At 43.2% G+C, this 72,089-nt stretch overlaps 2 protein-coding genes across 3 annotated transcripts in view; one reads left to right on the top strand and one right to left on the bottom strand.

The window, feature by feature from the left end:
• LOC118378417 (asparagine--tRNA ligase, cytoplasmic) overlaps nucleotides 1-12,708 on the bottom strand; it is a 24,183-nt gene extending 11,475 nt beyond the window's left edge. Inside the window, 10 exon segments of the mRNA XM_052458599.1 lie at nucleotides 1,448-1,461; nucleotides 1,464-1,668; nucleotides 2,048-2,134; nucleotides 2,326-2,396; nucleotides 10,296-10,374; nucleotides 10,502-10,591; nucleotides 10,816-10,908; nucleotides 11,037-11,102; nucleotides 11,231-11,313; nucleotides 12,540-12,708. Of these exon segments, the coding sequence (XP_052314559.1) occupies nucleotides 1,448-1,461; nucleotides 1,464-1,668; nucleotides 2,048-2,134; nucleotides 2,326-2,396; nucleotides 10,296-10,374; nucleotides 10,502-10,591; nucleotides 10,816-10,908; nucleotides 11,037-11,102; nucleotides 11,231-11,313; nucleotides 12,540-12,573 (822 nt within the window). The 5' untranslated portion in view covers nucleotides 12,574-12,708.
• Nucleotides 12,709-21,842: 9,134 nt separating this feature from the next.
• txnl1 (thioredoxin-like 1) lies at nucleotides 21,843-36,551 on the top strand. 2 transcript variants are annotated; one of them, XM_052458597.1, is made up of 8 exons: nucleotides 21,843-22,138; nucleotides 22,769-22,865; nucleotides 23,115-23,288; nucleotides 23,924-24,046; nucleotides 29,315-29,384; nucleotides 32,617-32,789; nucleotides 35,588-35,692; nucleotides 36,084-36,551. In XM_052458597.1, the coding sequence occupies exons 1-8, from the start codon at nucleotides 22,041-22,043 to the stop codon at nucleotides 36,111-36,113; spliced, it is 870 nt and encodes a 289-aa protein (XP_052314557.1). In that variant the 5' UTR covers nucleotides 21,843-22,040; the 3' UTR covers nucleotides 36,114-36,551. The 2 variants fall into 2 exon arrangements, with proteins under 2 accessions (XP_052314557.1, XP_052314558.1); XM_052458598.1 differs by lacking the exons at nucleotides 35,588-35,692; nucleotides 36,084-36,551 and adding an exon at nucleotides 32,902-33,962.
• The last annotated feature ends 35,538 nt before the right edge of the window (nucleotides 36,552-72,089 follow it).

The following is a 72,089-nucleotide window of genomic DNA, read 5'->3' on the forward strand; positions in this document are numbered from 1 at the left end:
TGACGAGTTTCAGAAAATGTCTTTGTTTCTGGACATTTTGAGCCTGTAATCAAACCCACAAATGCTGATGCTCCAGATACTCAACTAGTCTAAAGAAGGCCAGTTGTATTGCTTCTCTAATCAGCACAAGAGTTTTCAGTTGTGCTAACATAATTGCAAAAGGCTTTTCTAATGATCAGTTAGCCTTCTAAAATGATAAACTTGGACTAGCTAACACAACGTGTCATTGGAACACAGGAGTGATGGTTGCTGATAATGGGCCTCTGTACGCCTATGTAGATATTACATAAAAACTCTGCCGTTTCCAGCTACAATAGTCATTTACAACGTTAACAATGTCTACAATTTGCTGTTATTTTAAATGGACAAAAAAAACATGCCTTTCTTTCAAAAACAAGGAAATGTATAAGTGACTCCAAACTTTTGAACGGTAGTGTACATTTGTGGATGACCTATCCTCTCCAAAGAGCAAAAGGATTTAAACCTCATATATATATATAGATATAAAAACCTCTTAAGGATCGGAACCTTTTTTCCACCTAAAATGACATTCCCAAATGTAACTTCCTGTAGCTCAGGACCTGAAGCAAGGATATGCGTATTCTTGGTACCATTTGAAAGGAAACATTTTGAAGTTTGTGGGAATGTGAAACTAATGTAGGAGAATATAACACATTAGATCTGGTAGAAGATAATACAAATAAAAAAAACATACATTTTTTTTCTCTTTTTGTAATTTTTTGTACCATCATCTTTCAAATGCAAGAGAAAGGCCATTATCTGACTTAGGACACAAGGCTCAATTTAGGTTTTGGCCACTAGATGGCAGCAGTATGTTCAAAGTTTTAGACTGATCCAATGAACCATTGTATTTCTGTTTAACATGTTGTATCAAGTCTGCCTAATTGGTCAATATATACATTTTCAAGTAGATAATTGTGCCTAATTAGTTTATTAATACATGTTCAAGTAGATAATTGTGATAATCTTCTCAAACAATATCATGGTATGTTTTCACTGTAATAGCTACTGTAAATTGACAGTGCAGTTGGATTAACAAGATTTTAAGCTTTTTGCCCATATCAGATATGTCTACATCCTGGGAAATGTTCTTGTTACTTACAACGTCATGCTAATCACATTAGCGCACGTTAGCTCAACCCGAGGGTGGGACACCGATCTGTAGAGATCCTTAAGACGTTTTAAATAAGTCACAAAGATGTGTAAACATGCACAAGGATGACAACATAGAATTATTCACAATTCAGACCTAAATCTTTAACATCAACAATAGCAATAGGAACCCTACGACAGCAGGTGATGGACATTACAGTATATATTTCTACTATTAAAAAGAGATCAGAAACATGGAAAGATTGTACCCACATGTTAAATAGAATATCCATCCTGTTGTGTCTGTGTGGATGGGTACTAGTTTTGACTGTACCTCATGGTATCCGGGTTGAAGAAGTGATCCCTGAAGCACTGTGTGACAGTGGAACGGACCCGGAGGATCTTGGACACGTTCTCCCCACGGATCATCATGTGTCTGTTGTTGAGCTGAACGTCCACATCAGACTCCTCATTCAGCAGGTTGTCAGCTCCTCCAGGCGGCGCCAGACCCACCAGCTCCCAGAAGTCACAGGTCAGCTCATGACCTCCAGGGGCCTCGTGGAGGAGGAGAAGAGAAGACAGGCCAGTCATAATACCGTTATTATAATTCATTCAAATGTAATACTAATTGGGACACAGTTTAAGCCTAGTCATGGACAACAACAAAAAAAAAAAGATTGGAGACTTTTCATTGAACATGTCAAAGATTAGGCTTAATCTGGGTCTGGGAAACTTGACTATATATATATATATATATATATATATATATATATATATACACACATTATATATATATATATATATATATATATATATATATATATATATATATATATATATATATATATATATATATATATATATATATATATATATATATATGTGTATGCTAAACTTGAAACAATAATGGATATTACATTTGAGGAATGTTTACCTGTTTTCCTTTAGGTACTTCTTGCACTGTCCCATACAGAGCCACTGTGCTTTCAGTGGACAGCACCAAGGCATTGTAGCACTGACACTATAACGGTGACAAGGGGCCAAAAGGATATTACAAATTTAAAAGTGGAACCATAAAAAAAAACAGATCATTAATCTTGTCATAATTTTTTTTTTTTTTTTTCAACAGAAGTTTTAAAAGAGTTTTGGTAACAAGTGTTTTAAAAGAGAACAAAAAGAGAGCAATTTAAAAAATTAAAAATAATTAAATACCAATTTATCGTTGAGAACACACTGCAAGAAACCAGTTCCATCTCTCAGCACGATGAACAGCAGGTTCTTTCCTAGCAAGAGAATAGCAAACACGCTATGAGCCTCTCTCATTCATTCATGCAAAGAACTCAAAAATATATTTACAATATATATATATGGGGAATTGGAAGTGATGCAAACAATTAGATTGATGGAAGCTACAATCTGCACTATTAAAGCTGATCTACCCCCTCATTTAAAAAAAAAAATAAATAAATAAATAAAAAATAAAATATAAAATGGCCACAAAATATAAAATGGCTTAAAATATAAAATGGTCTGTAGTGCATCATACAAAGGAAATAGGAACCCTAGATGGTGTTGGTTAGACGTCAGGGTCACCCACTAAAAAAAAGGCTTTAGAAAAGGCTATCCGTGACCCAGGAAACAAAACTTCAAAGTTGAATCATCACATACAGAATGTTATGAATATGAACACCGTGTGGTTCAAAACCTGTTAAAAGTTGCACGTTAATTATAATATGATAAAACGACAGGTATGAGTTGAACAAAACAACTAACGAGACACACTTACAGTAAGTAGGCTACCCAGATCACAGTCAACACACATTTTATAGTAAGAATATAAGAAAAATACCAATAATATTTTTCCCAACCATTTAAAGGTGATATTTTGAAACAGAGCCCAAGCCCATGCTTTTTTGATCCAGGTTCCTACCCTCACTCTGCTTCGTTTTAGAGTTGCCGCCACAAGATCGAGCAAAATAATAGACAGAGACTTGATTTAGGCTACATTACAGCATGTAGCATTTAGGCTCCATTACAGCACGTAGCATTTAGGCTCCATTACAGCACGTAGCATTTAGGCTACATTACAGCACGTAGCATTTAGGCTACATTACAGCACGTAGCATTTAGGCTACATTACAGCACGTAGCATTTAGGCTACATTACAGCACGTAGCATTTAGGCTACATTACAGCACGTAGCATTTAGGCTACATTACAGCATGTAGCATTTAGGCTCCATTGCAGCATGTAGCATTTAGGCTACATTACAGCATGTAGCATTTCGGCTACATTACAGCATGTAGCATTTCGGCTACATTACAGCATGTAGCATTTCGGCTACATTACAGCATGTAGCATTTAGGCTCCATTGTAGCATGCAATATGTTTCTGATCAGTGATAGATGACCACTTGATTTAGGCTACATTGTATCATGTTAAATGTTTCTGATCAGTGGTAGATGACCAAATTAATAGATGAGAGCTATACCACCTCCACTTAATTTGCCCAGCCAGAGAATTAGCTAAATATAGCCTAAAGACAGAGACTCAGTGAAACAAAATATCACATTGATTGATTATCAGACAAGTCACAGGCTGTTGATAGGTAGTAAACCTAGGCTACTAGCGGACTGTGACTGAAGAGCTAAATAATCCACTTGCTAAGCTACATAACATGCTGGCAAACTGTTCTGATCAGTGATAATCAATGACCCACCTAGACAAGATGATCATGAGCAACTTAGCTAACATTTAGCTAACATTTCCACAGGCTAATTGTAGCCTAACTAATATCCAAACCGAGATTCTGTGAAAAGAAAAATCCCCCACGTTTGTCTCAAAACAGTGCGAAACGGTGCTGAAATAGCGACTCTACACAGCTAGGCTAATGCTTTGAATAGTTTATAACAATTGAAGGACTTTGGTAGTTTCAGTAAGAAACAAATTTGATGCCTTCAATTGCATTAGCCTACTTAATTCCAATATTTTCAGAATTCAGTGATATTTATTCCCACAGTATTATTTATGGATACATCCAGCTGTGGTTAGAAAACAGTGCATGTGAGATGGACGAAGTGACATGCCAAAAAGTGCACAACTGCCAAAAAGTGTACAAACTGCCAAAAAGTGCACAAACTGCCAAAAAAGTGCACAACTGCCAAAAAGTGTACAAACTGCCAAAAAGTGCACAAACTGCCAAAAAGTGCACAACTGCCAAAAAGTGTACAAAGTGCCAAAAAGTGCACAACTGCCAAAAAGTGCACAACTGCCAAAACGTGTACAAACTGCCAAAAAGTGCACAAACTGCCAAAAAGTGTACAAACTGCCGTTACTAGACACTAGTAACGGCCGCCGTCTAGAACCACCAAGAGCTTAAGAGCGTAGTGGGTGTCAATAACGCCTCGGCACTACAGCTAATTTCATAATAAACCGCAGGCAGAACTTTCCTGCAACCAAGACCAGGTTGGTTCGTGGAAATAAAAGTTTAGGCTTCGACACCGGCAACACCTTTCAGATATAACAAAAAAAGGGTGGAAAATTTGTCCGGATGCTAAAGTTGCCGGGAAAACATCTTGGTTTGAAAGGTGGAAAAGTTGCATCACGATGACAATCAGTGGCGACCCGTCCTTCAGGGCAGGTAGTGCAGAGCCCCGTCTGTTTACAAGGATGCAAATTAGTGAGGGACCAAAAGTGACGTTTTTTCTGCACTGAAACAAGCAACAAAAATCCCTGCTAGGAGGATATATATATATATTTTTTTTTTTAAATCAGCTTTAAAATGTTAATTTCTAGTGAATTTTAGGCTGGATCCCTTCTTGAAATGCAAGTTTTAACTGTGTACTAATTAAACAACAAAGAATATGATCTACATAATCAGTCTCTTGTGTGTAAAATAAAAAGTGGTTGATGTGAACCAAACTCGTAGAAAAACATTTAAGAAAGCAAACCAATGTTCTTTGTTGCCCAGATTTTTTTTAAATACACTAATATTGCAGTTAGCCACGACAGCCTTTATAATTAATAGAATGCTTGTTACCACGACAGCCTTTATAATAGAAAGCTTGTTACCACGACAGCCTTTATAATAGAACGCTTGTTACCACGACAGCCTTTATAATAGAACGCTTGTTACCGCGACAGCCTTTATAATAGAACGCTTGTTACCACGACAGCCTTTATAATAGAACGCTTGTTACCATGACAGCCTTTATAATATTGCACTTGGGGGAAATAAAAACATGTCAAAGTAGAAATAGAATGAAACAAACAAGTATTCTATTATAGTGGCCACTATAGTAGACATCGATTAAGTGCACAAGGCTACATGTGTGCAAAAAAAAAAAACATTCACAGAGTAAAAAAATGTAATAATTCCCCCTCATTCACACACAAGTGTTACAGTATGTTAAGTTCAACACAACAAAAGCAATATCTTTGGGCTACACTGTAGGTTATTACACTCTACACTTTCTGCCTGTGGACGTCTGTTCTACAATGTGCCAACAGAGCATGATACCCTTTGTTGGCATAATTCATCTCTTTCAGGCAGAGAGTAACACCTGGCATACCCCTTTTTATCCACTGTATCGAAGAAGTGAGAAAGAGGGAAAGTGTGTGGTGTTCCATTCACCTCTATAGTGGCATCCAGCTTAAACCAGGCCCAGCTGTAAACCCTGAATCTACTTGTTTAACAAGCAACGCCTCATTTTCACTTAATTCTATCATTTAGAAAATTAACCACAAAGGGAAAACATTAGTTCATAGATAACTACTAACATTTCACACAGATTGCCAGGGTCCAGAGAACGACTAACGTTATAGCTTGAGGATCGGCAAGGAGTCGTAATACCAGTTAATTCTATACAGTGGTTGCTCCACTAAAAGTTTTGCGATTATGCTGCGGGACTTAGAGGTCATTTGTGGTTTAGTACGGTACTCTGCGTTACCACTTCATTACTCTAGACCACCACAAGGGAGAGTTAGAGCAAAATCAGTGCTCTTGGGTCCTACTGTGTCTCTAACTGACAATGAACGGACGACATAAACCTAAATAGAAACTGATAATTGTGCACGACTTCAGTATCACTTACTAAACCTGTTGTTACACTAAGGTTTTTATTATTTTATTTTGTTATTTTATTTTGTTAGGATTGTTTTGCTCTTCCTGTAGTAATGTAGACCACTCCCGACCGGTCACGTTGTACAGCGCCTGAGTGGTGCAACGGTCTAAGACACTGCGTAGTAGTGTAGACCACTCCCGACCGGTCACGTTGTACAGCGCCTGAGTGGCGCAACGGTCTAAGACACTGCGTAGTAGTGCAAGCTGTGTTGCTACAGATGCTGGTTCAATATCGGTGCCGGCCTCGACTGGGAGACTCATGAGATGACTATAGGTGCTTGGTTTCTCTCCCTCTAAAAACAGAAATAAATCATTCAAAATAACAAACTGGCTTTAAATACAAATTGGTAACAATGTTCAAGAAGGGCCTTTTCCTTGCTCATTTTACGTTATTGAAAACAAAATCATCTCCAAAATAGGTTTTTTTTTTTTTAAGTGATTATTATTAATTTAGAATTATTTCAAAGCCCCTTGGATATTCTCACAGATATACTATCAACCCTGTTATTAGCAGGACAATATATATTGGTCATATTGGTCATGGCTCCCGAGTGGCGCACAATGGGATTGCCTTGCAGTTCCCCAGCTGTATCCACTGAAAGCGCATGAGATTCAAGGCACGAGGGCAGGATGGGCCGCTGAGCCGCACACAGAAGATGGACCTAGGCTGTGGGGAAGGGAGGAGGAGGATGTGGACCCCCAGCCCGCCACACTGGGTAGCACAGAGCAACACTTTAAGGGGAATTAAACTAATAATGGAGCTGACTAGGGAAAAGTTCCCGCTGTTCTTAGTGCCAGTCTGCACGTTCAAACTAAAATAATGTAACTAATAATGGCATCTTTATGCTTTCGTTAATAACATATTGATAAAAAAATACTCTTTCAAAATGCCAATGTTGATTTACAGAAATATTGGAACAAAGTTGTCTAATGAAGGTAAACAAATTGTTGCTTACAGGAAAATACTCTTTCAAACACACATGGTCACGTTGTACAGCGCCATTATGGCTATTAGCAGGTGGCTGGACAATAGACTTGCCTAGAAGGAGGATAGGAGGAGAATTCTATTTCTTAGTTAGGTTGGCTGTATCACAACCGGACGTGATTGGTTGCAATTTCAGTTTAATCCATAGGCGACATGAGTCTCACTAGTGCTGAGTAACGTGCTGTTAAACGTGGTGTAGGTCTTATTTATTTAAAGAGCATATTGAAGTTAGAAGCAATAGGATGCAGCAATAGCCTCGTTCTGCACTGAGGGACTGGTCTTGATGAATCAATGAGATTTTTTTTATTTTGACTGAATCTCAGTTTGGGTATTGGTTAGACTACAATTATACAATTAGGGTGTAAACATGTTATGCTCTGTGTTAGCTGGTTTAAGCAGGTCAGTTAAGAACAAATTCTTATTTACAAGGATTGTCTACTCCTTCCTCCCCGTCAGGGAATTGAACCCCGGTCTCCCGCGTGCCCCGAACGACACAGGGATTCTTTAGCAAACTAGCATTGATGGTACCAGTGGTTGGCACTTAAATAACGTGCCATAGAATTCTGCGGCACCATTCAAGCTGTGCCGCAATACGCTGCAACTTTTAAAAGGACCAACCACTGTAGCTAATTGGTTCCTCGAGATAACTTTACCTCATCTGATGTTGTAGCGTTAGCTAGCTAGCGGTCTGACTAACTTTGTTAGCCAGCTAATTTCCACACCATTAACTCAATTATTTCATCAGCTAAGTTAGATAATGTCGCTCAAAATTTCTCTGGCTAGCTAACGGATAACTAGATCCAGCTACTGTAGCAAGAAAACAGTACTTAACATTGCTAACCATTCTTGTTCCACCACGCTTACTCCCTCAACTCAAACTTTATAAATGCCCATTTTTCGGTTACAGCTCATGAAGTAGGCTTCATCACCAAATCAAAACTGCCTTTCCACTCTCCGCTGACTTCCAGAACGCGTGCTGATGCTGTAACTAGCAAGTTGGTTGTCTCTTCAGTCGCGTGCTGCATTCTGTTAGGTGAATGACTGGCTGAGCACAGGCTGCAGACACAATTGCTTCAAACATGTATCACTGGTTCGCTTACAGTCATTAGTGACCCAAACGCGATTATTAGAACCCCCCCAAAAAACAAATCAAGTACTTTAACTATTTTGGATTCAAACCGGCGAATTTCGTCAAAAGGTAACTAGTTTGCATCTCTGTGTTTAGCTAAAATAAAAAATAAATTAAAAAATGTAACATTTTGTTGTCTGTTTTGCATGTTATTTCGACATTAATACGTGTCATATATCAGTTTGCAAACAATGTAAAATGTAAAACATTTTTATATTTCAGTTAAAAAAAGCTGCATAAAAACAAGGTTACTTTCTTGAGCTTAAAAATGCAGGTGTTTCATCCTAACTCAGTGCTTTCTGTGGTGGTGGGGAAGCCAGGGAAACATACGTAGGTTGTAATGTTCTCTAGTTGCGCCGTGATTGGCTCAGTGTTCTGTCACTCAAGGGGACACACTCAAGGGGACACTACGTCACCGCAAAAAAAAAAAAAAAATCGCACCCCTTGGGTGCTGCCATAGTTACATTAGAAGTGCCCATCCAAGAAGTCTCAAAGGTCATTGGCCACAGATAGAATTATGTAAATTCACGCTAGATCTACAGTAGCTTTGATTGGACTGATCGTGTCAACGTTAGAGCTGTTGCTGTGACCGTATTACCACCACGAGTCAAATTCCACGTGACCTCCCGAGTGGCCCAGCGGTCTAAGGCCGGCTGTGTTGCAGCCGGCCGCAACCGGGAGACCCATGAGGCAGCGAACAATTGGCCCAGGGTTTGGCTGGCCGGGATATTCTTGTCCCATTGCGCTCTAGCGACTCCTTGTGGTGGGCCGGGCACATGCACGCTGACTTCAGACACCAGTTGTATAGTGTTTCCTCCGACACATTGGTGCGGTTGGCTTCCGGGTTAAGCAAGCAGTGTGTCAAGAAGCAGTGCGGCTTGGCAGGGTCGTGTTTTTGGAGAACCCATGGCTCTCGACCTTCGCCTCTCCCGAGTTGGAACAAGACTAACTTGGATATTACTCAATAAAAAGGGGTAGGGAAAAAAATAACTACTCACCACATTTTTTGCACTGCAGTGCTAGCTGTAGCTTATGCTTTCAGTACTACATTCATTCTCTGATCCTTTGATTGGGTGGACAACATGTCAGTTAATGCTGCAAGAGCTCCGATAGGTTGGAGGTGGTCCTCCGGAAGTTGTCATAGTTACTGTGTAAGTCTATGGAAGGAAGTGAGAACCATGAACCTCCTAGGTTTTGTATTGAAGTCAATGTACACAGAGGAAACTAGCTGTCCTCCGGCTACACCATGGTGCTACCCTACAAAGTGCTGATGAGACTACTGTGAAATTAAATAGAAAAACAGTGTGTTTTAATCCACTATTTGGTGTTGTGAAAATATTTAGTATAAAAAGGATCATTTTTAGTATAGTCATTTTAATATAAAAAGGTGTTTTTTTTTACAAAATGATAAGTACTCCCTTTCCACCTCTGAGCCTCCACTGAAATGCAGCTGCCAGAATGTGTTATATTAACTGAGAAAACCACTGTATAAAACTCTTAAAGAATGTAAAAAAAAATGTTTACTTAATACATTTTTCAAAAATTAAAAACTGTTAAAACTCATCAGTGAAGGTAACATGTGTTGCTTGAGACGAACACCGAACTCACAACTGGTTCTGACCAGTGTGCAACCAAGGTAAGCAAGGTTGCTATGGAGATTACCCAAGATGCGCTGTGATTTCGATGCTAAATATCATAATCTTTAATCTAAGTTTTATTTTTTTAATTAAGTGCAACTTTTACAAGTTTTAAATCACACAGTATTCATGTTCATAACATTATGTACACAGTGTTGCAGAAATGTTTCAGTTCTGTTTTCTGGGTCACGGAACACATTTTTGGTGGGTAGCTAGCTGTACCCACAGACTTCCAGTCTTTGCGCTAAGCTAGTGCTAAAACTACCACCATCTTCCTTCATAGTGGACTTGGTCATTCTACAATCCTCACCTTGTTTTCTCATTCGGTGCACCCAACCAAACACCTTCACCCTCTGCCCCCGGAGAGGCTCCAGCTGATAGATTTTAACCTTTTGGGAAAGTGTTGATTCAATTTCAATATTTAAACATAACGGAAGACAAAAATTATACTCTTTATTTCCAAAGATGAGGAGTTTCTGACAGGATGCTGACGAAAGAGAATATAGTGGATCTGACCGTTTTGGGCTCTGGAAGGCTGGAGTCATTCTCAATGGTGACTTTCTTAGCTCCGTCCAGATTCTTCTCTCGTCTCTCAGAATCCTCTGCCTTCAAATCAAAGTTGAAAATAATTTACATAAATTGCCGCTTACATAGACTACTGCTACCTGTGAGTATACAGTTTATGGCTGAAGACAATAGTGTGTATAATTATAATGGTGCATCCTATTCCCTACATAGTGCACCCTATTCCCTACCTAGTGCACTACTTTTGACCAGAGGTAGCGCATTATAGGGTGCCACACTTCCCTATTTCCGCCTCCCCAACGTACCTCCTTTTTGTCTTTGGAGTCGCTCTTCATCTGCTCCCGAGCAAATAACTTCTTCACATTTTTCCTCTGTGTCTTGGAGATCACTGCCCAACGCTGGATGAATAGGAGAAACCAAATCAGTAAGGGAAACCAAAGGAAAACATCTTCACATTTTGCTGGGTTTGTGTTTTGATGATTATTTTTTATTTTTTTGGGGGGGGTTGCTTGTTGTAACTGTGTACCTCTCCTTCCTTCTGAGAGTCCACATAGATGGTTGGGAATGGTTCTTTTCCAGCAAATGTCAACGCCTGTGAAATCACATAGCTGTTGTTACAGCACTTAACTGTGATTTTATTCAAGGGATCGGTAGACATATCAATTCTGTTGAATGGTGTAAATAATTCAAGGCAAAAGAGACAACGCTGATTCCTCTTACCCTCAATGCGGTCTTGAAGGGCTTCTGTTCTGTTCCATCGCCATCCTGGTCATTTCCCTCTTTGTCAGACACATACAGTTCATCTGGGGAAAAAAAGTGAAAGCACTGTAATACTTGATCATGCATGCCTGTCATTTCCTCTAAACCTAGCACTTGACATGATCAATTATCATGTCACGACGCTAAATCCCATATTTGACATCCCACTACGCAGCCTGTTTCACCCACTCAAAGGTTGGAGCTACAGTGCATAGGCAAAGTATTCAGACCCCTGGACCTTTTCCACATTTTGTTACGTTACAGCCCTATTCTAAAATGGATTAAATTGTTTTCCCTCCTCAATCAACACACAATACTCCATGATGACATCACAGTACCCCATAATGACATCACAGTACCCCATAATGACATCACAGTACCCCATAATGACATCACAGTACCCCATAATGACAAGGAACCCTTTACTCAGTACTTTATTGAAGCACCTTTGGCAGCGATTACAGCCTCGAGTCTCATTGGGTATGAAGCTACAAGCTTGACACACCTGTATTTGGGGAGTTCCTCCCATTCTTCCCTGCATATCCTCTCAAGCTCTGTTAGATGGGGAGCAGCCGTTCACAGCTATATTCTGGTCTCTCCAGAGATGTACTTAAACTTCTAAAACCCTGTTTTCGCTTTGTTATTATGCGGTATTGTGTATATATTGATAAGGGGGGGATATATTTAATCAACTTTAGAATAAGGCTGTAACGTAACAACATGTGGGAAAAGTCAAGGCGTCTGAATAGCTTCCGAATGCACTGTATTTACATATTGTGGAGTTGAGAACCTCAGCTAGGTACAGACAGGTATGACAGAAGTGAAAAGGGCACTCAAACAAACGCGTACGGTGTTTAACTAGCTTGTTTTAGCTAGCTAGACAGTCAAGACACGGTTGTGCTACCGGTGGGTTCCCGGTGGCGCAGCGGTCTAAGGCTCTGCATCTCAGTGCTAGAGGCGTCACTACAGACCCTGATTCGATTCCCGGGCTGTATCACAACCGGCCATGATTGGGAGTCGCATAGGGCGGCGCACACTTGGCCCATCGTCGTCCGGGATTGGTGGAGGGGAGGGTTTGTCCGGGGGTTAGGCCGTCATTGTAAAATAAGAATGGGTTCTTAACCGACTTAACCTAGTTAAATAAAGGTTTAAATAAAATAATTTAAACAAGTATGCAAGCTAACTAACCACACCGGTCTGATGAAACACTTGACACATGATTTCAGCATTGTATAGTAGCTAGCTACATAACGTTACCCAATGAGTTTACCTGCAGTTTTCGTTACCTTCTCCGCCATATCCATGTATAAATTATATAAAATCTGTATATTTTTATGAATTACTAGCTAGGTAATAATAATACTGAAATAAACCGGCCTTTGCTTCTCCCGTTGGTTTGTGAGCGCTCGTATGATTATCTGCGCATGCAACTTCCGAAAAGGTCGGGAACGTTGATTGGTTACAGTGTGCAGTAAATTGAACGCGGATTGGTTCACAGTTCCTGACCGTCATTGTAGTCACGCCCTGACATGATGAAAGGACCATATCTGGTGTGTTGAACCATAGAGATGTTGGACAGATGTATATGGAGCTAAGAGATGATGAGGCTATATATGATTCATGCATATTTAATTCAATCCATTACATCATGCATATATTGTTGCAAAATCAATTTGAACCCATTAATGTCCATACATTAAATTAAAAATCTTCTTTGGTATACTTCCCGTAGGAAAAAAAAAAGATTGCAGTTTCAAAATTGCTGTCGACTGTTGTATTTTAGAAGCAGTAATTGCTGAAATGCAGTTACACAACACTCAGCCTGCAATATTTTTTTGTAAGGGTTGTTCTCGGAGCTACTGATGGGTAAATCTGAATAAATGTTTTGTATGTTTGCAATTCAGAGGGAGAATGGGCAAGACAGAATACTTTTGTGTCTTTGAACTGGGTATGGTAGTAGGTACCAGGCACACCGGTTTGTATCAAGAACTGCAACGCTGCTGGGTTTTTCACGCTCAACAGTTTCCTGTGTATCAAGAACGGTCCACCACCCAAAGGACATCCAGTCAACTTGACACAACTGTGGGAAGCATTGGAGTCAACATGGGCCAGAATCCCTGTGGAACACTTTCGATCCCTCGTAGAGTCCATGCCCCGATGAATTGAGGCTGTTCTGAGGGCAAAAGGGGAGGTGCAACTCAATATTAGGAAGGTGTTCCTTATGTTTTGTACACTCTGTATGTACAGTGCATTCAGAAAGAATTCAGACCCCTTGACTTTTTCCACATTTTGTTACCTTACAGCCTTATTATAAAATTGATTTTAAAAAATCCCACCCACTCATAAGATGTACACACTATACCCCAAAATGACAAAGCAGAAACAGGTTTAGATATTTTAGAAAATGTGTACCAAAAAAAATACCACATTCAGACCCATTACTCAGTGCTTTGTTGAAGCACCTTTGGCAGTGATTACAGCCTCAAGTCTTCTTGGGTATGACGCTGCAAGCTTGGCACACCTGTATTTGGGGAGTTTCATCAATGCTGCAGACATTTTTTGGTACCCTCTCCCAGGTCTGTACCTCGGCACAATTCTGTCTCCGAGCTCTAAGACAATTCTTTCGACCTCATAGCTTGGTTTTTGCTCTGACATGCACTGTCAATTGTGAGACTGTATATACAGTGCCTTTCACAAGTATTCATCCCCCTTGACATTTTTCCTATTTTGTTGCATTTACAACCAATCATTTGTACATATTTTTTATTTGGATTTCATGTAATGGAACAAAATAGTCCAAATTGTTGAAGTGAAATGAAAAAAGGTTGTTTTAAAAAAAGTATGATAATAAATGGTGAGTGCATATAAATTATAAATGAAAAAAAATAACTTGTTTCAAAATTTAAAAATTAATTCATTAGAAACAGAAAAATGGTGTGTACAGATGTATTCACCCCCTTCGCTATGAAGCCCCTAAATAAGATCTGGTGCAACCAATTACCTTCAGAAGTCACATAATGAGTTAAATAAAGTCAACCTGTGTGCAATCTAAGTGTCACCTGTTCTGAAAGGCCCAAGAGTCTGCCAAGCAAGCGGCACCATGAAGACCAAAGAGCTCTCCAAACAGTTCAGAGACAAAATTGTGGAGAAGAACAGATCAGGGTTGGGTTATAAAAAAATATCCGGAACATTGAACATCCCCAGAGAGCACAATTAAATACATTATTATAAATTGGAAAGAATATGGCACCACCACAAACCTGCCAAGAGAGGGCCGCCCACCAAAACTCACAGACCAGGCAAGGAGGGCATTAATCAGGGAGGCAACAAAGAGATCAAAGATAACCCTGAAGGAGCTGCACTGCTCCACAGTGGAGATTGGAGGAGCTGTCCATAGGACCACTTTAAGACGTACAAATACCCCAGAGCTGGGCTTTACGGAAGAGGGGCCAGAAAAAAAGCCATTGGTCAGATGAGACTAAAATCGGACAAAAAATTAGACTAAACATCCCTCCCAACACCACGTAACCATCCCTCCCAACACCACGTAACCATCCCTCCCAACACCACGTAACCATCCCTCCCAACACCACGTAACCATCCCTCCCAACACCACGTAACCATCCCTCCCAACACCACGTAAACATCCCTCCCAACACCACGTAACCATCCCTCCCAACACCACGTAACCATCCCTCCCAACACCACGTAACCATCCCTCCCAACACCACGTAACCATCCCTCCCAACACCACGTAACCATCCCTCCCAACACCACGTAACCATCCCTCTCAACACCACGTAACCATCCCTCCCAACACCACGTAAACATCCCTCCCAACACCACGTAACCATCCCTCCCAACACCACGTAACCATCCCTCCCAACACCACATAACCATCCCTCCCAACACCACGTAACCATCCCTCCCAACACCACATAACCATCCCTCCCAACACCACGTAACCATCCCTCCTCAAGCCAACACCACGTTGCCATTCAACGAAAAGTATGGGGCCATAAACAAACTCGAGGTCTGGTGGGCAAAGACTAACTGAAGGGAGACTTAAAAAACATTTTCACACACACACACACTCACGAACACACACTCACGCACGCAGGCGCACCACACACACACACACACACACACACACACACACACACACACACACACACACACACACACACACACACACACACACACACACACGAACACACACACGCACTCACACACACACACGCACTCACACACACACACACACACACACACACACACACTCACGAACACACACACGCACTCACACACACACACGCACTCCCACACACACACACACACACACACACACACACACACACACACACACACACACACACACCACCACTCCCGAACTCTAAACCACTTTTAGACTACCTACAAAAAACAATGAGGAGCTCCCTCAGCCTCCATTCGGCAATTCTGACCTATGAACTATTTTCCTGCTTACAAACAAAATCTCAAACAGGATGTAGCTCAAAACAGAAGTGGTTCGATAAAGCAAACACGAGGCTACAAGACTGTCTTTCGAGTACCGACTGTGATGCTCACATCGAGGAATACAACCACTGGGTCTTGCGTGAAAGCCCCTGTTCCGGATGACTTTGTGATGTCTCTGTCTGGCCGATATGAGGAGTAGACCCAGGTGGAGGAGAAGAGACCAGACATCAATGGTTAAGGATAACCATAAATACTTTACTGAGAAATGGTACACCTAGGAGAAAAACAATAAAACACTAAGTCTTGAAAACTCACTCGGGAAACAAGCACACACAGTAAACAATTCAAGCATCTGTAAATGACCACAGAAACCACACCTATTTTAACAGGGACACAATCGTGAAATAATAAGACACAATAAAAGTCTCTAGGGCAGTCTCTGCCGCCCTCTGGTGACCAGGAGTAACCCTGACAGATGTGAGTAAAACCATTAAACAGGTTAACAATCACAAGGCTGCCGGGCCAGATGGAATAGCAGGGCGCGTTATCGAAGAATGGCCAGACCAAAACATTTGATCATATTACTCCAGTGCTAGCCTCCCTACACTGGCTTCCTGTCAAAGCAAGGGCTGATTTCAAGGTTTTACTGCTGACCTACAAAGCATTACATGGGCTTGCTCCTACCTATCTCTCTGATTTGGTCCTGCCGTACATACCTACACGTACGCTACGGTCATAAGACGCAGGCCTCTAAATTGTCCCTAGAATTTCTAAGCAAACAGCTGGAGGCAGGGCTTTCTCCTATAGAGCTCCATTTTTATGGAACGGTCTGCCTACCCATGTCAGAGACGCAAACTCGGTCTCAACGTTTAAGTCTTTACTGAAGACTCATCTCTTCAGTGGGTCCGATGATTGAGTGTAGTCTGGCCCAGGAGTGGGAAGGTGAACGGAAAGGCTCTGGAGCAACGAACCGCCCTTGCTGTCTCTGCCTGGCCGGTTCCCCTCTTTCCACTGGGACTCTCTGCCTCTAACCCTATTACAGGGGCTGAGTCACTGGCTTACTGGGGCTCTCTCATACCGTCCCTGGGAGGGGTGCGTCACCTGAGTGGATTGAGTCACTGATGTGGTCATCCTGTCTGGGTTGCCCCCCTTGGGTTGTGCCGTGGCGGAGATCTTTGTGGGCTACACTCAGCCTTGTCTCAGGATGGTAAGTTGGTGGTTGAAGATATCCCTCTAGTGGTGTGGGGGCTGTGCTGGCAAAGTGGTGGGGTTATACACCCTTCCTGTTTGACCCTGTCCGGGGGTGTCCTCGGATGGGGCCACAGTGTCTCCTGACCCCTCCTGTCTCAGCCTCCAGTATTTATGCTGCAGTAGTTTATGTGTCGGGGGCTAGGGTCAGTTTGTTATATCTGGAGTACTTCTCTTGTCCTATTCGGTGTCCTGTGTGAATTTAAGTGTGCTCTCTCTAATTCTCTCATTCTCTCTTTCTTTCTCTCTCTCTCGGAGGACCTGAGCCCTAGGACCATGCCTCAGGACTACCTGACATGATGACTCGTTGCTGTCCCCAGTCCACCTGGCCGTGCTGCTGCTCCAGTTTCAACTGTTCTGCCTTACTATTATACGATCATGCTGGTCATTTATGAACATTTGAACATCTTGGCCATGTTCTGTTATAATCTCCACCGGCACAGCCAGAAGAGGACTCGCCACCCCACATAGCCTGGTTCCTCTCTAGGTTTCTTCCTAGGTTTTGGCCTTTCTAGGGAGTTTTTCCTAGCCACCGTGCTTCTACACCTGCATTGCTTGCTGTTTGCGGTTTTAGGGTGGGTTTCTGTACAGCACTTTGAGATATCAGCTGATGTACGAAGGGCTATATCAATCCATTTGATTTGATTTTGATTTGACCAGCTGGCAAGTGTCTTCACGGACATTTTCATTCTCTCCTTGTCCCAGTCTGTAATCCCAACATGTTTAAAACTGACCACCATTGTCCCTGTTCCCAAGAGCTCCAAGATGACCTGGCTAAATAACTATCACCCCTGTAATGACGAAGTGCTTTTAAAGGCTGGTCATGGCTCACATCAACATCATCATCCCAGACACCCTGGACACACTCCAATTCACATATCCCGCCCCAAGAAATCCACAGATGACGCAATCTCAATTGCATTTCAGCCTGCCCTCTCCCATCTGGATAAGAGGGGAAATAACTATGTGAGAATGCTGTTCGTTGACTACAGATCAGCGTTCAACACCATAGTACCCTGCGAAACTCATCACAAAGCTGGGGACCCTGGGACTGGACATCTCCCTCTGCAACTGGACCCTGGGACTGGACACCTCCCTCTGCAACTGGACCCTGGGACTGGACACCTCCCTCTGCAACTGGACCCTGGGACTGGACACCTCCCTCTGCAACTGGACCCTGGGACTGGACACCTCCCTCTGCAACTGGACCCTGGGACTGGACACCTCCCTCTGCAACTGGACCCTGGGACTGGACAGTCTCCCTCTGAACTGGACCCTGGGACTGGACACCTCCCTCTGCAACTGGACCCTGGGACTGGACACCTCCCTCTGCAACTGGACCCTGGGACTGGACACCTCCCTCTGCAACTGGACCCTGGGACTGGACACTCCCTCTGCAACTGGAACCTGGGACTGGACACCTCCCTCTGCAACTGGACCCTGGGACTGGACACCTCCCTCTGCAACTGGACCCTGGGACTGGACACCTCCCTCTGCAACTGGACCCTGGGACTGGACACCTCCCTCTGCAACTGGACCCTGGGACTGGACACCTCCCTCTGCAACTGGACCCTGGGACTGGACACCTCCCTCTGCAACTGGACCCTGGGACTGGACACCTGACTGGACCCTGGGACTGGACACCTCCCTCTGCAACTGGACCCTGGGACTGGACACATTGCTCCCTCTGCAACTGGACCCTGGGACTGGACACCTCCCTCTGCAACTGGAACCTGGGACTGGACACCTCCCTCTGCAACTGGATCCTGGGACTGGACACCTCCCTCTGCAACTGGACCCTGGGACTGGACACCTCCCTCTGCAACTGGACCCTGGGACTGGACACCTCCCTCTGCAACTGGACCCTGGGACTGGAGACCTCCCTCTGCAACTGGACCCTGGGACTGGACACCTCCCTCTGCAACTGGACCCTGGGACTGGACACCTCCCTCTGCAACTGGACCCTGGGACTGGAGACCTCCCTCTGCAACTGGACCCTGGGACTGGACACCTCCCTCTGCAACTGGACCCTGGGACTGGACACCTCCCTCTGCAACTGGACCCTGGGACTGGACACCTCCCTCTGCAACTGGACCCTGGGACTGGACACCTCCCTCTGCAACTGGACCCTGGGACTGGAGACCTCCCTCTGCAACTGGACCCTGGGACTGGACACCTCCCTCTGCAACTGGACCCTGGGACTGGACACCTCCCTCTGCAACTGGACCCTGGGACTGGACACCTCCCTCTGCAACTGGATCCTGAACTTCCTGACGGGACGGCCCCGGGTAGTGAGGATAGGCAATAACACCAACACCTAAGGCATGCTGACCTTCAACATGGGGTCCCCTCAAGGGTGTATGCTCAGTCCCCTCCTGTAGTCCCTGTTCACCCAGGACTGCGTGGCCACGCACGACTCCAACACCATCATCAAGTTTGTTGACGACATGACGGTGGTATGCCTGGTCTCCGACTGCGATGAGACAGTCTACAGGGAGGAGGAGGTCAGAGATTTGGTAGTGTGGTACCATGACAACAACCTCTCCCTCAAAGTCAGTAAGACCAAGCAGCTGATCGTGGACTCCAGGAGAAAGAGGGGAGAGCATTCTCCCATCCATATTTCCGGGGGCTGTAGTGGGGTGGGTCAAGAGCTTCAAGTTCATTGGCGTCCACATCACTAAGGACTTAACACGGTCCACACACACCCGTCAGGAGGATAAAACGATTTTTGCATGGGCCCCCGAATCCACAAAAAGTCTTACATCATTTTGAATGGCTGCTTTACTGCTTGGTAGGGGCGGACAGCCCAGTACATCACTGGGGCCAAACAATTGCTAAAGACTCAAGCCAACCAAACGGTACCGGAGCATCGGCTCTCGGACCAATAGGCAGCTTCCACCCACAAGCCACAAGACTGATAAATAGTTAATTCATGTTTATCTGGACTATCTGCACTGACCCTATCCTGGATCAGATTCTACGCACCCTCACAAAACTATATATACGGATACCAAAAGATTGGACACATCTTCTCATTCAAGGGTTTTTCTTTATTTTGACTGTTTTCTACATTGTAGAATAATAGTGAAGACATCAAAACTATGAAATAACACACATGGAATCATGTAGTAGCCTAAAAAAATGTTTTCTTCAAAAATGTTGATGACAGATTTTAACGTTAAAGAATCTAAAATCTAAATATATATTTTGATTTGTTTAACACATTTTTTGATTAATACATGATTCCATATCTGTTATTTCATTTCTATAATGTAGAAAACAGTGAAAATAAAGAAAAACCCTCGAATGAGTAGGTATGTCCAAACTTTTGACTGGTTCTGTACACACTATATACAGTATACACACTACACTGACACGCCCACACAAAAACCCCACACATTACATACTCACACACACGCATACTGACAACACAAACACACATTCAAACATTGAGCTGGTACTGGTACTCCCTGTATATAGCTCCACATTGATCTGGTACTTCCTGTATATAGCTCCACATTGATCTGGTACTTCCTGTATATAGCTCCACATTGATCTGGTACTCCCTGTATATAGCTCCACATTGATCTGGTACTCCCTGTATATAGCTCCACATTGATCTGGTACTCCCTGTATATAGCTCCACATTGATCTGGTACTCCCTGTATATAGCTCCACATTGATCTGGTACTTCCTGTATATAGCTCCACATTGATCTGGTACTCCCTGTATATAGCTCCACATTGATCTGGTACTTCCTGTATATAGCTCCACATTGATCTGGTACTCCCTGTATATAGCTCCACATTGATCTGGTACTTCCTGTATATAGCTCCACATTGATCTGGTACTCCTGTATATAGCTCCACATTGATCTGGTACTCCCTGTATATAGCTCCACATTGATCTGGTACTCCTGCATATAGCTCCACATTGATCTGGTACCCCTGTATATAGCTCCACATTGATCTGGTATTTCCTGTATATAGCTCCACATTGATCTGGTACTGGCACTTCCTGTATATAGCTCCATATCTGGTTTTTTATTGATCTTTTTATTTCACCTTTATTTAACCAGGTAGGCTAGTTGAGAACAAGTTCTCAGTTGCAACTGCGATCTGGTACTGGTACTCCCCTGCATATAGCTCCACATTGATCTGGTACTCCCTGTATATAGCTCCACATTGATCTGGTACTCCCTGTATATAGCTCCACATTGATCTGGTATTTCCTGTATATAGCTCCACATTGATCTGGTACTCCCTGTATATAGCTCCACATTGATCTGGTATTTCCTGTATATAGCTCCACATTGATCTGGTGCTGGCACTTCCTGTATATAGCTCCATATTTTTTTATTTTTTTATTTCACCTTTATTTAACCAGGTAGGCTAGTTGAGAACAAGTTCTCATTTGCAACTGCGATCTGGTACTGGTACTCCCTGCATATAGCTCCACATTCATCTGGTACTTCCTGTATATAGCTCCACATTGATCTGGTACTGGTACTCCCTGTATATAGCTCCACATTGATCTGGTACTTCCTGTATATAGCTCCACATTGATCTGGTACTTCCTGTATATAGCTCCACATTGATCTGGTACTTCCTTTATATAGCTCCATTATGTGTATTTTATTCCTCCTGTTAATATTTGTATTTTTATTATAATTGTTTAACTCTGCATCATTGGGAAGGGCTCATAAGCATTTCAGGGTTAAGTCTACACCCGTTGTATTCGGGGGTCATGTGACAAATACAATTTGATTTGATTTCGATTGATTCACGTGAAATAAAAACTTACCTTGGATCATTATTTGTTAAATCTATAGAGAATAAATTCATTATATTTCCTAGATTTTGTTTTAGCTGTGGAGTTGACCACGCCCTGCTCGGTTTTCATTGGTTTAATGGCCAACCTTCGTCAAGGCGCTTCAGTAAAGTGTGTGATTCCACAGAAGAGTTGAGTTTGGACAGTGTGTCCTTACACCCGTGACACTATTTTGTATATAATCTGTCATAAATAAGATACATATTTACAGCTGGAAAAAATGGTCGGGGTAAAAGTAATCGGGAATGATTCAGAATTCCAACCTGAACTAGCAGACGCCGGATCAAGGCTTGCGGTAGTGAAGTTCACAATGGCAGGGTAAGGTTTCAAATCTGTTCCCAGGCCCTTGGTTTTTACCAGCTAGCTATGATCTACACTGAAATTAATGATTCACTTTCATTTGTCAATGTATAACTAGTTAGTTCATTTAAAAAAAAAACGGATTTCACAATTACATCAGTTGTTGGAATACTTTCAAATAGCTATTTTAAAATAACAAATGATAATTTAACTCGGACCACATACCAAGCTGTTAGGTAACTAACGTTAGCTAGATAGATAGCTTAGCCAGCTATGACTTAGCAATAGCAGACAGACTAAACTAGCTAGACAACTTTGTTTAACAGCATGACAGTAGTCTGGTACTAGCTATCTAACAATACAGTCAGATATGTGGGATATAATGTGTGGTACATAGAGGTTATGTTATCTCGCTAGCCACCTGTCTGGCTAGTGGTTTTTAATAATAGGCATCAACTAGCGAGCCATGAAGAATAATGCTTAGCTAGCTATTGTTTTAGCTACTGCACATGTAAGGCTTACTTTTGCATTTCTGTTTTTTTTTTTTAACAGCCTTTGTTAATAGCTAGCTAAGCAACGTTAGCCAATGAACTAAACTTCCGGTTTAGTTGACAATAGCTTCCTATTGAACTCTTCTTCGCTCCCCAGGTGTCGACCCTGTGTCAGAATATCCCCTGCTTTCAACATGTTGAGTAACAAGTACCCTCATGTCATTTTCCTTGAAGTAGATGTACACGTCTGTCAGGTGAGGTTGTTTTTGTGTTAAGACTTTTATCAATACAGCCTACTGTGTCGTTATCAAAACACCAGGTACTCCAATATGTTGTTGTTGTCGTCATAGGAGACTTGGTCGACAAGAAGTGATGCATAGCCTCGGACATGTCAACGTCCTCTCATGTTATTCATTGAGCCAATACGGATGAAGAAGTCTGCTATGTGTGTTGAGACACGGGACTAAGACTTGAATGTCACTCTCTCTCTCTCTCTCTCTCAGGCAACGGCTGCCGCCAACAACATCTCTGCCACGCCAACGTTTTTGTTTTTCCGTAACAAAGTGCGCGTCGACCTGTATCAGGGCGCAGATGCCTCAGGACTAGAGGAGAAGATCAAGCAGCATGTAGAAAACGACCCTGGAAGCAACGAGGACTCAGACATTCCCAAGGGATATGTGAGTATATGATGAATTGGTATCACTCGGGTGAGTTTCCCAAAACGGAAAGATAATCTTTAGAATTAAGATCATAGTTGGTCTATTGCCTAGCAACTAGCTAACTGATCTTTGGTTTTTTTTTTTGGGGGGAACTCGCCCTAGGCTAGATATACTTCTGAGTTCTGTCCTTGTCTTCCCAGACCTGGGATGCAAACTCAGAACACCTCTCTGTCTTCCCGAGACAGGACGTGAACTCAGAACCCTTCCCTGTCTTCCCGAGACAGGACGTGAACTCAGAACCCCCCTGTCTTTTCGAGACAGGACGTGAACTCAGAACCCCTCCCTGTCTTGCACTGTCAATGCTGACTCAGAAAACTTTAGGAATTTCTGTGTCTGTGGTGACGGTATCCCAGGACAGGTCTTAGGAAGGCAGTAGAAGGTTTAGCATAAGTCGAAGCTAACCATACGATACATAAGCTCACATTTCAGTAAAGCAGTGTCAACCTTTAGGGTGGTGCTTTACAAAGCTACACAAGTAGGTGTGAGAACCTCTTGACTAGAATGAAATCTTTGTTTTTGTGCTCGCTTGTACCGTGCACTTAACATGGGTTCAGCCTTTTTAAAAAATGTATCTTTGTACTCTGTGTGTTCAGATGGACCTGATGCCGTTTGTGAACAAAGCTGGCTGTGAGTGTCTAAATGAGAGTGATGAAAGCGGCTTTGAAAACTGCTTAGTCAAGGACACCACCTACCTGGAGTCTGACTGTGATGAACAGGTGAGTCTGAGGATGTAATTGACGAGACCCAAGTGGAACGCAGCTATTTTTTCCTTCTTAGTGTGAGATGTCACCTTCTATTGATGTCACCTTCTATTGATGTCACCTTCTATTGATGTCACCTTCTATTGATGTCACCTTCTATTGATGTCACCTTCTATTGATGTCACCTTCTATTGATGTCACCTTCTATTGATGTCACCTTCTATTGATGTCACCTTCTATTGATGTCACCTTCTATTGATGTCACCTTCTATTGATGTATAGTATCACCCCTCACTGACAGACTAATAGATGTATAGTATCACCCCTCACTGACAGACCAGACTAATAGATGTATAGTATCACCCCTCACTGACAGACCAGACTAATAGATGTATAGTAACACCCCTCACTGACAGACCAGACTAATAGATGTATAGTAACACCCCTCACTGACAGACTAATAGATGTATAGTATCACCCCTCACTGACAGACCAGACTAATAGATGTATAGTATCACCCCTCACTGACAGACCAGACTAATAGATGTATAGTATCACCCCTCACTGACAGACCAGACTAATAGATGTATAGTATCACCCCTCACTGACAGACCAGACTAATAGATGTATAGTAACACCCCTCACTGACAGACCAGACTAATAGATGTATAGTATCACCCCTCACTGACAGACTAATAGATGTATAGTATCACCCCTCACTGACAGACCAGACTAATAGATGTATAGTATCACCCCTCACTGACAGACTAATAGATTTATAGTATCACCCCTCACTGACAGACCAGACTAATAGATGTATAGTAACACCCCTCACTGACAGACCAGACTAATAGATGTATAGTATCACCCCTCACTGACAGACCAGACTAATAGATGTATAGTATCACCCCTCACTGACAGACTAATAGATGTATAGTATCACCCCTCACTGACAGACCAGACTAATAGATGTATAGTATCACCCCTCACTGACAGACTAATAGATGTATAGTAACACCCCTCACTGACAGACCAGACTAATAGATGTATAGTATCACCCCTCACTGACAGACCAGACTAATAGATGTATAGTATCACCCCTCACTGACAGACTAATAGATGTATAGTATCACCCCTCACTGACAGACTAATAGATGTATAGTATCACCCCTCACTGACAGACCAGACTAATAGATGTATAGTATCACCCCTCACTGACAGACCAGACTAATAGATGTATAGTAACACCCCTCACTGACAGACCAGACTAATAGATGTATAGTATCACCCCTCACTGACAGACCAGACTAATAGATGTGTAGTAACACCCCTCACTGACAGACCAGACTAATAGATGTATAGTATCACCCCTCACTGACAGACCAGACTAATAGATGTATAGTATCACCCCTCACTGACAGACTAATAGATGTATAGTAACACCCCTCACTGACAGACTAATAGATGTATAGTAACACCCCTCACTGACAGACCAGACTAATAGATGTATAGTATCACCCCTCACTGACAGACTAATAGATGTATAGTATCACCCCTCACTGACAGACCAGACTAATAGATGTATAGTATCACCCCTCACTGACAGACTAATAGATGTATAGTAACACCCCTCACTGACAGACCAGACTAATAGATGTATAGTATCACCCCTCACTGACAGACTAATAGATGTATAGTATCACCCCTCACTGACAGACTAATAGATGTATAGTATCACCCCTCACTGACAGACCAGACTAATAGATGTATAGTATCACCCCTCACTGACAGACCAGACTAATAGATGTATAGTAACACCCCTCACTGACAGACTAATAGATCTATAGTATCACCCCTCACTGACAGACCAGACTAATAGATGTATAGTATCACCCCTCACTGACAGACCAGACTAATAGATGTATAGTATCACCCCTCACTGACAGACCAGACTAATAGATGTATAGTATCACCCCTCACTGACAGACCAGACTAATAGATGTATAGTATCACCCCTCACTGACAGACCAGACTAATAGATGTATAGTATCACCCCTCACTGACAGACCAGACTAATAGATGTATAGTAACACCCCTCACTGACAGACCAGACTAATAGATGTATAGTATCACCCCTCACTGACAGACTAATAGATGTATAGTATCACCCCTCACTGACAGACCAGACTAATAGATGTATAGTATCACCCCTCACTGACAGACCAGACTAATAGATGTATAGTATCACCCCTCACTGACAGACCAGACTAATAGATGTATAGTAACACCCCTCACTGACAGACTAATAGATGTATAGTATCACCCCTCACTGACAGACTAATAGATGTATAGTATCACCCCTCACTGACAGACCAGACTAATAGATGTATAGTAACACCCCTCACTGACAGACCAGACTAATAGATGTATAGTAACACCCCTCACTGACAGACTAATAGATGTATAGTATCACCCCTCACTGACAGACTAATAGATGTATAGTATCACCCCTCACTGACAGACCAGACTAATAGATGTGTAGTAACACCCCTCACTGACAGACCAGACTAATAGATGTATAGTAACACCCCTCACTGACAGACTAATAGATGTATAGTATCACCCCTCACTGACAGACCAGACTAATAGATGTAGTAACACCCCTCACTGACAGACCAGACTAATAGATGTATAGTAACACCCCTCACTGACAGACCAGACTAATAGATGTATAGTATCACCCCTCACTGACAGACCAGACTAATAGATGTATAGTATCACCCCTCACTGACAGACCAGACTAATAGATGTATAGTATCACCCCTCACTGACAGACCAGACTAATAGATGTATAGTATCACCCCTCACTGACAGACCAGACTAATAGATGTATAGTATCACCCCTCACTGACAGACCAGACTAATAGATGTATAGTATCACCCCTCACTGACAGACTAATAGATGTATAGTAACACCCCTCACTGACAGACTAATAGATGTATAGTATCACCCCTCACTGACAGACCAGACTAATAGATGTATAGTATCACCCCTCACTGACAGACTAATAGATGTATAGTAACACCCCTCACTGACAGACTAATAGATGTATAGTATCACCCCTCACTGACAGACCAGACTAATAGATGTATAGTAACACCCCTCACTGACAGACTAATAGATGTATAGTATCACCCCTCACTGACAGACCAGACTAATAGATGTATAGTATCACCCCTCACTGACAGACCAGACTAATAGATGTATAGTATCACCCCTCACTGACAGACCAGACTAATAGATGTATAGTAACACCCCTCACTGACAGACTAATAGATGTATAGTATCACCCCTCACTGACAGACTAATAGATGTATAGTATCACCCCTCACTGACAGACCAGACTAATAGATGTATAGTATCACCCCTCACTGACAGACCAGACTAATAGATGTATAGTATCACCCCTCACTGACAGACTAATAGATGTATAGTAACACCCCTCACTGACAGACCAGACTAATAGATGTATAGTATCACCCCTCACTGACAGACCAGACTAATAGATGTATAGTATCACCCCTCACTGACAGACCAGACTAATAGATGTATAGTATCACCCCTCACTGACAGACCAGACTAATAGATGTATAGTAACACCCCTCACTGACAGACTAATAGATGTATAGTATCACCCCTCACTGACAGACCAGACTAATAGATGTATAGTATCACCCCTCACTGACAGACCAGACTAATAGATGTATAGTATCACCCCTCACTGACAGACCAGACTAATAGATGTATAGTATCACCCCTCACTGACAGACTAATAGATGTATAGTATCACCCCTCACTGACAGACCAGACTAATAGATGTATAGTAACACCCCTCACTGACAGACCAGACTAATAGATGTATAGTATCACCCCTCACTGACAGACTAATAGATGTATAGTAACACCCCTCACTGACAGACCAGACTAATAGATGTATAGTATCACCCCTCACTGACAGACCAGACTAATAGATGTATAGTATCACCCCTCACTGACAGACCAGACTAATAGATGTATAGTATCACCCCTCACTGACAGACCAGACTAATAGATGTATAGTATCACCCCTCACTGACAGACTAATAGATGTATAGTAACACCCCTCACTGACAGACTAATAGATGTATAGTATCACCCCTCACTGACAGACCAGACTAATAGATGTATAGTAACACCCCTCACTGACAGACCAGACTAATAGATGTATAGTATCACCCCTCACTGACAGACCAGACTAATAGATGTATAGTAACACCCCTCACTGACAGACTAATAGATGTATAGTATCACCCCTCACTGACAGACCAGACTAATAGATGTATAGTATCACCCCTCACTGACAGACTAATAGATGTATAGTATCACCCCTCACTGACAGACTAATAGATGTATAGTATCACCCCTCACTGACAGACTAATAGATGTATAGTATCACCCCTCACTGACAGACTAATAGATGTATAGTATCACCCCTCACTGACAGACCAGACTAATAGATGTATAGTATCACCCCTCACTGACAGACTAATAGATGTATAGTATCACCCCTCACTGACAGACCAGACTAATAGATGTATAGTATCACCCCTCACTGACAGACTAATAGATGTATAGTATCACCCCTCACTGACAGACCAGACTAATAGATGTATAGTATCACCCCTCACTGACAGACTAATAGATGTATAGTATCACCCCTCACTGACAGACTAATAGATGTATAGTATCACCCCTCACTGACAGACCAGACTAATAGATGTATAGTATCACCCCTCACTGACAGACCAGACTAATAGATGTATAGTATCACCCCTCACTGACAGACCAGACTAATAGATGTATAGTATCACCCCTCACTGACAGACCAGACTAATAGATGTATAGTATCACCCCTCACTGACAGACCAGACTAATAGATGTATAGTATCACCCCTCACTGACAGACCAGACTAATAGATGTATAGTATCACCCCTCACTGACAGACCAGACTAATAGATGTATAGTATCACCCCTCACTGACAGACCAGACTAATAGATGTATAGTATCACCCCTCACTGACAGACCAGACTAATAGATGTATAGTATCACCCCTCACTGACAGACTAATAGATGTATAGTATCACCCCTCACTGACAGACCAGACTAATAGATGTATAGTATCACCCCTCACTGACAGACTAATAGATGTATAGTACTAAACTCATATTTTCTCCTCCTCAGCTCCTAATTACTATGTCCTTCAACCAGCCTGTCAAGCTGTTCTCCATGAAGCTCCTGTCCTCTGACTTCGGTGAGTCCTTATTCTTCCTGGTCAGCTCCTAAATGCTGCTCCGTTTCCTAGTAAAAGTGCATGTAGTTGAAATGGAAAACATTTTTAAATTTGACCGTTGGCCGACGGAATAGATGTTGTCCGTTATTGGATTGATCGTGGTTTATCGTTTGTTGTTGTCAGACCACGCTTTCTTTGGTTGCCCTGTTTTCTGCCTCCCCCCATCTCTGCAAAAAATTGCAAAAGACACATTTAAGTTGAGGGAATTCAGTTGTACAACTGACTCAGTATCTTTCCATTACCTGTCTCATACATATCACCCCCCTCTGCCACTCCAGACTCTGCCTACTAGATGTCTCTGCCTACTCCCCCCTCTGCCTGCCTTTCCCCCTCTCTGCCTACTTCCTTTCCCCCCTCTCTGCCTACTTCCCCCCCTCTCTGCCTACTTCCTTTCCCCCCTGCCTACTTCCAGACTCTGCCTACTTCCTTTGTATCTGCCTACTTCTTCCCCCTCTCTGCCTACTTCCTTTTCCCCCTCTCTGCCTACTTCCTTTCCCCCTCTCTGCCTACTTCCTTTTCCCCCTCTCTGCCTACTTCCTTTTCCCCCTCTCTGCCTACTTCCTTTCCCCCTCTCTGCCTACTTCCCCCCTCTGCCTACTTCCTTTCTCTGCCTACTTCCTTTCCCCCTCTCTGCCTACTTCCTCCCCCCTCTCCTTCCTTTCCCCCTCTCTGCCTACTTCCTTTCCCCCTCTCTGCCTACTTCCTTTCCCCCTCTCTGCCTACTTCCCCCCTCTCTGCCTACTTCCTTTCCCTCCCTCTCTGCCTACTTCCTTTCCCCCTCTCTGCCTACTTCCTTTCCCCCCTCTCTGCCTACTTCCTTTCCCCCCTCTCTGCCTACTTCCTTTCCCCCTCTCTGCCTACTTCCTTTCCCCCCTCTCTGCCTACTTCCTTTCCCCCCCTCTCTGCCTACTTCCTTTCCCCCCTCTCTGCCTACTTCCTTTCCCTCCCCTCTGCCTACTTCCTTACCACCCCTCTCTCCCTACTTCCTTACCACCCCCTCTCTGCCTACTTCCTTTCCCCCCTCTCTGCCTACTTCCTTTCCCCCCTCTGCCTACTTCTTTCCCCCCTCTCTGCCTATTTCTTTCCCCCTCTGCCTACTTCCTTTCCCCCTCTCTGCCTTTCCCCCCCCTCTCTGCCTACTTCCTTTCCCCCTCTCTGCCTACTTCCTTTCCCCCCTCTGCCTCCCCCTCTCTGCCTACTTCCTTTCCCCCCCTCTCTGCCTACTTCCCCCCTCTCTGCCTACTTCCTTTCCCCCCTCTCTGCCTCCCCCTCTCTGCCAAAACTTCCCCCCCCTCTCTGACACTTTCCCCCCTCTCTGCCTACTTCCTTTCCCCAGTCTGCCTACTTCCTTTCCCCCCTCTCTGCCTACTTCCTTCCCCCCCTTCTGCCTACTTCTCTGCCTACTCCCCCTCTCTGCCTACTTCCCCCCTCTCTGCCTACTTCCCCCCTCTCTGCCTACTTCCTTTCCCCCCTCTCTGCCTACTTCCCCCTCTCTGCCTACTTCCTTTCCCCCCTCTCTGCCTACTTCCTTTCCCCCCTCTCTGCCTACTTCCTTTCCCCCCCTCTCTGCCTACTTCCTTTCCCCCCTCTCTGCCTACTTCCTTTCCCCCTCTCTGCCTACTTCCTTTCCCCCTCTCTGCCTATTTCCTTTTCTGCCTACTTCCTTTCCCCCTCTCTGCCTACTTCCTTTCCCCCCTCTCTGCCTACTTCCTTTCCCCCTCTCTGCCTACTTCCCCCTCTCTGCCTACTTCCTTTCCTCCCTCTCTGCCTACTTCCTTTCCCCCTCTCTGCCTACTTCCCCCCTTGCCTACTTCCCCCTCTCTGCCTACTTCCTTTCCCCCTCTCTGCCTACTTCCTTTCCCCCCTCTCTGCCTATTTCCTTTCCCCCCTCTCTGCCTACTTCCTTTTCTCCCCCTTTCCCCCTCTGCCTACTTCCTTTCCCCCCTCTCTGCCTACTTCCTTTCCCTCCCTCTCTGCCTACTTCCTTTCCCCCCTCTCTGCCTATTTCCTTTCCCCCTCTGCCTACTTCCTTTCCCCCTCTCTGCCTACTTCCTTTCCCTCCCTCTCTGCCTACTTCCTTTCCCCCTCTCTGCCTACTTCCTTTCCCCCCTCTCTGCCTATTTCCTTTCCCCCTCTGCCTACTTCCTTCCCCCTCTCTGCCTACTTCCTTTCCCCCCTCTCTGCCTACTTCCTTTTCTGCCCCCCCTCTCTGCCTACTCCCCCCTCTCTGCCTACTTCCCCCTCTCTGCCTACTTCCTTTCCCCCTCTCTGCCTACTTCCCCCCTCTGCCTACTTCTTTCCCCCTCTCTGCCTACTTCCTTTCCCCCTCTCTGCCTACTTCCTTTCCCCCCTCTCTGCCTACTTCCTTTCCCCCCTCTCTGCCTACTTCCTTTCCCCCCTCTCTGCCTACTTCCTTTCCCCCCTCTCTGCCTACTTCCTTTCCCCCCTCTCTGCCTATTTCCTTTCCCCCTCCTACTTCCTTTCCCCCTCTCTGCCTACTTCCTTTCCCTCCTCTCTGCCTACTTCCTTTCCCCCTCTCTGCCTACTTCCCCCCTCTCTGCCTACTTCCTTTCCCTCCCTCTCTGCCTACTTCCTTTCCCTCCCTCTCTGCCTACTTCCTTTCCCCCTCTCTGCCTACTTCCTTTCCCCCCTCTCTGCCTACTTCCTTTCCCCCCTCTCTGCCTATTTCCTTTCCCCCTCTGCCTACTTCCCCCCTCTGCCTACTTCCTTTCCCCCCTCTCTGCCTACTTCCTCCCCCCTCTCTGCCTACTTCCTTCCCCCCTCTCTGCCTACTTCCCCCCCTCTCTGCCTACTCCCCCCTTTGCCTACTTCTTTCCCCCCTCTGCCTACTTCTTTCCCCCCTCTCTGCCTACTTCCTTCCCCCCTCTCTGCCTACTTCTCTCTGCCTACTTCCTCCCCCCTCTCTGCCTGCTTCCTTCCCCCCTCTCTGCCTACTTCCTTTCCCCCCCCTCTCTGCCTACTTCCTTTCCCCCCTCTCTGCCTACTTCCTTTTCCCCCCTCTCTGCCTACTTCCTTTCCCCCCCCCTTCCCCCCTCTGCCTACTTCCCCCCTCTTACTTCCCCCCCTCTCTGCCTACTTCCTCCCCCCTCTCTGCCTACTCCCCCCTCTCTGCCTACTTCCTTTCCCCCCCTCCCCCTCTCTCTGCCTACTTCCATTTCTCCCTGTTATACAGCCCAGGCACCAAAGTGTGTGAAGATCTTCATTAACCTTCCTCGCTCCATGGACTTTGACGATGCTGAGCGTAGCGAGGCCACACAGACCCTGGACCTGGCTGAGGAGGATTTCAAGGACGACGGACTGATCCCACTGAGATACGTCAAATTCCAGAATGTCCAGAGCGTCACCGTAAGTCATTTAACACCAACCAATCACCTGCAGGCCTCTCATTTCCTGGTTCTTTCCTTCACCCTTTTTTTCCCTGAGGTCACATGATATTGAAACACTGCATGTACCTCAGTTGGTTCCTGTTCTCAAGCTAGAAGAAGAAGAAGGAGGTGTTGTCCAGTTCTGAACTTCAGACAAAGAGGAGGAGGCGACGCCAGAGGACCGACTCCGCCCCGATATCTGTCCCCATGAGAATAAAATGTGAAGCAGACCAATGGGAGAGTTTCTGTATGGAGGTCAATGAGCTTTGAACTTGGTCAACATAAAATGTAATTGATTTGATGAAATAAAGTTTGGTAATGTTTAGGTTATGAATTACTGATAGATAGATGCACGTGGTATCCTGGCAACTTTTGAGAAACACTTATTTTATATCAGAGTTGTGTCTGTTGGTCAAATGCGTATCTACTCTCTCATTGGCTAGAATGCTCCCACCTGATCCCGCCTCCTTCTGCCTTTGTAGACTTTTATTCCCATTGCCCATTATCTTGTCAATATAATGTTGTGCCGACATGCATTCCAATTTTAATTAAGAATTTGTTCTCAACTCACTTCCCTAGTTAAATAAATGAGTTGTGTTAATGTAGAACCATACAGCCATCTAGTGGCACAAAATAGTGATGATTTTTTGTTGTCTCAACCGCAGCCCACTAGGCTACACACAGATGTGATATAATGTAGAATGCATGTTTACAGAATGCATGTTTACAGAAAAGAAAAATCAGATATTTGTTGCTTGATTGGCAACATAAGTTCGAACTAAGACTGCGTGAATTATATCCTTTATGGGCAGTTTCCCAGACAATGGTCCTAGACGAGAAAGCTCTTTCAAAAGTAGGTTCTCTATTGAGCATGCCAGGGCAACACTTAAACTGACCATTATGATAAAGTTGTGTTCCGTTATGATGAAGTTGTGTTCCTTTATGATGAAGTTGTGTTCCTTTATGATGAAGTTGTGTTCCTTTATGATGAAGTTGTGTTCCTTTATGATGAAGTTGTGTTCCTTTATGATGGAGTTGTGTTCCTTTATGATGGAGTTGTGTTCCTTTATGATGAAGTTGTGTTCCTTTATGATGGTTGTGTTCCTTTATGATGGAGTTGTGTTCCGTTATGATGAAGTTGTGTTCCTTTATGATGAAGTTGTGTTCCTTTATGATGAAGTTGTATTATGATGAAGTTGTTATGATGAAGTTGTGTTGTCCGTTATGATGAAGTTGTGTTCCTTTATGATGAAGTTGTGTTCCGTTATGATGAAGTTGTGTTCCTTTATGATGAAGTTGTGTTCCGTTATGATGAAGTTGTGTTCCTTTATGATGAAGTTGTGTTCCTTTATGATGGAGTTGTGTTCCGTTATGATGAAGTTGTGTTCCTTTATGATGAAGTTGTGTTCCTTTATGATGAAGTTGTGTTCCTTTATGATGAAGTTGTGTTCCGTTATGATGAAGTTGTGTTCCGTTATGATGAAGTTGTGTTCCTTTATGATGAAGTTGTGTTCCGTTATGATGAAGTTGTGTTCCTTTATGATGAAGTTGTGTTCCTTTATGATGAAGTTGTGTTCCTTTATGATGAAGTTGTGTTCCTTTATGATGAAGTTGTGTTCCTTTATGATGAAGTTGTGTTCCTTTATGATGGAGTTGTGTTCCTTTATGATGGAGTTGTGTTCCTTTATGATGGAGTTGTGTTCCGTTATGATGAAGTTGTGTTCCTTTATGATGAAGTTGTGTTCCTTTATGATGAAGTTGTGTTCTTTATGATGGAGTTGTGTTTTATGATGATGAAGTTGTGTTCCTTTATGATGAAGTTGTGTTCCGTTATGATATGTGTTCCTTTATGATGAAGTTGTGTTCCGTTATGATGAAGTTGTGTTCCTTTATGATGAAGTTGTGTTCCGTTATGATGAAGTTGTGTTCCTTTATGATGAAGTTGTGTTCCTTTATGATGAGTTGTGTTCCGTTATGATGAAGTTGTGTTCCGTTATGATGAAGTTGTGTTCCTTTATGATGAAGTTGTGTTCCTTTATGATGGAGTTCCGTTATGATGGAGTTGTGTTCCGTTATGAGTTGTGTTCCGTTATGATGAAGTTGTGTTCCGTTATGATGAAGTTGTGTTCCGTTATGATGAAGTTGTGTTCCGTTATGATGAAGTTGTGTTCGTTATGATGAAGTTATGTTCCTTTATGATGGAGTTGTGTTCCTTTATGATGGAGTTGTGTTCCTTTATGATGGAGTTGTGTTCCTTTATGATGGAGTTGTGTTCCTTTATGATGGAGTTGTGTTCCTTTATGATGAAGTTGTGTTCCTTTATGATGAAGTTGTGTTCCTTTATGATGAAGTTGTGTTCCGTTATGATGAAGTTGTGTTCCTTTATGATGAAGTTGTGTTCCTTTATGATGAAGTTGTGTTCCTTTAGGATGGAGTTGTGTTCCGTTATGATGAAGTTGTGTTCCTTTATGATGAAGTTGTGTTCCTTTAGGATGGAGTTGTGTTCTGTTATGATGAAGTTGTGTTCCTTTATGATGAAGTTGTGTTCCTTTATGATGAAGTTGTGTTCCTTTATGATGAAGTTGTGTTCCGTTATGATGAAGTTGTGTTCCTTTATGATGGAGTTGTGTTCCTTTAGGATGGAGTTGTGTTCCGTTATGATGAAGTTGTGTTCCTTTAGGATGAAGTTGTGTTCCTTTAGGATGGAGTTGTGTTCTGTTATGATGAAGTTGTGTTCCTTTATGATGAAGTTGTTTCTTCCCCCATGTGTTGTAACAGATGTTTGTGAAGAACAATCAAGGGGATGAAGAGACAACGAAAATCAATTACCTTACTTTTATTGGGACCCCTGTACAGGCAACGAACATGAATGACTTCAAACGGGTAAGATCTGCCCCCCCCTCCTCCCCAAACAGCTATGAGACTATGATGTTGACGGTATTGAATTGTGATTTTTGTATCCTGCATTGGGATCAGGCCACTCGTCAGATGAGGCCTAACATTAATGATACAATCATAGCAATATCATTTCAATGGTACATTACATTGATTTCAGCAATTAAATCAGGCTAATGTGGAGATTTAAATTAAATCAACAATGTGCAGTTGTTCCACTATACATGTCAATATGATTTTTTTTTTATTTCACTTGGTGCTAATAATAATGTTATTTGCTACTGCATACAATGTAGGAGGTTTTTAGTTGACGTCTACTCCTTTGGGACGAGGAGGATTCCTGCACTGTTTACACGCCTGTGTTTTCTATTCAACGTAGGTTGTGGGCAAGAAAGGAGAGAGTCACTGATAAGGAAGAGCGGAGGAGAAGACTGCCCGTATTGCTGCGACGATCTCTCCCAGGACTTGTTTGTCTGCCAAAGCTGCCACTGGGAGGGTTAGGGTCTGCTCCACTTTAACACAATACAGACCAACCAATGCTGTGTTCCAAATCGCACCCTAATTCCCTTTTTAAAGTACACTATATATTTTTTGGGGGGGGGCCTGATATCCATCCTGAAGTCTGGCTTTGATCCAGAGGTGTCAGCGGTCAAAAGTAGTGCATTGTATAGGGAGTCATTTGGGACACACGCATCAACCTAACGTTTATACGAGTTTGTGCTCCTCTGTTCTGCGGGTGAAATGACCTCGGCGAGGCAACTCGCGCAATTCATTTAAAAAAAAAATGTAATTCCGACAAAAAAAACACTGTAAATAAACACAATCCTTTTTCAAAGGCACATTGGTATTTCATGTCTCTTGAATTTTTTTTGAAAAGTTTAAACAAAAATCTTCCTAACCACCATTCACAAAGACTGAGGAAAATGGAGTTCCCAGGGTACGTCATGTTTTGTACTGCTGGAGTTCCTGTTATCGTAAAATATTGCATAGTTCCGGCACCGAAATGTACCAGTCGTCTTCAAGCACTGATCGTCCCCGTGGACATGCTTATGACTAAGTCTACTGCAAAAAGGGAAGAATCCCGGGTGAAGGAGTTTGACGGTAGCAGCATCTCGAGCACCAACAGGTGCGTGAGTCCACTTCTGAATGGGGACGAGGATGATGTAATGCCATTTTTTGACCACATCGTGTCACCAAAGGCTTTGCTATAACGTCTTACATCGATGGGCGCCTACCGCACTTCAGAGAGCTCTTGTTTTCCGCTGAACGGTTGATTTCATCAGAAATACGGGCTCTGTTATATTTGTCCTCTTTCTGAATTTTTGGGGAAACAATATTTGAGAGAGGTGATTTCAGTTAATTGTGAGAGATTTTTTAATTTTTTTTTTACAGTAATTCTCTTCAGATTTTGTATAAACATAACATACAGAAATTCCATGATTTTATTTTTGCAATTACACAGGATCTCTTGGTAATTAATTAACATTTCTACCGGGGATACAAAAAAAATTATGTTGCTGGGGATATGTTTTAATTTGCATTAAAAAACAAATATTGATATGTTTATTTATATTGTTAAAATGAAAAGTGGTGTTAATTATTAAGCTGGGACAACACTGTGTTAATATAACAGAGAATTGTTGACTGATGCTACTCCTAATCAAACCAAGATCAAGGCTGCTAGATGACTAAATTAGTTTTTGTTATAAGCTCATTTAGGCCTGTGCATTTATTTTAATTCTTGGCACTTTCTGTCTGTTAATTTATGATAAACATAATTTACCATATTGAGAAAAATCCTTGTTATTTTTGAAAAATCGATCATCTGCATTGGCAGTTAAGGCCTATTTAAAAAATGATAAAATAATTTGACCAAATAAAAAAATTATCTGACAAAACGTGTGTGTGTGTGTGTGTGTGTACTATTCCGATTTGACATTTTGACTGTGATTTATAAATTGAGTGATCTGAAGAGGACAAGTTAGTATCTTATATTATGGAAGGGTTTTCATAAATGGTGTCATGACGAAGCTCAGCCGTGGCTGCTGCCTGAAAGACGGGAAGAGAATAAATCAACCGAAGGTTGTTCCTTCAATAGAATCACAGCAACCAGAATGACGGAAAAGAGAGCTTTTACCACCGGCATAATGAACTACTACAAACGTAAACCTGTGTGAACTTGAAATTAATTGTTTTTTATTTTTTAAATCAAAAACATCAATGATACCGTTCTAAAATTGTACCGTTTTTAATTGACGCGGGTGGTTTGATTTGATTTCCTGTTTGCTGTTGCTAGCTGCGTACGGCGTTAGTCCACGCGTTGGGGGTTATGTTAGAGGCATATCATTCCATTGGCTACGTTTTTAAATACATATTGAAGAAATCCTAATGCACAGCAATATCCTCTTCCTGGTTGTACCTCTAAGGACAGAGACATCTATGTTAAAGTGAAATGGCATCCTGCTATTCTCTAAATAATAAAAACAGCTTTTGACCTATGCTCAAATTGGACAAAACACCGTGAACTCAAAGTATTGGGACAGTCACACATTGTTTTGGTTGTTTTGGCTCTGTACTCCAGCACTTTGGATTTGAAACGATACAACGACTGTGTGGTTAAAGTGCAGACTGTCAGCTTTCATTTAAGAGTATTTTCATCCATATCTGGTGAACCGTTTAGAAATTACACCACTTTTTGTACATAGTCCTTCCATTGTAGGGGACCAAAAATATTGGGACAAATCCATTTGTGTGTTAAAGTAGTCAAAAATGTAGTATTTGGTACCAATATTCCTACCACTCAATGATTACATGAAGCCTGTGACTCTACAAACTTGTTGGATTAATTTGCTGTTTGTTTTGGTTGTGTTTCAGATTATTTTGTGCCCAATAGAAATGAATGGTAAATAATGTATTGTGTTATTTTGGAGTCACTTTTATTGTAAATAAGAATATAATTTGTTTCTAAACCACACACTCATTTGTAAATGTGTTTAACTTTCTCACTCATCATTATTCACAATTCATTCAGGTTTATCCGTAATTATGATAGCATCCACATTTTATGTAGAAGTGTTGTAAGATTCTATTCTTATTTACAATAAAAAATGTCTGTAATTCATACCCACACATGCAGTCAGAGCTGGCCCTAGCTTTTTGGGGGCCCTAAGCAGCCAGAGCTGGCCCTAGCTTTTAGGGGCCCTAAGCAGCCAGAGCTGGCCATAGCTTTTTGGGGGCCCAAAGCAGCCAGAGCTGGCCCTATCGTTTTGGGGGCTCTAAGCAGCCAGAGCTGGCCCTAGAGTTTTGGGGGCCCTAATCAGTCAGAGCTGGCCCTAGCGTTTTGGGGGCCCTAAGCAGTCAGAGCTGGCCCTAGCTTTTTGGGGGCCCTAAGCAATCAGAGCTGGCCCTAGCGTTTTGGGGGCCCTAAGCAGTCAGAGCTGGCCCTAGCGTTTTGGGGGCCCTAAGCAGCCAGAGCTGGCCCTAGCATTTTGGGGGCCCTAAGCAGTCAGAGCTGGTCCTAGCGTTTTGGGGGCTCTAAGCAATCAGAGCTGGCCCTAGTGTTTTGGGGGCCCTAAGCAGTCAGAGCTGGCCCTAGCGTTTTGGGGGCCCTAAGCAGTCAGAGCTGGTCCTAGCGTTTTGGGGGCCCTAAGCAGTCAGAGCTGGCCCTAGTGTTTTGGGGGCCCTAAGCAGTCAGAGCTGGCCCTAGCGTTTTGGGGGCCCTAAGCAGTCAGAGCTGGCCCTAGCGTTTGGGGGCCCTAAGCATTCAGAGCTGGTCCTAGCATTTTGGGGACCCTAAGCAGTCAGAGCTGGTCCTAGCGTTTTGGGGGCCCTAAGCAGTCAGAGCTGGCCCTAGCGTTTTGGGGCCCCTAAGTAGCCAGAGCTGGCCCTAGCGTTTTGGGGGCCCTAATTTTAGCGGACCTCCTCTTGACACTGGAGATAAAAAATAAACATTTTTCGTTGTTGTTGTTTATTTCCGGCAATTCTACACATTTTGCCATGGGGCGGAGAGAAGATTGTACAACTACGTAACACATTTCCTGCAATTCTACACATTTGCTATGGCGTGGAGATTTGTTGTTGTTGTTGCAGTTTTGAATATATCTGGGTGACTAACCAAATCAATGGGGATCCCCCGGTCAGTAATTCGATTAACTACAAGTTTAGGTAGTTGGCCTCTAGACTAACTGACCCCCCCCAAAAAATAAATGTGCTAATTGAGTGACTGATGTAAAGGAAAAACTGCTGGTGCACAACTACATTTCTAACTGTCAACAGTAAACTGTATTCTTAATGCGGATCTAGGATCAACTACATTTCTAACTGTCAACAGTAAACTGTATTCATAATGCGGATCTAGGATCAACTACATTTCTAACTGTCAACAGTAAACTGTATTCATAATGCGGATCTAGGATCAACTACATTTCTAACTGTCAACAGTAAACTGTATTCATAATTCAGATCTAGGATCAACCACATTTCAAACTGTCAACAGTAAACTGTATTCATAATGCGGATCTAGGATCAACCACATTTCAAACTGTCAACAGTAAACTGTATTCATAATTCAGATCTAGGATCAACCACATTTCTAACTGTCAACAGTAAACTGTATTCATAATGCGGATCTAGGATCAACTACATTTCAAAATTGTATTCTACTATTCTAACTGTCAACAGTAAACTGTATTCATAATGCGGATCTAGGATCAACTACATTTCTAACTGTCAACAGTAAACTGTATTCATAATGCGGATCTTGGATCAACCACATTTCAAACTGTCAACAGTAAACTATTCATAATTCAGATCTAGGATCAACCACATTTCAAAATTGTATTCTACTATTCTAACTGTCAACAGTAAACTGTATTCATAATTCAGATCTAGGATCAACCACATTTCTAACTGTCAACAGTAAACTGTATTCTTAATTCAGATCTAGGATCAACCACATTTCAAGCTGTCAACAGTAAACTGTATTCATAATGCGGATCTAGGATCAACCACATTTCAAACTGTCAACAGTAAACTGTATTCATAATTCAGATCTAGGATCAACCACATTTCAAACTGTCAACAGTAAACTGTATTCATAATGCGGATCTAGGATCAACCACATTTCAAACTGTCAACAGTAAACTGTATTCATAATTCGGATCTAGGATCAACCACATTTCAAACTGTCAACAGTAAACTGTATTCATAATTCGGATCTAGGATCAACTACATTTCAAAATTGTATTCTACTATTCTAACTGTCAACAGTAAACTGTATTCATAATGCGGATCTAGGATCAACCACATTTCTAACTGTCAACAGTAAACTGTATTCATAATTCAGATCTAGGATCAACCACATTTCAAACTGTCAACAGTAAACTGTATTCATAATGCGGATCTAGGATCAACCACATTTCAAACTGTCAACAGTAAACTGTATTCATAATTCAGATCTAGGATCAACCACATTTCAAACTGTCAACAGTAAACTGTATTCATAATGCGGATCTAGGATCAACCACATTTCAAAATTGTATTCTACTATTTTAACTGTCAACAGTAAATTGAGACCCTGACTGAATTGACCCACGGGCCCTGACATAAGGCATATAGATGGCAGACAACTGGTGGTCCTGCATCGAAGGCCTGCTTTTAGGATGGTTTCAACCACGGCCTGTATCCATAATGCTGATCTAGGATCAGTTTCGTATTTTAAATCACAATGAATAAGATTATATGGACAGATTGGGAGACCTGATCCTAGATCAGCACTCCTACACTGAGACGCTTTATGGGTACGGGCCCAGGTCCAGCACCACAGAACGGGACAGCCGCCATCAACCATCTACTACTAACCTCTAGTGGCCCCCTGATGAGATCCTCAGATGAGGGTGACTCATCTGAAACAGGTTGGTCAGTTTAACAGGCTGCATGATGGGAGTAAACATGTATTTCATCCTGTAGCCATTTAAGCAGTGGTGTGACAGACCAGATTACTGCATTATGTTTAACTGATGTTATCGACACTGAAATATAACTTTTCCATGTATCCATTTTGTTTTCACCTTTCGACCAGGCCATACCATGCCAAACCAGACCAGACCATACCATACCATGCCAGGCCATACCATGCCAGACCAGACCATACCATGCCAGGCCATACCATGCCAGACCAGACCATACCATGCCAGACCATGCCAGACCAGACCAGGCCATACCATGCCAGACCAGACCATGCCAGACCAGACCATACCAGACCAGACCAGACCAGACCAGACCAGACCATACCATGCCAGACCAGACCAGGCCATACCAGACCAGACCAGACCAGACCAGACCATGCCAGGCCATACCATGCCAGACCAGACCAGACCATGCCAGACCAGACCATGCCAGGCCAGACCATGCCAGACCAGACCAGACCAGAACATGCCAGACCAGACCATGCCAGACCAGACCATGCCAGGCCATGCCAGACCAGACCAGACCCGACCATGCCAGGCCATACCATGCCAGACCATACCATGCCAGACCAGACCATGCCAGACCAGACCAGGCCATAACCTCAGTAGGCTGCTCATACCATGCCATCAGTGTCCTGTCCTGGTCCTGACAGTTGGTGGACTGAGGCCATATGGACATCATGTCCCTTCGATGACTGACTGACTGACTCTCATGCCACTGTTACTGTAACTGCGTCACAAATGGCACCCTATTCGTTATGTAAACCTTGGTCTAAAGTAGTGCACTACGTAGGGAATAGGGTTCCATAGGGCTCTGGTCAAAAGTAGTGCACCTACGTAGGGAATAGGGTGCCATTTTGGGACACGGCCTGTTACAACACCATTGGACCAGTCTGCTCTCTGAGAGGAGAGGGAAACCAGATCAGAGCAGCAGTCTGCTACAATATCTGTCATCTGTTCTAATGTGTTGTTCTTTTTGTTTTACACAGTATCACTGTGCTTTTTGGGGGTTTCCGTTTGGTTTTGTGTTTATTGTCTATCTTTTTTTGTTGTATTTTGGCCTATTTAATTGTTAGCTATGTGTGTAAAGTGTATTGGACTGCAATATGCCAGCCTACCCAGCTAGCGTATAACGTTCTGAGAACCATACGTTTGGTGGAGCTGGCTGGTTGTCCTAATGGTTATTATCAACCTTCCCACCAGTGATGCAGGACAGTGTGATTGGCTCTGGAACTTTCCCAGCAACGTTAAAGGAAATGGACAAAATAAAGTTATTTCATTAGTTTAACAGAAGGTTTCCTAAACATTCAAACATGGTTACATTTATTATATAATATATATAATTTATAATGTTTTAGGCCTGTTCTCCAACTGGTTTGACATTTAGGAATGTTCTCATGTAGTTCAGCGAACGTTAAGAAACAGCTTCTGTGTTCTTCTGTGTGAATTTTCAGTATTTCAACATTTTTATTTTGTTTTATTTCACCTTCATTTAACCAGGTAGGCTAGTTGAGAACAAGTTCTCATTTGCAACTGCGACCTGGCCAAGATAAAGCATAGCAGTGTGAACAGACAACACAGAGTTACACATGGAGTAAACAATAAACAAGTCAATAACACAGTAGAAAAAAAGGGGAGTCTATATACATTGTGTGCAAAAGGCATGAGGAGGTAGGCGAATAATTACAATTTAGCAGATTAATACTGGAGTGATAAATGATCAGATGTGCAGGTAGAGATACTGGTGTGCAAAAGAGCAGAAAAGTAAATAAATAAAACAGTATGGGGATGAGGTAGGTAAATTGGGTGGGCTATTTACCGATGGACTATGTACAGCTGCAGCGATCGGTTAGCTGCTCAGATAGCAGATGTTTAAAGTTGGTGAGGGAGATAAAAGTCTCCAACCTCAGCGATTGTTGCAATTAGTTCCAGTCACAGGCAGCAGAGAACTGGAAGGAAAGGCGGCCAAATTAGGTGTTGGCTACATAACGTTTCCTAAAGGCAGATGGCCAGTCACATATGGGCTAACACAAAAATTCTGTATATATATATTTTTTTTAATTATTCCTTTTAAGCTACTGAATTTATCAACACTAAATATAACAATTATATTATTAATAATACATTCTTCTTATAAAAATACAAAAAACCAATGGCAATGCTAGCTATTCTCTCTTGGAATTTAAGAGGCCTTAACAGTCCTATTAAACCTTCCAGCTGTCTTGATATCCTAGCAAGAAACCATGTTTATATAGCCATGTTCCAAGAAACACACCTGTTCCTATAGAATATAGAGATCACAAAGTGACAGCTTTTTCATCAGCCCCAAAACACAACTAATGGTGTAATCATAATGATGCATAAGAAACTCTAAATCACCATCTTGGGTAAAGTGGAAGACCAAGAAGTTAAAATCACTTTCCCTAAATGTTGTCTTTATTAATGTGTACAGTATGCTCAAATGCATATGATCCTATGTTTTAATTTTTTTAATTCTGTGAACAGTATATTGTTAGAATTAACTGAATTCCATCGGGGTTTTGGGGAAGGGTTTGTGAGTCATCCCTAATCTATGGATTTCACATGACTGGGCAGGGGCGCAGCCATGGGTGGGGCTGGGAGGGCATAGGGGAGTCAGGCGCAGCCAATCAGAATGAGTTCCCCCCCCCCCAAAAAAAGGGCTTTATTACCGACAGAAATATTCAGAATTTTCATCAGCTGTCCAGGTGGCTGGTCTCAGACGATCCCCTAGATGTAGAAGTCGGATGTGGGAGGTCCTGGGCTGGCGTGGTTACACCTGGTCTGAGGGTTGTGAGGCTTGTTGGACATATGGGCAAATTCTCTAAAATGGCAGTTAAACATGTATTGCAAATGTTTATCAGCACAGCATTATGACAGCATTTTCTAAACTGCAGAGGGGGTTCTTGCTTATGTTAGAGAAATGAACATTCAATTCTCTGGCAACAGCTCTGGTGGACATTTATGCAATCAACATGTCAATTAAACGGTCCCTCAAAAGTCGAGTCAACGGGAAGTGTGACAAAACCACACATCTTAGAGTGACCTTTTATTGTCAGTCTGCCAGGTCTGAGGTGGGTGCCTTTCCCGTGTGGGACTCCCTGCCACATCTAACGCAGCCCAGTTAACCTCGGTCTCCCCGGGAGCAATAAGCAAGAGGAGTTGGCATCCCATCCCCATCGCCAAATTGTGGAGTTAATTCTAACCAAAAGGAGAGAGACTGTATTCTTCAAAACAACTTTATTATAAGATTTGCAAAATTGAAGCAGTCAACTATGCACTTCAACAGTTGTGCAGTTAAGGCCCAACGAACAGTGTTGGTTCTCAGCTTTTATAGAGAAGCACATCCCTTTTGTATACATGGCAAAGAGCAGATAGTATGTAAAAGGTCATTAATTGTCTGTGTAGATTTAAGATAGCACGCGTTTGATTTGCCTGATGGTCTCAACCATCTAACTGCATTCACAACAGCAAAACACTACAATGTGCTCCTTTCTGCAAGTTTCCATGCATGTCTGATCCTGCTCCTCCTTCTCCGGCGTACGACGTCGCCAGAGTACTAGCCACCGGTCCTGAGATTCATCGTTACGCACACCTGGTACTCATCATTACGCGTACCTGTAAATCATTATGATTCACACCTGGGCTCCCTTACCTTCATCATTTCCTCCCCTTTACATGTCACTCTCCCAGGTTCACTCACCAGTTGGTATTGTTCTTGTGTATCGGCGTACTGCCTTATGTTAGTGTCGTGTTCTTGGTTTTTGTTGTTTTATTACAACGTTTCACCTGCTTCCAACGCCCCGTCCATTACAACATGTGACTTCCCGGATCTTAGCTATACGCCCAGTCTCCGGCCGTTGAGTTGTTGTCGGCATGGCAACCCTCCTTATGACTAACATGTGACTTCCCGTAGAAAGTAAATCCACGGGATGCCACATGATGCGGTTGCACCCAAGCGGATCTTAGCTATACGCCCAGTCTCCGGCCGTTGAATTGTTGTCGGCATGGCAACCCTCCTTATGACTAAGTCACACAGAGATACGTTTTTATCAGGTTAGAAAAAACACTAGCATATAACAAGAGACTATTCTTTAAGCTGTATAACACAGGATAGCGTGACTAATTATGTCATTTTCCACGACAGTAGGCTCAGGATTTCTGGGTCTTTATGTTTTTGGTTGGATAGGTTTCTCACTTTCTTTTCTTAGGTTTTTTTTACATTCTTCATCAAACTATTTATCATTGTTGTTAATTTTCTTAGGTTTTCTGCTTGAAACGTTTAGATTTGATAGGGAAGCTGAGAGGTCAAATATACTGTTGAGGTTTTCTACTGCCAAGTTTTACACCTTCACTATTACAGTTGAACATATTGTCCAGGAAGTTGTCTAAAGGGGATTGACTTTGTTGTTACCCAATTGTTTTTTGGTTGGTTTCCACACTTCCACCTATATCATTTCTTAATATTATTCAGTTCCTTTGGCTTTGATGCCTCATGATTGAGTATTGCTCTGTTCAAGTACACTGTGATTTTGCTGTGATCTGACAGGGGTGTTAGTGGGCTGACTTGTGAACGCTCTGAGAGACTCTGGGTTGAGGTTAATGATAAAGTAGTCTACAGTACTACTGCCAAGTGATGAGTTATTGTGTACCTGCCATAGGAGTCCCCTTGAAGCCTACCGTTGACTATGTACATAACCAGCGTGCGACAGAGCTGCAGGAGTTGTGACCCATTTTTGTTGGTTATGTTGTCGTAGTTGTGCCTAGAGGGGCATATGTGGGAGGGAATGCTGTCACCTGCAGGCAGGTGTTTGTCCCCCTGTGTGCTGAGGGTGTCAGGTTCTTGTCCGGTTCTGGCATTTAGGTCACCACAGACTAGTACATGTCCCTGGGCCTGGAAATGATTGATTTCCCCCTCTAGGATGGAGAAGCTGTCTTCATTAAAGTATGGGGATTCTAGTGGGGGTATATAGGTAGCACACAGGAGGACTTTTTTCTCTGTTAAGATCATTTCCTTTTGAATTTCTAGCCAAATGTAAAATGTTCCTGTTTTGATTAATTTAATGGAGTGGGTTAGGTCTGCTCTATACCAAATTAGCATAACCCTTGAGTCCCTTCCCTGTTTCACACCTGGTAGTGTGGTGGATGGGACTACCAGCTCTCTGTAACCTAGAGGGCAACCAGTGGGTCCATCTCCTCTATACCACCCACCTGGTAGTGTGGTGGATGGGACTACCAGCTCTCTGTAACCTAGAGGGCAACCAGTGGGTCCATATCCTCTGTACCTACCACCCACCTGGTAGTTTGGTGGATGGGACTACCAGCTCTCTGTAACCTAGAGGACAACCAGTGGGTTCGTCTCCTCTATATCCTGTTTCACACCTGGTAGTGTGATGGATGGGACGACCAGCCCTCTGTAACCTAGAGGACAACCAGTGGGTCCGTCTCCTCTATACCACCCACCTGGTAGTTTGGTGGATGGGACTACCAGCTCTCTGTAACCTAGAGGGCAACAAGAGGGTCTGTCTCCTCTATATCCTGTTTCACACCTGGTAGTGTGATGATTTCTTTGGTGAAGACCAGCCCTCTGTAACCTAGAGGACAACCAGATGTCCGTCAGGCCTTATACCACCCACCTGGAGTGTGATGGATAGTGACCAGCCCTCTGTAACCTAAAGGCAATCAGTTGCTGTCTCCTCTATATCCTGTTTCACACCTGGTAGTGTGATGGATGGGATCGACCAGCCCTTTCTGTAACCTAGAGGACAACCAGTGGGTCCGTCTGCATCTATACCACCCACCAAAAAAGTTTGGTGGATGGGACTACCAGCTCTCTGTAACCTGGAGGGCAACCAGTGGGTTCGTCTCCTCTATATCCTGTTTCACACCTGGTAGTGTGGTGGATGGGACTACCAGCTCTCTGTAACCTAGAAGGCAACCAGTTTTTCCATATCCTCTATACCACCCACCTGCTGTTTGGTGGATGGGACTACCAGGTTTCTGTAACCTTTGAGATACCAGTGGTTAGGAAGGGCTTTATAAATACATTTTCACATTTGGTAAGTGTGATGGATACACCAACCAGCCCTCTGTAACCTAGAGGACAACCAGTGAGTCCGTCTCCTCTATACCACCCACCTGGTAGTTTGGTGGATGGGACTACCAGTCTAGAGGGCAACAAGAGGGTCTGTCTCCTCTATACCAGGTTTCTTGCAGGATGACAATGTCTGTATTACCGATTTCTTTGGTGAAGTCCAGGTTCCTGCTCTTTAGGCCAAAGGCAGATGACCTCAGGCCTTGGATATTCCAGGATGAGATAGTGAAGGCTTTGTGTTCCACAAAGTGTCCAAATGTTGCTGTTCGTGTGGTTTGGCCTCAGACCAGTAAGTGTGAGCAGAGCCTGTTGAGCATCTGGTACTCACTCCTCCAGTTATCTTTCTGCCTGGAAGCCCCATCAGACCCCTGGAGATACAAAGGGGGGGTATTGTTTTATTCATGCATGTTTGGTATCAAACACACACACAAAAAAGATATGGGAGCAGAGACACGTGGTTAATATTAAGTTGGATTTAGGCACCTGATAATAGTTCTGTTATAATCTCCACCCGGCACAGCCAGAAGAGGACTGGCCACCCCACATAGCCTTGTTCCTCTAGGTTTCTTCCTAGGTTTTGGCCTTTCTAGGGAGTTTTTCCTAGCCACTGTGCTTCTACACCTGCATTGCTTGCTGTTTGGGGTTTTCGGCTGGGTTTCTGTACAGCACTTTGAGATATCTGCTGATGTAGGAAGGGCTTTATAAATACATTTTATTTGATTTGATAAGTGCATTAGCTACACCAACATTAGCTACACCAACATTAGCTACACCAACATGCTTTTAAAATCTGCTCTTGTGGATCTAAACTATCATATTACCGGCGGCAGGGAGGGGGTCATTACATACGTACCTCTGAGAGGATACTACAGCTTCATTCACTACAGCTTCATTCACTACAGCTTCATTCACTGTTAAAATAACAATAATGTATGTTGGTGAAATCAAATTTGATTTGATTTGACTATATTGATGATATGCAGGAACGGTGCATTTTAAACTAGTCACTTGTGTCTAAACGCAAATCTGGACACGAGATTGATGTTTTTAGACATTGTGTATTTATGAGGCAATCTTTTTTCATCTACAGTAAACATACATTATTGTTATTATTATTATTGTTAAATGACAGAGACATTACATCTGTTAGATTTAAGGAATAATTATCTCCTTGATGAAATTTGACACAGTGTACATCTTGTCTCTTTCTTTCTAGCCTCAGACACGGCACACCAGGCTTTGCTCGAGTCAACAACAATAAAAAAAAAAGAATTGGAAGGATGTCCTCGCGAGACTAGCCTCATAATTGCCAGCCCAGTAATTACTTGTAACAGACTGATTACAGCCAAGCAGAGAACCACTCATGTAAACTCACGGTATCATGGCCCCCTACTGTAACTACCCTAGGAGATGCAGGTCACCTACTGTAGCTGAACAGTATCTATATAAGGGTCCCCCTACTGTAACTACAGTATCTATATAATGGCACTCATACTGTAACTACAGTATCTATATAATGGCCCCTACTGTAACTACAGTATCTATATAATGGCCCCCATACTGTAACTACAGTATCTATATAATGGCCCCCTACTGTAACTACAGTATCTATATAATGGCACTCATACTGTAACTACAGTATCTATATAATGGTCCCCCTACTGTAACTACAGTATCTATATAATGGCCCCCTACTGTAACTACAGTATCTATATAATGGCCCCCATACTGTAACTACAGTATCTATATAATGGCCCTCATACTGTAACTACAGTATCTATATAATGGTCCCCCTACTGTAACTACAGTATCTATATAATGGCCCCCTACTGTAACTACAGTATCTATATAATGGTCCCCCTACTGTAACTACAGTATCTATATAATGGCCCCCTACTGTAACTACAGTATCTATATAATGGTCCCCTACTGTAACTACAGTATCTATATAATGGTCCCCCTACTGTAACTACAGTATCTATATAATGGCCCCCTACTGTAACTACAGTATCTATATAATGGCCCCCTACTGTAACTACAGTATCTATATAATGGCCCCCATACTGTAACTACAGTATCTATATAATGGTCCCCCTACTGTAACTACAGTATCTATATAATGGCCCCCTACTGTAACTACAGTATCTATATAATGGCCCCCTACTGTAACTACAGTATCTATATAATGGCCCCCATACTGTAACTACAGTATCTATATAATGGCCCCCTACTGTAACTACAGTATCTATATAATGGCCCCCTACTGTAACTACAGTATCTATATAATGGTCCCCTACTGTAACTACAGTATCTATATAATGGCCCCCTACTGTAACTACAGTATCTATCTATATAATGGTCCCCTACTGTAACTACAGTATCTATATAATGGCCCCCTACTGTAACTACAGTATCTATCTATATAATGGTCCCCTACTGTAACTACAGTATCTATATAATGGCCCCCTACTGTAACTACAGTATCTATATAATGGCCCCCTACTGTAACTACAGTATCTATATAATGGTCCCCATACTGTAACTACAGTATCTATATAATGGCCCCCTACTGTAACTACAGTATCTATATAATGGCCCCCTACTGTAACTACAGTATCTATATAATGGCCCCCTACTGTAACTACAGTATCTATATAATGGCCCCTACTGTAACTACAGTATCTATCTATATAATGGTCCCCTACTGTAACTACAGTATCTATATAATGGCCCCCTACTGTAACTACAGTATCTATATAATGGCCCCTACTGTAACTACAGTATCTATATAATGGCCCCCTACTGTAACTACAGTATCTATATAATGGTCCCCCTACTGTAACTACAGTATCTATCTATATAATGGTCCCCCTACTGTAACTACAGTATCTATATAATGGTCCCCCCTACTGTAACTACAGTATCTATCTATATAATGGTCCCCCTACTGTAACTACAGTATCTATATAATGGCCCCCTACTGTAACTACAGTATCTATCTATATAATGGTCCCCCTACTGTAACTACAGTATCTATATAATGGTCCCCCTACTGTAACTACAGTATCTATATAATGGCCCCCTACTGTAACTACAGTATCTATATAATGGTCCCCCTACTGTAACTACAGTATCTATATAATGGCCCCCATACTGTAACTACAGTATCTATATAATGGCCCCCATACTGTAACTACAGTATCTATATAATGGTCCCCATACTGTAACTACAGTATCTATATAATGGCCCCTACTGTAACTACAGTATCTATATAATGGCACTCATACTGTAACTACAGTATCTATATAATGGCCCCCATACTGTAACTACAGTATCTATATAATGGCCCCCATACTGTAACTACAGTATCTATATAATGGCCCCCATACTGTAACTACAGTATCTATATAATGGCCCCTACTGTAACTACAGTATCTATATAATGGCCCCCTACTGTAACTACAGTATCTATATAATGGCCCCCTACTGTAACTACAGTATCTATATAATGGCCCCCATACTGTAACTACAGTATCTATATAATGGCCCCCTACTGTAACTACAGTATCTATATAATGGCCCCCTACTGTAACTACAGTATCTATATAATGGCCCCCTACTGTAACTACAGTATCTATATAATGGTCCCCATACTGTAACTACAGTATCTATATAATGGCCCCCATACTGTAACTACAGTATCTATATAATGGCCCCCATACTGTAACTACAGTATCTATATAATGGCCCCCTACTGTAACTACAGTATCTATATAATGGTCCCCATACTGTAACTACAGTATCTATATAATGGTCCCCATACTGTAACTACAGTATCTATATAATGGCCCCCATACTGTAACTACAGTATCTATATAATGGTCCCCCTACTGTAACTACAGTATCTATATAATGGTCCCCCTACTGTAACTACAGTATCTATATAATGGCCCCCTACTGTAACTACAGTATCTATATAATGGCCCCTACTGTAAATACAGTATCTATATAATGGTCCCCATACTGTAACTACAGTATCTATATAATGGTCCCCCTACTGTAACTACAGTATCTATATAATGGTCCCCATACTGTAACTACAGTATCTATATAATGGCCCCCATACTGTAACTACAGTATCTATATAATGGTCCCCCTACTGTAAATACAGTATCTATATAATGGCCCCCTACTGTAACTACAGTATCTATATAATGGCCCCCTACTGTAACTACAGTATCTATATAATGGCCCCCATACTGTAACTACAGTATCTATATAATGGCCCCTACTGTAAATACAGTATCTATATAATGGCCCCCTACTGTAAATACAGTATTTATCTATATAATGCCCCCTACTGTAACTACAGTATCTATATAATGCCCCCTACTGTAACTACAGTATCTATATAATGGTAAATACTGTAACTACAGTATCTATATAATGGTCCCCCTACTGTAACTACAGTATCTATATAATGGCACCATACTGTAACTACAGTATCTATATAATGGCCCCCATACTGTAACTACAGTATCTATATAATGGCCCCCATACTGTAACTACAGTATCTATATAATGGCCCCCTACTGTAACTACAGTATCTATATAATGGTCCCCATACTGTAAATACAGTATCTATATAATGGCCCCCTACTGTAACTACAGTATCTATATAATGGCACTCATACTGTCAATACAGTATCTACATAATGCCCCCTCCATACTGTAAATACAGTATCTATATAATGCCCCCCTACTGTCAATACAGTATCTATATAATGGCCCCCTACTGTAACTACAGTATCTATATAATGCCCCCCTACTGTAAATACAGTATCTACATAATGGCCCCCTACTGTAAATACAGTATCTAAATAATGCCCCCCTACTGTAAATACAGTATCTATATAATGGCCCCCTACTGTAAATACAGTATCTATATAATGGTCCCCTACTGTAACTACAGTATCTATATATAATGGCACCCATACTGTCAATACAGTATCTATATAATGGCCCCCTACTGTAAATACAATATCTATCTATATAATGACCCCCTACTGTAAATACAGTATCTATATAATGACCCCCATACTGTAAATACAGTATCTACATAATGGCCCCCCTACTGTAAATACAGTATCTAAATAATGCCCCCCCCCTACTGTAAATACAGTATTTATATAATGGCCCCCCTACTGTAAATACAGTATCTATCTATATAATGGCCCCCTACTGTAAATACAGTATCTATCTATATAATGCCCCCTACTGTAAATACAGTATCTATATAATGGCCCCCTACTGTAAATACAGTATCTATATAATGGCCCCCTACTGTAAATACAGTATCTATATAATGGCCCCCTACTGTAAATACAGTATCTATATAATGCCCCCCTACTGTAAATACAGTATCTATATAATGGCCCCCTACTGTAAATACAGTATCTATATAATGGCCCCCTACTGTAAATACAGTATCTATATAATGGCCCCCCTACTGTAAATACAGTATCTATATAATGACCCCCCTACTGTAAATACAGTATCTATATAATGCCCCCCTACTGTAAATACAGTATCTATCTATATAATGCCCCTACTGTAAATACAGTATCTATATAATGGCCCCCTACTGTAAATACAGTATTTATATAATGGCCCCCCTACTGTAAATACAGTATCTATCTATATAATGGCCCCCTACTGTAAATACAGTATCTATATAATGCCCCCTACTGTAAATACAGTATCTATATAATGGCCCCCCTACTGTAAATACAGTATCTATATAATGGCCCCCTACTGTAAATACAGTATCTATATAATGGCCCCCTACTGTAAATACAGTATCTATATAATGGCCCCCTACTGTAAATACAGTATCTATATAATGGCCCCCTACTGTAAATACAGTATCTACATAATACCCCCCCTACTGTAAATACGGTATCTATATAATGGTCCCCCTACTGTAAATACAGTATCTATATAATGGCTCCCTACTGTAAATACAGTATCTATATAAATCCCCCCTACTGTAAATACAGTATCTACATAATTATAGTACATAATTATTACATAATTATAATACAGTAGGGGGACAATATTATGATTTATTTTATTTCACCTTTATTTAACCAGGTAGGCAAGTTGAGAACAAGTTCTCATTTACAACTGCGACCTGGCCAAGATAAAGCAAAGCAGTGCGACAAAAACAACAACACAGAGTTACACATAAACAAATGTACAGTCAATAACACAATAGAAAAATGTAGAATTAAAAATTTAGCATTAACACTGTGGTGATGGATGTGCAGATGATGATGTGCAAGTAGAGATACTGGGGTGGAAATGAGCAAGAGGGTAAGTAACAATATGGGGATGAGGTAGTCGGGTGTGCTATTTACAGATTGGCTGTGTACAGGTACAGTGATCAGTAAGCTACTCTGACAGCTGATGCTTAAAGTTAGAGAGGGAGATTTCAGACTCCAGCTTCAGTCTTTTTTGCAATTCGTTCCAGTCATTAGCAGCAGAGAACTGGAAGGAAAGGCGACCAAAGGAAGTGTTGGCTTTTGGGATGACCAGTGAAATATACCTGCTGGAGCGCGTGCTACGGGTGGGTGTTGCTATGGTGACCAGTGAAATATACCTGCTGGAGCGCGTGCTACGGGTGGGTGTTGCTATGGTGACCAGTGAAATATACCTGATGGAGTGCGTGCTACGGGTGGGTGTTGCTATGGTGACCAGTGAAATATACCTGCTGGAGTGCGTGCTACGGGTGGGTGTTGCTATGGTGACCAGTGAAATATACCTGCTGGAGCGCGTGCTACGGGTGGGTGTTGCTATGGTGACCAGTGAAATATACCTGCTGGAGCGCGTGCTACGGGTGGGTGTTGCTATGGTGACCAGTGAAATATACCTGCTGGAGCGCGTGCTACGGGTGGGTGTTGCTATGGTGACCAGTGAAATATACCTGCTGGAATGCGTGCTATTGGTGGGTGTTGCTATGGTGACCAGTGAGCTCAGATAAGGCGGGGCTTTACCGAAAGACTTATAGATGACTTAGAGCCAGTGGGTTTGGCAACGAATATGTAGTGAGGGCCAGCCAACAAGAGCATACAGGTCGCAGTGGTGCGAACCAGCAACACAATGACAATTAGCGCGTGCTAACTAGCTAGCCATTTCACTTCGGTTACACGAGCCTCATCTTTGTGGGAGGTAGTTAGCAAGCCAGGCCAAGGACCCCTCTGAAACACCAATACTCCTTAGCCGCCTGACAAGAATGGAATCGTCGACCACATCAAAAGCTTTGGCCAAGTCAATAAAAATAGCATCATAACATTGTTTGAAACAAGGGTAATGGTGACATCATTGAGGACCTTTAAAAGGGTGCAGTTACACATCCATAACCTGAGCCGAAACCAGATTGCAATACCCGAGAGAATACTACCGAGAGATATCAAGAAATTCAGTCAGTTGATTATTGACAAGTTTTTTTCCGAACACTTATGTGCAAACTGGTACCGTTTATAAAGGTAATGTAATACCGTGCTAAATCATTAAAATGTCTATAAATTGGACTACTTCACTCAGTTTTGTCCTAGTTTTGGTTGAGTAGAAAACATTCAGAATGGAGAAAGTCCATTAAAAAACATTTAGCATTCATCTGTTCTAATCTTTAGGGTCATGCACTATTCATAAAACAAACAACTTTTATCTTATCAGAAACATACAATACTGTAAAATATATATATATATATATTGTAATATTACATTTTGGCCATATCGCCCAGACCTAGAGTGGATGGGGGCGGCAGGGTAGCCTAGTGGTTAGTGTGTAGAGGCGGCAGGTAGCCGAGTGGTTAGAGTGTAGAGGCGGTAGGTAGCCTAGTGGTTAGAGTGTAGAGGCGGCAGGTAGCCTAGTGGTTAGAGTGTAGAGGCGGCAGGTACTCTAGTGGTTAGAGTGTAGAGGTGGCAGGGTAGCCTAGTGGTTAGAGAGTTAGACTAGTAACCGGAAGGTTGCAAGTTCAAATCCCCGAGCTGACATGGTGCAAATCTGTCGTTCTGCCCCTGAACAGGCAGTTAACCCACTGTTTCTAGGCTGTCATTGAAAATAAGAATTTGTTCTAAACTGACTTGCCTAGTTAAATAAAGGTTTTAAAAAAAAAAGTGTGGACACATTGTCAACCTCAAAAATGTCTGGACACACATGAGTGATTAACCCTGACCCAGGCACCAGCCGCTTTCCCTATTCCATTCCTCTCCACAGGAACTTCAGTTGGAATCTCTATTAATGATTTAGGAACATTATAAATGGTTTAGTGAGAAGCAGGAAGTGACCCCCCGAGGACCCTGCTGTAACAGGCTGGATGGGTTTCAAACAACAGAACAAACAGATGTCTCGTTGTTGCATTAAACAAAATAACACTATTCTGTGCCTTGGTGCAGACTACCCATCAGTACAAGGTTTGGAGATGACCCTACATACATTATTATTATCATTGTACATTATACAGTGTTACATGAGATTAAATATTCACAAAAGGGGGGATGATAAGTGGATTCATTGAGGCATTTATTTTATTTGGCAAAAAAAAGAAGCTACAAATCACCAAAATGTCTCTCTTACATAATGCTATTTACATGCAACAGATTCTCATCAACTGATACCAATTTGCATTCTGACTATAAAAATAATCCTTCCTCTGTGCTTTGTGAACACCAGTGGTATAACTTTATTCTACGATAACATAAACATAAATATATATTTATGGACAGTATTTTGAGTGAGATTCAGCTGAGGTAAAATGATGTTGTTTGGGAAAACCACTCTCAGTAGGTAGGTACAGTACTGCAACCTATGAAAGAAAATCTGCATCCCAAATGACACGCTAGTCCCTATATAGTACACTACTTCTCTATAGGAATCTGGTCCAAAGTAGTGCACTACTTCTCTATAGGGCTCTGGTCTAAAGTCTAGAGAATAGTTGGCTGTTTGGGATTCACACTATGTTTCGGGAAGCCACTCTTGCTACAAGAATTCTGCTCCAAGGGGGTGTTGTTTCTTCACCATCTGAAATGAAAATGTGTTGAGTGGAGGAAGGAACTACCGCAGAGTGGTGAGATGGGAGGATAGGCCCCTGGCAGAGTGGTGAGATGGGAGGATAGGCCCCTGGCAGAGTGGTGAGATGGGAGGATAGGCCCTTGGCAGAGTGGTGAGATGGGAGGATAGGCCCTTGGCAGAGTGGTGAGATGGGAGGATAGGCCCTTGGCAGAGTGGTGAGATGGGAGGATAGGCCCTTGGCAGAGTGGTGAGATGGGAGGATAGGCCCTTGGCAGAGTGGTGAGATGGGAGGATAGGCCCTTGGCAGAGTGGTGAGATGGGAGGATAGTGCCCTTGGCAGAGTGGTGAGATGGGAGGATAGGCCCTTGGCAGAGAGAATGAACCAACGCCAAGTCATAATGTATGACTTAAAAAGCTTCTTTTTTTTTCCCACTACGCAATGTGGGATGACACTTCATATTTAACTGCAATCCTTTCCATACTAAATGATTGATGAATGAAGACGTATGAATGTTTCATGAAACAAACAGTAACATTAATGCTGAGGCCCAAGAACACAGTTCTGGTTTTTAAAAACTTTTTGCACCCAACCACCCGAACACAGTTTGGCTGTGAACACAGCTTTTTAAATGTGTTTTTATACACCCAACCAGAACCACAATGGGTTGTAAACGCAGCCTCCCGTGTGATGTTGATGACAGTTATCACAGAACAGAGCAGAGCTATAAGGTTGAGCTCTCAAAAATGGCTACCCGAGTGTGTTTTCTTCACATCTGATTGTTGTTGGGCCACAGTCACAGTGACGAGAGTGAAAGGAAAGTATGAGCCGCCATAGACCAGCGGAGGGCAGTTCAGCCGCCATAGACCAGCGGAGGGCAGTTCAGCCGCCATAGACCAGCGGAGGGCAGTTCAGCCGCCATAGACCAGCGGAGGCCAGTTCAGCTGCCATAGACCAGCGGAGGGCAGTTCAGCTGCCATAGACCAGCGGAGGGCAGTTCAGCCGCCATAGACCAGCGGAGGGCAGTTCAGCTGCCATAGACCAGCGGAGGGCAGTTCAGCTGCCATAGACCAGCGGAGGGCAGTTCAGCTGCCATAGACCAGCGGAGGGCAGTTCAGCCGCCATAGACCAGCGGAAATGTTGCTCCACTTTTCCTTCCCAGGCTGCATTTCCGTGTGAAGCAGTAGTGGATCATGGTCTGATAGACTAATCTGTCTGGCAGTAGTGGATCATGGTCTGATAGCATGACTAATCTGTCTGGCAGTAGTGGATCATGGTCTGATAGCATGACTAATCTGTCTGGCAGTAGTGGATCATGGTCTGATAGCATGACTAATCTGTCTGGCAGTAGTGGATCATGGTCTGATAGCATGACTAATCTGTCTGGCAGTGGTGGATCATGGTCTGATAGCATGACTAATCTGTCTGGCAGTAGTGGATCATGGTCCGATAGCATGACTAATCTGTCTGGCAGTGGTGGATCATGGTCTGATAGCATGACTAATCTGTCTGGCAGTAGTGGATCATGGTCTGATAGATTAATCTGTCTGGCAGTCGTGGATCATGGTCTGATAGACTAATCTGTCTGGCAGTAGTGGATCATGGTCTGATAGCATGACTAATCTGTCTGGCAGTAGTGGATCATGGTCTGATAGCATGACTAATCTGTCTGGCAGTAGTGGATCATGGTCTGATAGCATGACTAATCTGTCTGGCAGTGGTGGATCATGGTCTGATAGCATGACTAATCTGTCTGGCAGTGGTGGATCATGGTCTGATAGCATGACTAATCTGTCTGGCAGTAGTGGATCATGGTCTGATAGCATGACTAATCTGTCTGGCAGTAGTGGATCATGGTCTGATAGCATGACTAGTCTGGCAGAAGTGGATCATGGTCTGATAGCATGACTAATCTGTCTGGCAGTAGTGGATCATGGTCTGATAGCATGACTAATCTGTCTGGCAGTAGTGGATCATGGTCTGATAGCATGACTAATCTGTCTGGCAGTAGTGGATCATGGTCTGATAGCATGACTAATCTGTCTGGCAGTAGTGGATCATTGTCTGATAGCATGACTAATCTGTCTGGCAGTAGTGGATCATGGTCTGATAGCATGACTAATCTGTCTGGCAGTAGTGGATCATGGTCTGATAGCATGACTAATCTGTCTGGCAGTGGTGGATCATGGTCTGATAGCAAGACTAATCTGTCTGGCAGTAGTGGATCATGGTCTGATAGCATGACTAATCTGTCTGGCAGTAGTGGATCATGGTCTGATAGACTAATCTGTCTGGCAGTAGTGGATCATGGTCTGATAGCATGACTAATCTGTCTGGCAGTAGTGGATCATGGTCTGATAGACTAATCTGTCTGGCAGTGGTGGATCATGGTCTGATAGCATGACTGTCTGCTTCTGCTGTTGTTGTTGTTGTTGTTGTTGTTGTTGTTGTTGTTGTTGTTCCTTTTAAAGCAGCCTTCTTTTCATCAGGTTGAGAATTTAAATGTTTCTGTGGACCGTGAAAAAACATTATAACTGTCCTCTGGGTTTCTGAGCGAGCCAGCAGAGGTTCACACGCACACACACATACACACACGGTAGCAGAGGTTCATATACACACACACACACACACACACACACACACACACACACACACACACGGTAGCAGAGGTTCACACACACACACACACACACACACACACACACACACACACACACACACACACACACACGCGGTTGCAGAGGTTCACACGCACACACATATACACACACGGTAGCAGAGGTTCACACACACACACACACACACACACACACACACACACACACACACACACACACACACACACACACACACGGTAGCAGAGGTTCACACGCTCACACATATACACACACAGTAGCAGAGCTTCACACACACACACACACACACACACACACACACACACACACACACACACACACACACACACACACACACACACACACACACACAGTAGCAGAGGTTCACACGCACACACATATACACACACAGTAGCAGAGCTTCACACACACACACACACACACACACACACACACACACACACACACACACACACACACACACACACACACACACACACACACACACACACGCACACGCACACACACACACGGTAGCAGAGGTTCACACGCGCACACACATATACACACACGTAGCAGTGTGTAACCCTGTGTAGTTATCTTGTTGCAGGGCCATCAAATCTAATAGATATCTAAGACATCATACCCCCCCCTTCCCCCAATGCTGTTAAGCTTCTTTTAAGTGCTTATTTTTCGTGCAAATAAAATGTAATTTGGTTTGAATAATGCATTTGTACCTAAAGGCTTCCAAATCATAGTCCTTATACTGAAGAAAACAAAAACCTGGAACGGAAATAATTTTCATGACAATAAAATCATTGTGGGTTGAGTTTACTGCAGAGTGAAACAAAATCAGCCAACAAGTGCTCAGCATATGTGGGGACTCCTTCAAGACTGTTGAAAAAGCATTCCTCATGAAGCTGGTTGAGAGAAAGCCAAGAGTGTACAAAGCTGTCATCAAGGCAAAGGGTGGATACTTTGAAGTTTAACACTTTTTTGGTTACTTTTTGGTTATTATATGTTACATATATTACATATATTGTATTATATTATATTATATATTATATATTATATTATATACTATATATTACATATATTATATTATATAATATATATTATTATATATTACAATATTATATATACTGTATTATATTATATAATATATTACATATATTATATATATTGTATTATATTATATTATATACTATATATTACATATATTATATTATATAATATATATTATTATATATTACAATATTATATATACTGTATTATATTATATAATATATTACATATATTATATATATTGTATTATATAATATTATATACTATATATTACATATATTATATTATATAACATATATTATTATATATACTGTATTATATTATATAATATATTACATATATTACATATATTGTATTATATTATATTATATACTATATATTGCATATATTATATTATATAATATATATTATTATATATTACAATATTATATATACTGTATTATATTATATAATATATTACATATATTATATATATTATATTATATATTACAATATTATATATATTGTATTATATTATAATATATTGAATTCAATAGAAGGAAACAGAGAGAGAGAAGGAACCAGAGAGAGACTAAAATACGATGATAGTCTCGGTAATGTGTTTTCGGACCTTCCCTTGGTCGTATTCTCGCGGGGCAGAAATCTCAGAGACCAATTGGTAAACTCTGATTTACCACCCCAAGATATTCCTGAACAACGTCTATTTGTTCCCCTACTGGATGGAAATTACAAATGTAATGGCTGTGCTCAATGCAATGGCACTTATAAATGTAGATCCTTCAAACACCCACAAACAGGGAACCAGATCCCAATCAAAGGTGTTATTACGTGCTCCACTAAGGCAGTTATTTACCTTATAACTTGTCCTTGTGGTAAAAATGATGTGGGTCAAACAAAGCGCGAATTAAAAGTTTGTATCTCAGAGCATCGTAGCACCATTAGGTGTAAAAACTTTACTTATCCAGTCGCGGCCCACTTCTTGGAGGCAGGCCACTCGATTTGGTCTCTGCGTTATATTGGCATCGAACATGTCACCCTCCCTAGGAGAGGGGGCGACCTTGATAATTTATTGTTAAAACGAGAGGCTGCCAGTATCTTTAATTTAAAGACCCTTGCGCCCTTCGGTCTCAACGTAGACTTTGATCTGAAGACATTCTTGTGATTATTGTAACTTTGCCATTGTAATTGTTTGTAAACTTATGTAGTTAAATTAATCTATGATCGTATGCTATCCATTTGTTTGTACGCTGTTCTTTGTATGACATTTTAATATTTGATTATTAACCAATGATATTAGGCCACTTTTGGCCATGATTACAGACACCTGTGTCTTTTGACACTATATAAACGAGTCATCCCGCAGTGTTTGTGATTATACCCTGATGAAGACAGCTTGGCTGTCGAAACGTTGGTAATTACATTTTTGCATCTGAGCTCCTAGAGTGTGCGGCTCTCTTTTATTTTCAAGTTTCTACTCCGCTAGCCAACACCTCATCTTAATAGGTGTGCGTTTCTTTTTCTTCTAGATCGCCCAGAGTAAACTGCCTGCTGCTCAGGCCCAGAAGCTAAGATATGCGTATTATTAGTAGATTTGGATAGAAAACATTCTGAAGTTTCTAAAACTGTTTGAATGATATCTGTGAGTATAACAGAACTCATATGGCAGGCAAAAACCAGAGAAAAAATCCAACCAGGAAGTGGGAAATCTGAGGATTGTAGTTTTTGAACTCATTGCCTATCGAATATACAATGTCTATGGGGTTATATTGCACTTCCTAAGGCTTCCACTAGATGTCAACAGTCTTTAGAACCTTGTTTCAGGCTTCTACCTGTGAAGGGGGAGAGAAAGAGAGCTGTTTCAACCATAGGTCTGGCAAGTGCCATGAGCAGATCACGAGCTCACCCGGGAGAGCGACCTGGGTTCCATTGCATTTCTAAAGACAAAGGAATTCTCCGGGTGGAACATTATTGAAGATTTATATTAAAAACATCCTAAAGATTGAACCTATACATCGTTTGACATGTTTCTAAGGACTGTAACGGAACTTTTTGACTTTTCGTCTGGACCTAGTGATCGCGCCTCATGAATTTGGATTTGTGAACAAAATGTGCGAACAACAAGGAGGTATTTGGACATATATGATGGACTTTATTGAATAAAACAAACATTTATTGTGGAACTGGGATTCCTGGGAGTGCATTCTGATGAAGATCATCAAAGGTAAGTGAATATTTATAATGCTATTTCTCACTCCACATCTGTATGGATTGTTTTGGTGTCTGAGCGCTGTACTGAGATTATTTCTTGGTGTGCTTTTTCCGTGATTTAAAAAAAAAATCTGACACAGCGGTTGCATTAAGGAGAAGTGGATATATAATTATATGTTTAACACTTGTATCTTTTATCAATGTTTATTATGAGTGTTTCTGTAAATTGATGTGACTCTGTGCAAAATCACCAGATGTTTTGGAACTAGTGAACATAACTGAGATTTTTGGATATAAATATTAACTTTATCGAACAAAACATCAGATGAAGATCAAAGGTTAGTGATGAATTTTATTTAATATATTTCTATTTCTGCTTTTTGTGACTACTCTCTTTGGCCGGAAAAATGGCTGTGTTTTTCTGTGACTAGGCACCTACATAACATAATTGTTTGGTGTGCTTTCATCGTAAAGCCTTTTTGAAACCGGACACTGTGGTGGAATTAACAACAAGTTTATCTTTAAAAATTGTGTCAAATACTTGTATGTTGTAGCAGGCTAGTGGTAGGCTTGATTACCAACAACGGTGAGATGGCCTACAGGGAGGAGGTGAGGGCCCTCAGAATGTGTTGTCAGGAAAATAACCACACACTCAACGTCAACAAAACAAAGGAGATGATTGTGGACTTCAGGAAACAGCAGAGGGAGCACCCCCCTATCCATATTGACGGGACAGTAGGGGAGGAGGTGGAAAGTTTTAAGTTCCTTGGCGTACACATCACAGACAAACTGAAATGGTCCACCCACACAGACAGCGTGGTGAAGAAGGCGCAGCAGCGCCTCTTCATCCTCAGGAGGCTGAAGAAATTAGTCTTGTCACCAAAGACACTCACAAACTTTTACAGATGCGCAATCGAGAGCATCCTGTCGGGCTGTATCACTGCCTGGTACGGCAACTGCTCCGCCCACAACTGTAAGGCTCTCCAGAGGGTAGTGAGGTCTGCACAACGCATCACCGGGGGCAAACTACCTGCCCTCCAGGACACCTACACCACCCGATGTCACAGGAAGGCCATAAAGATCATCAAGGACAACAACCACCTGAGCCACTGCCTGTTCACCCTGCTATCATCCAAAAGGCAGGGTCAGTACAGGTGCATCAAAGCTGTGACCAAGAGACTGAAAAACAGCTTCTATCTCAAGGCCATCAGACTGTTAAACAGCCATCAATAACATTGAGTGGCTGCTACCAACATACTGACTCAACTCCAGCCACTTTAATAATACAAATTGGATGTAATAAATGTATCACTAGTCACTTTAAACAATGCCACTTTATATAATGTTTACATACCCTACATTACTCATCTCGGACAGACGGACGGACGGACGGACGGACGGACGGACGGACGGACGGACGGACGGACGGACGGACGGACGGACGGACGGACGGACGGACGGACGGACAGACAGACAGACAGACAGACAGACAGACAGACAGACAGACAGACAGACAGACAGACAGACAGACAGACAGACAGACAGACAGACAGACAGACAGACAGACAGACAGACAGACAGACAGACAGACAGACAGACAGAAGAGATGCACAGACAGACAGACAGACAGACAGACAGACAGACAGACAGACAGACAGACAGACAGACAGACAGACAGACAGACAGACAGACAGACAGAAGAGATGCACAGACAGACAGACAGACGAGATGCAGAGACAGACAGGGAGGTAAGGGGGGTTGAGCACGTGCAGTGATGTGTGCTGGTGTGGCTGAGATGCCAGGGCTGACTTCTTGTCCCAGTCTGCCCCTGTAGATCGTCAGGTCTGGCAGTAAATGGAGCCTAATCATGTGATTGAGCACCATTCAATTTCTAACACTCAAAGATTCACACAGGGCCAGCGGCATCTTGTGAGGAAGACATTTTGATTTGCATTTCATAGCAATGTTCCAGTCTTTTCCTGAAAATTACAACTGATGATCGATTTTGTTTTAAACTGTAAAGATCTTGTAAAGTCCTCAGATTCTTAAAAATTGCATCTGTTGTAAATCAATTATACAAATGTTGTTTTATTGTTATCATGTATACTATTACACCAGTTTATTTACCCGGTACTGTAACAAGGATATTATGTTTTTTTAATTTTTATTATTTTACCTTTATTTAACCAGGCAAGTCAGTTAAGAACAAATTATTATTTTCAATGACGGCCTGGGAACAGTGGATTAACTGTCAATGCCCCCCCCCCTGCTATTGATCTCATGTTTTAATCTTCATAGTTATGATGTCACACTCAGACACGTCAATGCCCCCCCGCTATTGATCTCATGTTTTAATCTTCATAGTTATGATGTCACACTCAGACACGTCAATATCCCCCCCCGCTATTGATCTCATGTTTTAATCTTCATAGTTATGATGTCACACTCAGACACGTCAATATCCCCCCGCTATTGATCTCATGTTTTAATCTTCATAGTTATGATGTCACACTCAGACACGTCAATGCCCCCCCGCTATTGATCTCATGTTTTAATCTTCATAGTTATGATGTCACACTCAGACACGTCAATGCCCCCCGCTATTGATCTCATGTTTTCTTCCTTATAATTTGCGTCAATAACAGACACAGAGACAGTCAGTCCTGGTGGTTGACCACCGCTGGGAAGTCCAGACATATTTTTTTATTTAAAATGTAATGTAATGTTTGAGTTTGAGTTCATTTTTGTATTTGTACAGGGGACAGTGCACAGTAATCAACGTTTTAATTAAATGTATCTTATGATGTTCTTGTCTATAATTGTTCTGTACTTTGTCATGTATTTGTACATCTTATGTTTTATTATTTTATATTTATCCCAGGAAGAAGAGCTGCGGATCTAAATAAAATAAACTAAGCAACGGGACGATCTAAAGGGATTAGCTACGACAGTCGGCCTTGTGTCTTTTTCAAGGCCCTCCTGCATAGCCGCAGAGCTGTCGTCTTTTGTGTGATTGTGTTACGAAGGCCACAGAGCCACATTGACGAAACCATCGGCTAACACTGCTCTCTTTAACGGAACACTATTTAAAATGCTGTATTGTGGAGCAGAGTATCCTAGTTCACGCGGTTCAGTTGCTACAGTCCAAACAGCTGTTCCACATCGTCGTCCCCGCAGGTAGCTGTTTAGAGATTAGCTCTGCCTCACGTGGTCCTGCATTACAAGAAGTCCATGTGTAATTATATTAAACATGCTCCATCTCCTAATCTGCACTTATTTTTAAGGCAGGCGGGCGGTCGAGGAGGACACGCTGGAGAGAGAGAGAGAGGGGGGGAGTGAGAGGAGAGAGGCGGAGCTGGAGAGGAGAGAGTGAGAGGAGAGCGAAGGTGGAGAGGAGAGAGTGAGAGGAGGAGGTGGAGAGGAGAGAGTGAGAGGAGAGCGAAGGTGGAGAGGAGAGAGTGAGAGGAGGAGGTGGAGAGGAGAGTGAGAGGAGAGCGGAGGTGGAGAGGAGAGAGTGAGAGGAGAGCGGAGGTGGAGAGGAGAGAGTGAGAGGAGGAGGTGGAGAGGAGAGAGTGAGAGGAGAGAGGAGGTGGAGAGGAGAGAGTGAGAGGAGAGCGGAGGTGGAGACGAGAGAGTGAGAGGAGGAGGTGGAGAGGAGAGAGTGAGAGGAGAGCGGAGGTGGAGAGGAGAGAGTGAGAGGAGAGCGGAGGTGGAGAGGAGAGAGTGAGAGGAGGAGGTGGAGAGGAGAGAGTGAGAGGAGAGCGGAGGTGGAGAGGAGAGAGTGAGAGGAGGAGGTGGAGAGGAGAGAGTGAGAGGAGAGAGGAGGTGGAGAGGAGAGAGTGAGAGGAGAGCGGAGGTGGAGACGAGAGAGTGAGAGGAGGAGGTGGAGAGGAGAGAGTGAGAGGAGAGCGGAGGTGGAGAGGAGAGAGTGAGAGGAGAGCGGAGGTGGAGAGGAGAGAGTGAGAGGAGGAGGTGGAGAGAGAGAGTGAGAGGAGAGCGGAGGTGAGAGAGAGGAGAGAGGAGGAGGAGAGGAGAGAGAGAGGAGAGGGAGGAGGTGGAGAGGGAGAGAGTGAGAGGGAGGAGGTGGAGAGGAGAGAGTGAGAGGGAGGAGGTGGAGAGGGAGGTGAGAGGAGGAGGTGGAGAGGAGAGAGTGAGAGGAGGAGGTGGAGAGGAGAGAGTGAGAGGAGAACGGAGGTGGAGAGGAGAGAGTGAGAGGAGAGGTGGAGAGGAGAGAGTGAGAGGAGAGCGGAGGTGGAGAGGAGAGAGTGAGAGGAGGAGGTGGAGAGGAGAGAGTGAGAGGAGAGCGGAGGTGGAGAGGAGAGAGTGAGAGGAGGAGGTGGAGAGGAGAGAGTGAGAGGAGGAGGTGGAGAGGAGAGAGTGAGAGGAGGAGGTGGAGAGGAGAGAGTGAGAGGAGGAGGTGGAGAGGAGAGTGAGAGGAGAGCGGAGGTGGAGAGGAGAGAGTGAGAGGAGGAGGTGGAGAGGAGAGAGTGAGAGGAGGAGGTGGAGAGGAGAGTGAGAGGAGAGCGGAGGTGGAGAGGAGAGAGTGAGAGGAGGAGGTGGAGAGGAGAGTGAGAGGAGAGCGGAGGTGGAGAGGAGAGAGTGAGAGGAGGAGGTGGAGAGGAGAGAGTGAGAGGAGAGCGGAGGTGGAGAGGAGAGAGTGAGAGGAGAGCGGAGGTGGAGAGGAGAGAGTGAGAGGAGGAGGTGGAGAGGAGAGAGTGAGAGGAGAGCGAGGTGGAGAGGAGAGAGTGAGAGGAGGAGGTGGAGAGGAGAGTGAGAGGAGAGCGGAGGTGGAGAGGAGAGCGGAGGTGGAGAGGAGAGAGTGAGAGGAGAGCGGAGGTGGAGAGGAGAGAGTGAGAGGAGGAGGTGGAGAGGAGAGAGTGAGAGGAGGAGGTGGAGAGGAGAGTGAGAGGAGAGCCGAGGTGGAGAGGGAGAGTGAGAGGAGAGCGGAGGTGGAGAGGAGAGAGTGAGAGGAGGAGGTGGAGAGGAGAGAGTGAGAGGAGAGCGGAGGTGGAGAGGAGAGAGTGAGAGGAGAGCGGAGGTGGAGAGGAGAGAGTGAGAGGAGGAGATGGAGAGGAGAGAGTGAGAGGAGAGAGGAGGAGGTGGAGAGGAGAGAGTGAGAGGAGAGCGGAGGTGGAGAGGAGAGAGTGAGAGGAGAGCGGAGGTGGAGAGGAGAGAGTGAGAGGAGAGCGGAGGTGGAGAGGAGAGAGTGAGAGGAGGAGGTGGAGAGGAGAGAGTGAGAGGAGGAGGTGGAGAGGAGAGAGTGAGAGGAGGAGGTGGAGAGGAGAGAGTGAGAGGAGAGCGGAGGTGGAGAGGAGAGAGTGAGAGGAGAGCGGAGGTGGAGAGGAGAGAGTGAGAGGAGAGCGGAGGTGGAGAGGAGAGAGTGAGAGGAGAGTGGAGGTGGAGAGGAGAGAGTGAGAGGAGGAGGTGGAGAGGAGAGAGTGAGAGGAGAGCGGAGGTGGAGAGGAGAGAGTGAGAGGAGAGTGGAGGTGGAGAGGAGAGAGTGAGAGGAGGAGGTGGAGAGGAGAGAGTGAGAGGAGAGCGGAGGTGGAGAGGAGAGAGTGAGAGGAGAGCGGAGGTGGAGAGGAGAGAGTAAGAGGAGGAGGTGGAGAGGAGAGAGTGAGAGGAGAGAGGAGGAGGTGGAGAGGAGCGAGTGAGAGGAGAAAGCAAAGTGAGGAACGTAGGCGCTCTGGGAGGGCAGGATAAGTCAGTGGGTCGGTTCGCAGAGCAAACCCTTCAGAGTGGGATCACTCCTCACACCTCATCTGTGCACCAGAGGGTACCACTCCCCCGGTCCCCCCTGTTCTTAGCCTCCTTCTGACACCTACTACGGAGTTCTCCCCCAATCCCTACCCACACACCAATATCACCATGGTCCCCTAGTGCCCCCTTCACCCTGGCTGGAGAGCCTCTGGAGGACTGACTGGGGCAGAAAGTGGTCCTACAGTATGTGTGGTGTCATACTCCAGTCTAGAACTGAAAAATACTCCAGTCTAGGCTGGAAGAATACTCCAGTCTAGGATGGCAAAATACTCCAGTCTAGGATAGAAAAATACTCCAGTCTAGAATGGCAAAATACTCCAGTCTAGGATAGAAAAATACTCCAGTCTAGGATAGAAAAATACTCCAGTCTAGAATGGCAAAATACTCCAGTCTAGAATTGCAAACGTTCCCAAAATTCACAGGTTTCCCAGGACCCAGGAATCAGGTTTGAAAAACCAGGAAACACCAGGAATCAGGTTTGAAAAACCAGGAAATACCAGGAATCAGGTTTAAATAACCAGGAAATACCAGGAATCAGGTTTAAATAACCAGGAAATACCAGGAATCAGGTTTAAATAACCATGAAATACCAGGAATCTGGTTTAAATAACCATGAAATACCAGGAATCAGGTTTAAATAACCAGGAAATACCAGGAATCAGGTTTAAATAACCAGGAAATACCAGGAATCAGGTTTAAATAACCAGGAAATACCAGGAATCAGGTTTAAATAACCAGGAAACACCAGGAATCAGGTTTAAATAACCAGGAAACACCAGGAATCAGGTTTAAATAACCAGGAAATACCAGGAATCAGGTTTAAATAACCAGGAAATACCAGGAATCAGGTTTAAATAACCAGGAAATACCAGGAATCAGGTTTAAATAACCAGGAAATACCAGGAATCAGGTTTAAATAACCAGGAAATACCAGGAATCAGGTTTGAATAACCAGGAAATACGAGGAATCAGGTTTAAATAACCAGGAAATACCAGGAATCAGGTGTGAACAACCAGGAAATACCAGGAATCATCAAACCGGGATTAAATTAGGATAATTTAAGGATAAATATATAATATCATTATGTAAATTCAGACATGACGGTAAAACTTTTCACTATGAGTTGAGTAGAGTGCTGCACATTTACAGTTATTCCCTTATTGTGCACAAAAATACATGATGCTGAAACTCATAGTTTGACAGCTGGGGCTCAAATTAACCCCTCCCCCACCCCCATCCAACACCAACAACAACCCACCCCATCCTCCCCTCTCATAGCTGCAGGCCACAGATTACCCCTCTCCCCCTCTCTTACCCCTCTACCCTTCTCTTACCCACCTCCCCCTCTCCTACCCTCTCTTACCCTTCTCCCCCTCTCTTATCCCTCTCCCCTCTCTTACCCCTCTCTTACCCCTCTCCCCTCTCTTACCCCTCTCCCCTCTCTTACCCGTCTCCCCCTCTCTTACCCCTCTCCCCTCTCTTACCCCTCTTCCCCTCTCTTACCCCTCTCCCCTCTCTTACCCCTCTCCCCTCTCTTACCCGTCTCCCCCTCTCTTACCCCTCTCCCCTCTCTTACCCCTCTTCCCCTCTCTTACCCCTCTCCCCTCTCTTCCCCCTCTCCCCTCTCTTACCCCTCCCCCTCTCTTCCCCCTCTCCCCTCTCTTACCCGTCTCCCCCTCTCTTACCCCTCTCCCCTCTCTTACCCCTCTCCCCTCTCTTACCCCTCTCCCCTCTCTTACCCCTCTCCCCTCTCTTACCCCTCTTCCCCTCTCTTCCCCTTCTCCCCCTCTCTTTCCCTTCGCCCCCTCTCTTCCCCATCTTCCCCTCTCTTCCCCTTCTCCCCCTCTCTTTCCCTTCTCCCCCTCTCTTACCCTCTCTTCCCCATCTTCCCCTCTCTTACCCTTCTCCCCCTCTCTTACCCTCTCTTACCCATCTCCCCCTCTCTTACCCCTCTCCCTTCTGCTCTCTCTTACTCCCCTCTCACATCTCCAGCCATAACAATGAGCATGTCCTCCTTTAGCTCCTCCCACCAGCCTCCTCTGCTCATCTCTGTCTCTCAATTACATTTCAATTTAAGAGCTTTATTGGCAACATATGTTTTGTGTGGTTCCCACCGTGAAGCATGGAGGAGGAGGTGTTATGTCTTTGTGAGACGCAGAGTAGGTGAACGGATGATCTCCGCACGTGTGGTTCCCACCGTGAAGCATGGAGGAGGAGGTGTGATGGTGTGGGGGTGCTTTGATGGTGACACTGTCAGTGATTTATTTAGAATTCAAGGCACACTTAACAAGCATGGCTACTACAGCATTCTGCAGCGATACACCATCCCATCTGGTTTGCGCTTAGTGGGACTATCATTTGTTTTTCAACAGGACAATGACTCAACACACCTCCAGGCTGTGTAAGGGCTATTTGTCCAAGAAGGAGAGTGATGGAGTGCTGCATCAGATGGCCTGGCTTCCACAATCACCCGACCTCAACCCAATTGAGATGGTTTGGGATTAGTTGGACCGCAGGGTGAAACAAAATCAGCCAACACGTGCTCAGCATATGTGGGAACTCCTTCAAGACTGTTGGAAAAGCATTCCTCATGAAGCTGGTTGAGAGAATGCCAAGTATGTGCATAGCTGTCATCAAGACAAAGGGTGGCTACTTTGAAATCTAACACTTTTTTGGTTACTATATGATTTCATATGTGTTATTTCATACTTTTGATGGCGTCACTATTATTCTACAATGTAGAAAATAGTAAAAATAAAGAAAACCCTTGAATGAGTAGGTGTGTCCAAACTTTTGACTGGTACTGTATATTATTGTATATGTTGAAGAGGGTGGGGCTTAAGAAATGTGTGTGTTCTTGCCAATTTTAACCGCACACTTGTTGTTTGTGTACATGGATTTTATAATGTCATATGTCTTTCTCCCCAACACCACTTTCCATAAAGTTTTATAGCAGACCCTCATGCAAAATTGAGTTAAAAGATTTTTCGAAAAATCAACAGAGCATGAGAAGATTTTGCCTTTGTTTCGGTGTGTTTCTTTGTCCAATCGTGTCTGAAGGGTGAATATGTAGTCTGTCATAGGGTAATTTGGTAAAAAGCTTATTTGACATTCTTTTGACTGAGGAAATGTACGAGTCTGCTGTTAATGATAATGCAGATGATTTCCCCAAAGTTTCTGTTGACGCATATTCCAAGGTAGTTATTGGGGTCAAATTTGTCTCCACCTTTGTGGATTAGGGTGATCAGTCCTTCGTTCCAAAATTTGGGGAAGATGCCAGAGCTAAGGATGATGTTAAGAAGTTTAAGTATAGCTATTTGGAATTTGTTGTCTGTATATTTTAGCATTTCATTTAGGATACCATCAACACCACAGGCCTTTTTGGGTTAGAGGGTTTGTATTTAGAGTCTATGGATTCTTTGTAACGTTTGAATAGCGAACGTCACAGAGCTAAACAAAAACAAGATCCCACAAACACCAAAAGGAGAATGACAACTTGTGATCCCCAATCAGAGACAACGATAAACAGCTGCCTCTGATTGGGAACCACACTCGGCAAAAAACAAAGAAATAGAAAACATAG

The sequence above is a fragment of the Oncorhynchus keta genome, chromosome 12 (genome assembly GCF_023373465.1).
Source record: "Oncorhynchus keta strain PuntledgeMale-10-30-2019 chromosome 12, Oket_V2, whole genome shotgun sequence".
In the NCBI taxonomy this organism is placed as follows: Eukaryota; Metazoa; Chordata; class Actinopteri; order Salmoniformes; family Salmonidae; genus Oncorhynchus; species Oncorhynchus keta.

Bases quoted from the DNA above. Each gene is read 5' to 3' on its own strand.
- txnl1 (XM_052458597.1), top strand. From the start codon at position 22,041: ATGGTCGGGGTAAAAGTAATCGGGAATGATTCAGAATTCCAACCTGAA. The intron at 23,289-23,923 runs GTGAGTATATGA...CTGTGTGTTCAG, and splicing joins CAGACATTCCCAAGGGATAT to ATGGACCTGATGCCGTTTGT. The intron at 32,790-35,587 runs GTAAGTCATTTA...GTGTTGTAACAG, and splicing joins AGAATGTCCAGAGCGTCACC to ATGTTTGTGAAGAACAATCA.